This window comes from Lolium perenne, chromosome 4 (assembly GCF_019359855.2).
Source record: "Lolium perenne isolate Kyuss_39 chromosome 4, Kyuss_2.0, whole genome shotgun sequence".
In the NCBI taxonomy this organism is placed as follows: domain Eukaryota; kingdom Viridiplantae; phylum Streptophyta; class Magnoliopsida; order Poales; family Poaceae; genus Lolium; species Lolium perenne.
In genome coordinates this window covers 380,379,803-380,451,891 of record NC_067247.2, presented here as the reverse complement: position 1 = coordinate 380,451,891, position 72,089 = coordinate 380,379,803, and the positions used below count along the sequence as shown (strand labels likewise).

Below are 72,089 nucleotides of genomic sequence, written 5' to 3'. Positions count from 1 at the left end.
GTTTACCCAACATGCTATTTATCTTATTGGAGAGACACCACTAGTGAACTGTGGACCCCGGTCCATTCTTTTACATCTGAAATACAATCTACTGCAATCTCTGTTCTCTGTTGTTCTTCGCAAACAAACATCATTCTCCACACCATATGTTTAATCCTTTGTTTACAGCAAGCCGGTGAGATTGACAACCTCACTGTTAAGTTGGGGCAAAGTATTGTGATTGTGTTGTGCAGGTTCCACGTTGGCGCCGGAATCCCTGGTGTTGCGCCGCACTACACTCCTCCACCAACAACCTTCACGTGGCCTTCATCTCCTACTGGTTCGATAACCTTGGTTTCTTTCTAAGGGAAAACTTACTGTTGTGCGCATCACACCTTCCTCTTGGGGTTCCCAACGGACGTGTGCATCACGCGCCATCATCAGCCCAGTAAGGCAGCCCATATAGTCTACAATTCCTGAAATCTCAAGTCCCATCACGTTGGCAGCTTGGGACAGCCTTGGGGGACAAAGTTTAGTCCCACATTGCTAGTTGGAGTGAGTTGGAGTGGTATATAAGGGCTACTGTTCTAGTCATTCCAAGTGAGTAAGAATAGAAGGACCCCTCGTGCACTCCTCCTCCTCCGCCCACCCCGCCTCGCCTCGTCACGCACGTCACGTTTCGTGACTCGAGTTCGAGTTCGAGACACACTCGAGGAAGCCTAAATTTTTGCTGGGTGCACCAACTGTGTTGGGTACGTATCGACCTGCATGTGCATGTTCGCCGCGTGTCCCTGGCTTCCTACCGTGTCAACGCGGTCGGGTCGGGTCAGCTTCCCAGGCTATATAAGGAGACAGATTAGATCTAGAGAAATACACAGTTCTCAGAACTCTCTAGTTCGCCTCTCTCACGAAGTTCCTTTTGCTGAGCTACTCTCTAGTCTTCCCCATCCCGGCGACTGCGTGCACGGCCGTCCGGGAGAGTAGGCCTCCGAAACTCCCTCCATTGAGATCCTGCACCGGGAGACGGGCGATAAGGTTTTTGGGGAGCGTCTCGGCGCGACTGCTCGCTACTGTTCGTGCTCTTCTTCGACGGATCGGTTGCTTTATCGACAGATCCGACTACACCATGGGCGACATCAACAATGCCCATGGTGGTGGTCCTGCTGCTGCTGGTGCGACCTTCCCGGTCGCGATGTACGTGCTTTTCCTCTCCTACCTTGCACTGCTACTTGTTCCATGTTCAGATCTAATGCATGTGCTTAGTCTGATGTGTGTGGTTAAGTATGCTTGTGCGTCTGTAATGTTGCTTTCGGTAATTAAACTCACACGAAAATTGCCTAATAATCTAACATATTCCAGGCTCGTTGGAGCGGCATGGAGGCTTCCTACGTCTTTGCAGTTTGCTGGCAGAGGTTGGCGCGGCTTGCAAAGGTTTACTCCGGCGGCAATTGCTCACCGGAGCAATGGCGGAGGTGGCGCTCGCGCTCGCGGTTGCAGTCGAAAGAGGGGTCCCCACGCTGCTGGTCTTCCACAGCAGCACCGACCCGGCTCCCTCCGAGCCATGGATGACCCACCGAGGGAGCACGGGATGTGGGGCCGCATGGAGCACCTACGGAGGCGCGGCGGCGAGCTGCTCTAGGCGGCCGGAGCTTGCACCTGCATGACGTACGGAAACGGCGGAGTGGCTGGGCTGAAGGGGGAGGCGGGGTAGGCCTGCAGCGGGACGCTGGGTGGCCGGCGCCGGAGGCTGGGGGCGGCGGCGCCATAGCCTGCGTGGAGCAGTTTTAGGCTGCGGTTGTGGTCACGCGAGAGCCTCCCCATATTATGATTTTTGGTTTTTTTTATTTCTTAAACTGGACTGACAATTGGGCCCTCTGTCCACGTCAGCACTGCCAATGGGACCCACCTGTCAGATTCCCTGTCAATTCGTTTTTAGCGTATTCCGCAAAAAAACTCGCAAAATCTGGTGGTTTTTTTTGTCCCGCAAACACAAAGTGGTGGTATACGGTAAATTTCACCATCAAAGTGGTTTTATGCTATTAACTCCCAGAAACCACAAAGCTCCCAGGCGGCGGCGGCGGCAGATCCACTCTCACTTCCATCGTGCGAGACAAAATTTGAGGAACACCGGCGGTCGGTCTCGTCCTAGGCAAGGTAATCCCACACGGCAGGGCGTGCGGCGATGGACGTTGTTGGTCCTTCCAATCGATAGCTAGCTAGATTAGCAAGATCTGTGGCTTTGATGCACGCTTCGTTTTGCTAGCACGTGGACATATTCTTAGCTAGATCTGTTGCCTAATTTGACTCTATATTTTGCATAGGTACCAGAGAAGACACGGGATTTGGAGGTGATATTTCGCATCAAAACTTGGGGTGATTTTTGTTCTCAGACTATGATGTGTTTGGACAGAGTATTTTTGCTGCATACAAATCTGCTAGTCGTTGTTATGACTGAAGTTGTATATTGTGTAATTTTGCATTGTAGATGGACAACAAGGCAAAGTTTTTAATTTATACTGCTGTGGCACATATGTTTATCTCTATGATGACATTACTTGTTCAGTCAAGAAAAAGAAAGAGAAGAGCGACCATAACATATGCCCCAATTGACGATAGGGATAGAATGAGAAGAGAGTATTTCGATAATAAAGTATGGAAGAATGACACAACTTGCGTGAATATGCTTAGGCTACGGAAAGAACCATTTTTTCGATTCTGTAAAGTCTTTAGAGACCGGAAATTGTTGAAGGACACGATACATATGCCTATTGAGGAGCAAGTAGCTATGTTTTTGCACACCGTGGGGCACAATGTTAGAAATAGGGTAATTGGCGGCAACTTTGGTAGATCCGGTGAAGTTGTTAGCCGTTATTTCAAGAGAGTCCTACATGCCATTGGTGAGCTTCGAGATGAGCTAATTAGGAAGCCTTCAATGGAGACCTCTTCCAAAATAGAAGGGAACCACCGTTGGGATCCTTATTTTAAGGTATGAGATTGACTGAAACCACTTTTATTTTATTTTGTGGGCATCAATTTGTTTAATTCCTAAAGTCTTTTGTTTCATTTTCCACGACATAGGATTGTATTGGCGCTATTGATGGGACACATGTGCGGGCCACCGTTCCTCCGGACATGGAACCTTCCTTTCGTGGTAGAAAGAACTATGAAGTAGGCTCAAATGAGCCTCTAGCTACAGAGGTGACTAATCTTGAAGAGGAGGTAGCAAACAATGGAGATGTCCCGGATGTTGAAGTTACCCAATCACACAATGGATGTGAGTCATCAGCTTCCAAACAAAAAAAAAAGGCTAAAACTAATTCTAATGCAGAAGAGGGGCTACAAGCAACTCTCTTGGCTTGTAGCGAAAGACTCGCTGTTGCCATAGAAAAGACTGCTAGCACGAACAAGAACCCCTTGGACGGTCTTTGGGGTGGCATGAAAGGACTTCCTGATTTTGGTTTGGATTTCCTTGCCCATTACTATGCCTACTTGGTTGAGAATCCAAATTTAGCGACGGCATTTCAAGTGTTGGAGGATGCTCAAAAGATGGTTTGGGTTGCTACGTATGTGAAGAACACCTTCCCTGAAGCTCATGATCTTTGAGGTAAAGATGGCGAGTAGTGATTGCTTGTGTCTTGTTTGACTTATGCTTATGATTTCAACCAAAACATTGAACTATTGGTTGTATGGCCTTGTGCTTTGATGTGGACCATTCAATTTTATGTCTAAACTACTACTCTATATTATAATGTGATGTGATGTCAAAATTCATATATCCATGCCAAACTTGGATTGATCTATGTAGCAAAGCTTGTATTATGAGGTATTCTCACCATCATAACAAAGAGGTGATCATATCACTACAACCATCTTTCACCCCCGAAACCAAACACAAACATGGTTGTGGTTAACCACTTTCCTAACCAACTCAACCAAACAGAAAAAGTGGTTAACCCCAGCCACGTGGTTGGGGGTACCCATAGCCACCTTTTTATGCCCACAATCCAAACACATCCTTAGTATGTCATGATGTGGGTGGTACACGGCATAAAAGCTTACTAGTTATTACAGAACGATGTTGAGAACACTAGTAGAAAAAGGGGCTTCCATACAACCCCTTTAGTCCCCAAAATGTCCGAACCGCGACTAATAGGGACTTTAGTCGCGGTTCTGCAGGCGAACTGCGACTGAAGGTCTGGGCCCAGCGGGCTCGGTCGATAGCTGGTGTACGGGCGGGCTTTAGTCCCGGTTGGCCTGGCCAACCACAACTAAAGTCCCACCCATATAAATGCAGTTCAGCACACTTCACTTAGCAACTTGGTGTGCCACTTCGATTCACAAGGGGTGGTGGGTTTGCCTTAGATCCTCTTATGCATACAAGGTGTTCGATGAAATGCCCGAGAGCATGAAACAAACATGATATGAAGTGACCGAGTCACACTTAAGCTTTCTCATTTATTTTTCCTCCTCAATCGCGGTTAGCAACTTGAACCTTTCATATGTCATTGATAAAATATGCATGTGTGTAGTTCATTGTTTAATTTATATTATTTCTAGCTAGTTAGTTTAACAAATACATGATGGTTAATTATATATTTTATATAATAATAATGCAGATGAATCGGCAATGGATGTACGGTAACCGACTCTCAGGCGAGTTCATTACGGGTTTGAATGATTTCCTCGTAGTGGCTAATGCGAACAAGCAGGGGGGTTTTGTTATATGTCCGTGTGCTGACTGTAAGAATCAGAAGGGTTACTCTTCCTCAAGAGTCGTTCACGTGCACCTGCTTCGGCACGGTTTCATGCCAAGCTATAACTGTTGGACCAAGCATGGAGAAAGAGGGGTTAGAATGGAAGAAGATGAAGAAGGGGATGATATCGATGACAACTATCCTGATCATTTCGGTAATACTTTCATGGAGGATGCTGAAGGAGGGGAAGCAGAAGGAGAAGGTGAAGAAGATGCACGTGATGAGCCCGCTGATGATCTTGGTCGGACCATTGCTGATGCACGGAGACGCTGCGAAACTGAAAAGAAGAGGGAGAATATGGATCGCATGTTAGAGGATCACAAAAGTCGTTGTACCCAGGATGCGATAATGGTCTGAAAAAGCTGGACTGCACACTAGATTTGCTGAAATGGAAGGCACAGGAAGGTGTAGCTGACTCAGGATTTGAAAATTTGCTGAAAATGTTGAAGAATATGTTTCCAAAGAATAACGAGTTGCCCTCCAGTACGTACGAAGCAAGGAAGGTTGTCTGCCGTCTAGGTTTAAAGGTTCAGAAGATACATGCATGCATTAATGACTGCATCCTCTACCACGGTGAATACAAGAATTTGAATGAATGTCCGGTATGCACTGCATTGCGTTATAAGATCAGAGGCAATGACCCTGGTGACGATGTTAAGGGCGAGAAACCCAGGAAGAGGGTTCCCGCCAAGGTGATGTGGTATGCTCCTATAATACCACGGTTGAAACGTTTGTTCAGGAATAAAGAGCATGCCAAGTTATTGCGATGGCACAAAGAGGACCGTAAGTCGGACGGGGAGTTGAGACACCCCGCTGATGGAACGCAATGGAGAAAGATCGACAGAAAATTTAAAGATTTTGCAGCTGACGCAAGTAACATAAGATTTGGTCTAAGTACAGATGGCATGAATCCTTTTGGCGAGAAGAGCTCCAGCCATAGCACCTGGCCCATGACTCTATGCATCTACAACCTTCCTCCTTGGTTGTGCATGAAGCGGAAGTTCATTATGATGCCAGTGCTCATCCAAGGTCCGAAGCAATCCGGTAACGACATCGATGTGTACCTAAGGCCATTAGTTGATGAACTTTTACAGTTGTGGGGCAGACCTCATGTACGTGTGTGGGATGAGCACAAAGAAGAGGAATTTGACCTACGAGCTTTACTTTTCGTAACCATCAATGATTGGCCTGCCCTTAGTAACCTTTCGGGACAGACAAATAAGGGATACAATGCATGCATGTACTGCTTACATGAGACTGAAAGTATATATTTGGGTAATTGTAAGTGTACCTGGGGCATCGTCGATTTCTTGCCCGACATCATAACTTAAGAAAGAAAGGCAAGCATTTCAACGGCAAGGCAGATCACCGGCCGAAGCCTGCGGAACGTACTGGTGCTGAGGTATTTGATATGGTCAAGGATTTGCAAAATCATCTTTGGAAAAGGTCCTGGCGGACAATCAGTTCTGCATGGAGTTGATGGGCACGCACCCATGTGGAAGAAGAAATCTATATTTTGGGAGCTAGAATATTGGAAAGTCCTAGATGTCCGCTCTGCAATCAACGTGATGCAAGTTACGAAGAATATTTGCGTGAACCTGCTAAGCTTCTTGGGCGTGTATGGGAAGACAAATGATACAAAGGAAGCATGGCAGGACCAGCAACGTTTGAAAGACCCAGAAGACCGGCATCCAGAATGGTCTCAAGGTCGTGTCAGCTACACTATTACCAAAGAAGAGAAGGTCATATTTTTTGAATGCCTGAGCAGTATGAAGGTCCCGTCTGGCTTCGCGTCGAATATAAAGGGAATAATAAATATGGCGGACAAAAAGTTCCAAAACCTGAAGTCTCACGACTGCCACGTGATTATGACGCAATTGCTTCCGATTGCTTTGAGGGGGCTCCTACCGGAAAATGTTCGAGTAGCCATTGTGAAGCTATGTGCATTCCTCAATGCGATCTCTCAGAAGGTAATCAATCCAGAAGATCTACCACGGTTACAGAACGATGTGGTTCAATGTCTTGTCAGTTTCGAGTTGGTGTTCCCACCATCCTTCTTCAATATTATGATGCACCTCCTGGTTCACCTAGTCGAAGAGATTTCCATTCTCGGTCCTGTATTTCTACACAATATGTTCCCCTTTGAGAGGTTAATGGGAGTATTAAAGAAATATGTTCGTAACCGTGCTCGTGTCACGGTGGAAGACATAGTCCAAGGGTGCGAGGGCCTGGAGATTGACTATGCTACACCCGAAGGGGAGAAAAGACTTCGAGATGTCAAGCGCCAGTTCGTTCTATGGAAAAAGAAGTACATCAAGTTTCCAGGCGAGGCGCCAAGGCCAACAAGTCCACCCCCCTCCGGTGGTGGTGGTGGTTGTTCACCTACACCTCCTTCACGTCATCCGACGCTGCCCCCCAATCCACCTCCGGCGAAGAAGAAGAAGAAGCAGGCGGACAGCAAGGCAACCCCCTCCTAGACTATTAACCTGGAGCCTTATGTACCTAAGACCACAAAGGTACCAATGTCATCACTGAAGCCTCTCCTCCCGAGATCTTGGGAACTTAGTGTCGAGGAAACCAACGTGGCCGCGGCTGCTCACCATGAGAAATGGAAGGCGAATATCAAGGCGAAAAAAGAGTCTGAGCCCAAGCCGGTATTTACTGAGAAGCAAAAGAAGTGGGCTAAGGACTTTTTGACGACACCGTCCCAAGTCCAGCCGAATCTGCGAGACGACTATGGACGTGAATTTCGTAGTCAAATAGCAATATTGGAGAAGAAAGCCTTGGAGGAGAAGGAGAAGAAAGCCTTGGCGGAGAAGGAGAAGAAAGCCTTGGAGGAAGAAAGAAGCAAGTAAAAAAAGCGGGAAACAAATTGCCCAGCTCGGGGAACAGAAAAAACTATCGACCCCCCCGCTCATAGTGGAAGTCGGTCCTTCCGTTACGGCGTCGTCCTTCAGAGCCGATATGGATAAGGACATGAAACTATTGGACCCTGCTATCCTAGCAGCTGCTAGAGCACAGGGAATGACTGTAACGGCGGTCAAAGAAAGAGCGGCCGAGTTTGGTATGACTCTTCGTGCATTGTTAGGCCTTGAGGATGCGCCAATAAGTGAGGTAGCATTTACATATGTGCGGAATGGACCTATCATCGAGCCTGCGCAGGAAGCGAGTCTACCAACACATATGAGAAATCTGGTACGCTGGTACAATAATTTCATAAAAAATAATCCCGACGAATAATATATGTATGCGGATGTTAGAGAGGAACACCACTTCAAAGAGTACTGTGTACAAGTTCATATGAGTGAATTATTCCAGTTGTTCAATCTGCGCGAACTCGACAAATCTATCCTGAGTTGCTACGTTCTGCAGGTGATTTATTTCTATAATTAAATCTCTACATCATCTCGTTCATTGCCTGCACTATATTGTCCTAACTATATTCTTCTGTACGCTATTATGCAGAATGAAGCTTGGGGAATGCAAAAAGAAGAACATCCTTGATGTTGGGTTCATTGACCCACATATCATTAATGGATACTCCCTCCGTTCTGAAATAGTCTACATTCTAACTTCAAATTTTGTTCTAAAATACTCTACATTCTATCTTTTAGTCAACAACAACACTGAAAACGAAGTGCTTTTGCTCTCTTTATTGGTTGGTGTTATTTTCAATGTAGCTATGATTGGTTGTTCACATATCTAAGTAGTACTAATAAATGCAATACTAGTTTATCTCATTTTTTCTAGAATGTAGACTAAATCAGAACGGAGGGAGTATGTGTTAGAAAAATACCCCAAAGACGTGGAGAGAGACCTGTACGAGTTTCTTACAAAGCAGGAACTCAAAAGTGAAATTCTATTTCCTTGCCATTTTGGGTGAGTGTTTCTTTCTTGTGCACATTCTCTTTTGTTTACTCCATGTTATGTCTAATCAATGAGTTGTTATGCATGACTGTGCATGTAACGTGTCCGCAGGTTCCACTGAATTCTGCTAATAATTCAGTTTGACAACTCCAGAGTTCTCGTCATGGACTCTCTGAATATGGATACAAAGCATTGGATCGGCATAAGATTAATGCTGCAAAAGTAATTATTTTCAATCATTTGCGCACTATATCGACCTCTTTCGTTCATTTCCTGATATCAAGTAACTAATAACTCCCTTTGTTCATTTAATTTCTTTACCCTGTAGGATTTGAAAACGGTTCAAAGATGATATAACCGGTGAATTCAAAGATGAGCTAATATTTAGAGTGTTATCTAATGTGGATACTCAGCCACCGGGGACCAATCTATGTGGATACTATGTTTGTGAGTTCATCCGGGGACTCACCTCTGAGCGGAGGGCTCAGGATATCGACTTGCAGATGCATGACTTGTGGAGGAAGCTTAGTCCAGAAGCTCGCTTTCGACCAATTCAAGAGGAATTAGCAGGATTTTTCATGAGGGAAGTCGTCGATCCTAAAGGAGAACACTATTACGAGGACTAAGAACTTCTGCTGCCGTAAATTATATATGTAAACTTATTTGAAGTTATATATGGTCAGCTGAGATTGAATATTATATATTCCTCTTGAATTCTTCTTGTTTGAAATTTCAAACTTGTTTGAAATTGTACATTCATATGCATCAACGTGTAACGTGTATATAGTAGCGTAGAATATGTGTACTGAAACATGTTTGTAATTAAAATGAAACACAACATAAAATATAAAAGAAATGAAACACAACAAAAAAGAAACCAGATTTAGGGGGGTTAAAACCCTAAACCTGCGGAGACCTTTAGTCCCGGTTGGTCTCGCCAACCGCGACTAAAGGTCCTCCGCCTCGACGGACGCCTGCTGCCCACGTGGATGGGCCTTTAGTCGCGGTTCGTAAGCAACCGCGACTAAAGGGGGGCTTTAGTCTCGCATAATTAGTCCCGGTTGCGCAACCGGGATTAAAGCCAGTTACCAACCGGGATTAAAGCCCCTTTTTCTACCAGTGGAACACCCCTCGTGAGCAACGACATAAACAAGCCCTAGGTTTGGACTCTGGGTTTGGGCTCGAATCGGGCCTGGTAACTCCTGGCCGTTGTGGAGTTTTTTCATCTTCACTCGCTGCAGACCGCATCTGTTTTAACGGTTGCATTTCTTCCTTAATACTACCTTCATTCCAAAACTTAAAAGACTTATATTATTTTTACCAAAAATCATTAACATGTAAAATATAAATTATAATCATTAAATAGATAATAAAATATATTTTGGTATGGTATCTACAAAATATTATATTTGTTGATAGATTATTCTAAAAGTTTGGTCAAATTTTACTTGATTTGACTTTTCAAAAAAAATGTAAGCCTTAAGCTTTGGGACAAAGGTAGTATTGTTTCTCAAAAAAAAAAAGAGTCTTCGTTAGTACCAGTTTTTAGCTCCACACAAATGAGTGCACACCTGCCGATCAGCCCAAAAATATTAGCAAATGTTCTACACTTGGAGCATGAATCCTCTCGAGACATGTAGTTATATTCACCGGTGTTTATCTTTCCCTATAAAGGTTACACTCTTCATCAACGGTTAAATAAAAGGTAGTATATATTTGTGCAAAGATCCGACTTTGGGAAAATGGCAGAACAAGAGGATGATGCCTTGGGGCAGCTTGACACCCTTTTAGAAACTCGTCTTGATGAGAACAGCTAGCTACAATAGCGAGGAATAGAGAAAATTTGGTTATTTGGAACAACATCAACAATGGGTACCAACTGTTGCTATCCTGACAAGGTGGATGGCTGGGGACGGTCTCGAGAGTTAGCCAAGCGGTGAAAAAGACATTAGCATGGGGCATCGAAACAAGAGAAGAAGATGGATAATCGGTAGTGCAGCTACATTGACACAATTGGTACTTGAAAAATTGGCATTTCATCTTTCAAAAATATATTTAAATTTATGTATTAAACAATCTCGTATCCTTAAATACTAATATCGAGTTGCCTGGTCAAATGTACTACTTGGTGTGTGTAAATATTTTTGACTGAAAATGTTTTTCAATATTTCTTATTAATCTAGAGTTTAAACTATCGAGTTGATTACTTATTCTTATAGCATTGAATCCAAGCCGGAAACTAACACGCTTATTATTTTAAAGTTACTTGAAATTTACTAAGTAAATCATGTTGCTTGTATTCTTAGTTTACATATTTTTCCATTCTCTTTTCTGAAGATTGATATGGTGATGAAACTAGTCGGACAGTAAGGGCCGCATGGTTTTTTTTTTACAAAAAAACTTTATTTCGATGATCATATTTTTTTCTTAGATTAAAATAATAGTAAATAATAGGTCGCCAATATTTCAGTATTATTTTAAATATGTCATTTGCAAGGATCTTTAAGCCTTTGACAAACAACCTGGTAGGTAATTTTTTACTATCAAATCTAAGTGGTAGGTTAAGTCTTTCGTGTAACACTTGTCTAAGATACAACGTTAAATATTTAAATTTAGTGTTTTTATTTCATTGATGTAAAACAGAATAGAAACCATGTATATAAGTTTTGTTCTGAACTTAATACACAAATTTTTATGACATTCATATGAAAAGTGTATTGCTTGTTTTGGTTGAGTCTGAAGGCGATATTGATTGTTATCACTATATAATACTAGGCTTTTCTGACATGTGTTTATTTATATGATAAAGTTTCATGTCTAGCCATTATCTAAATATTATTGTTCTAGACATGACAATGATTCACAGTTCAACTTTTTCAAATTTTGCACTGTAGTTGTTGGATCATTGTCACATGGTGAGATCTAGACCATTATAAAAAGTTGTCCAAAAAATGTTAGACGGAAATTTTGGTAGAAACCTTAACTCTTTTATTATTATTATTATTAGGTGTAGATAGAAGACTTATACAAGGTTTGCATGATTATGGCACAAACACAAACGATATGCCTCATGCACCACAACGACTGCACTACGTACAAACATGAATTTCAACCTTTTGTTACAAAATTGCATCTTGTATCGGTAAAACAGGATTTCTGGTTGTATACGACCTCCAATGAAAATATTTTTTATATGAAAATGTATCTACGCAAAATTTTACATCCGATTTAAACGCCTGAGAATTTTTAGATTCCCAAAAATTAAAAAGGTCCTTCGAAATTTAAAATGGCCAGCCACCCTTTAATCCTTATTCCCTCTCTCATCCCTCCTCCACACACTTCCTCCATCCTTTCCCCTTTCTCTCCTCTTTCTCTCCTCCTCCTATACTACTCCTCCACTACCTCCTCCCCCAACTCTTTACTCCACCTCCTCATCCTCCTCCTCAGCTTCGTCCTCCTCTACTTCGGCCTCCTCCTCCAAATTCGACATCGTCCTCCACTCCGGCATCATCTTCCACTCCCTCCTCCAACTTCGGCCTCCTCCTCCTCCACTCCTTCTCCAACCCTGGCCTTCTCCTCCTCCTACTCCTCCTCTTCCTCTTCCTCCTCCTCCACTCCTTCTCCAACTCCGGCATCTTCCTCCTCCACTACTTCTCCAACTCTGGCCTCCTCCTCCTCATCCACTCCTTCTTCTCCTCCTCATCATCTCCTCCTCCACTCGGCCGAACCTTCATTCCTCTTCTTCAGCTGCACGTGGAGCTTCCCATCACAGAGCCAAGATGCATACTTAAAAGAAAATTGAAAAAAAGCGCAAAAAAAATCGAAAAATTTCCAGATATCGATCAAAATCCAAATTTTAAATTTTTTCCAGTGGCGCACCTCTTTTTTGCGTAGTGGCACACCTCGACGAAATAGCAGTGGCGCACATGTACGTTAGGAGTGGTGCACTAGGTGGTGTGCCACTGGTATTTGGATTACTAGTGGCGCACCACTGGTGTGCAGCTGCTAACAGTTAGTATTGGTGTGATAGCAGTGGCGAACCCAGGTGCGCCACTAATAAGCGATAAACCTGACAATGATCGGTGTTCACACTTTCTCTTGCACATCTTTTCCTTTCTCGAAGCCTTTGGTTTTGGAGAATATTTCTTGCATTACTTGCGTTGTCAATGGCAGTTAATATTGATGTTTGTTGTTGGCCACTACAACATGGTATTTGGCTGCCACGTTCTTATCTTTATTTTTAGGGTTAAGTGTATTTTTGGTCCCTCGTGTATCGCAAAAGTCTAACTTTGATCCCTTAACTTCGTTTTAGTCTAAACTTGCCCTCAAACTCTTAATTAAGTCCAATTTTGGTCCCTGGTAGCGGTTTAACAATGGTTAACCGGTTTTTTACTCTCTTTTTACCACAGTGGGCAGATCTGGACATATTTAGTCCATGTAGGACCGTCTCATCTTGAGATAAGTTATTCAATTAGCATTTTGAACATTCACCGACGAGATCATGATCATTATCCATTTGTCATAGTAATCCTAACTCTTCCCCAACACCTAGCGATGGCCCCTCACACTACTAGGGTGGATAAGCTGGGCAAGAAAGGAAAAATCAGCGGACATTCCAGGGCTTTTGCGTCAGGAGGAAAGGCGGAGGCAGCTGAAGTGGTGAGGACTACTACACCAAGCGACAAAGGTGGAGGCAGCACATATGTGTGTTAGCGCAAGGGTGTTTTTGTATTTATTGACTGAGAAAAAAATGATCACAAGTAGATTAAAATCAGCCAATTATGTCCATGATGGCAGAAAAAAAGTCAAAACCGGTCAACCATCATTAAACCGATGTTAGGGACCAAAATTGAACTTAATTAAGAGTTTGAGGGCAGATTTAGACCAAAACAGAGTTGAGGGACCAAAATTAGACTTTCGCAAGACTCAAGGGACCAAAAGTGCACTTAACCCTCATTTCTAATAATATGGTTGTGTGGATCGAGTTGATGTCTTGATCAACATATTTCTCGTAGGCGTGGCGCTCGGGCTCGCACTGCCAGGGGCGGTAGAACTCGGAGACACGACACTTGTTGAGCGGGATGAGGAGGTGGGCGCACTGGTCGCTGTAGGCAATCGGCACGCGCGCCTCCGCCATCTCCGCCTGGGTCACGATCTGCGGCTTTGAGGTGCCTAGCTGCACGCTGATCGCTGCCGCCGCCGCCTCCATCTCTCACCTTGTGTTGCTCCGGAGAGGTCGCCGATGGGCTGTGCGGGTTTGGTGTGGTGTGTGGTTGCGCGAGTGGGGTGGGGTGGGTTCGGTCGCTCTGGAGTTTGGACTCTAGGTGGGTTTGGGCTTGAATCGGGGCCTGGTAGCTCCTACCCATTGTGGAGTTTTTTCATATTCACTCGTTGCATACCGCAACATGTTTTAACGGTTGCATGTCTTTGTTAGAGAATCTCTAACAGAGCCCTTATTCTTCGGAACTGAAAAAATAAAGTTGAGTCTCCCGAAAAATCAAATTCAAACTTGGCGGTTTTTGATCATCGCAAACAAGTTTAGAAAAGTGAAATTCAAACTACATAGTTGCATATTTGCATAGTTGTGATCACAAAAGAGATTACATTTAGTCTGGTCGTCAGCAACCAATTCCTAAACTTAGCTAATTTCGCTCGTCGGCGACCTACTATACGGTGGTGGAGGACGACGCCATCGGCCGACTACTCGGAGTCGAGGTCGACGACCTCCTGCTTCACGCGACGGACGGACACCTCCTTCTGCGCCGCCTCGTAAGCGCTCACGGCTCGGACGGCTTCCGCCTCCTCGCGGCGGAAGCGCGTGCGTGCCTCGGCCTCCAAGATGACGGTGACCTGTTGGATCGCTGATGAGTGCAGTCGCACACCATTGGGGAACCCCAACAGGAATGTATGATGAACACAGTAGCAAGTTTTCCCTTAGTAAGAAACCAAGGTTTAATCGACCAGTAGGAGAAAGGCGTGACTTCTGATGGTGTTGCTAGCTGACTTGTGGCAGGACGCACTACCGGCGTCAGCAACAACGTGGAACTTGCACACAACACAACCAAAATTCTTTGCCCCAACTTACACTGAGGTTGTCAATCTCACCGGTTTTGCTGAAAACAAAGGATTAACTGTATAGTGTGTAAAGAGATGTTTGTTTCAAGTGAAATTAAAGAGAATAGTATTTGCAGTAAACAGAACAAGATGATTTTATCAGTGTATAAGAAAGGATCGGGATCCACATTTCACTAGGGTTGTCTCTCTATAAAGATAAATAACATGTTGGGTGAACAAATTACAGCTGGGCAATTGACAGAATAAAGACCATACATGACAAGGAGATCACTATGACATTTGTTTGTGTAAACTAAACAATAGAATTAACTTAGATAAAACATTGTCGTTTTCTTCCTAGTAGCAAGATCACATCTACAATCTTAGAAGTTATTGTCACTCTTCCATATTAATAGAGGCATGAACCCACTATCGAGCATAAATACTCCCTTTTGGAGTTACAAGCATTTACTTAGACAAAGCATCTACTATCAACGGAGATCATGCAAGATCACAAATAACATATCACAAGTATATAATCGATCTCAACTTAGTATTCCATATTCATCGGATCCCAACAAACACAACATGTAGCATTACATAAAGATGATCTTGATCATGATAGGTAGCTCACAAGATCTAAAAATGAAGCATAAAGTGGCAAAGACAACCATCTAGCTACTGCTATGGACCCGTAGTCTAGAGATAAACTACTCACGCATCACTTCGGAGGCGGGCATGGCGATTTAGAGGCCTCCGGTGATGATCTCCCTCTCTGGCAGGGTGTCGGGAAGAGCTTCAGAACCCTCCCGAGCTAGGGTCGGCGATGGCGGACGCGACGGAACTTTTCGTGGATGGAGGCTCGGGTGTTTAGGTTTTTCCCTAGATCGTGAATAAATAGGCGGAAGGGTGAGGTCGGTGGACGACTGGGGAGGCACACCACCCCATGGTGCGGCCAGGGCCTGGGCCGCGCCATGGGCTGGTGTGGCCACCCTGTGGCGCCACTTCGTCTCTCCTCTTGACTCCGTCTTCATTACGGTAAAATAGGAACTTCGGCTTTTGTTTCGTCCAATTCCGAGAATATTTCCTATACAACTTTTCTGAAATACAAAATAGCAAAAAACAGGGAACTGGCACTGTGGCATCTTGTCAATAGGTTAGTGCCGAAAAATGTATAAAAGTGCAACGAAGTGTAAACAAAACATATAGGAATTGGTGTAAAACTAGCGTGGAGCATCAAAAATTATAGATACATTTGCAACGTATCAATCATCGTCGCCTCCTCCTCGTCGTTGAGGACATAATCCCCTGACTGGAGGACGGTGCGCGCTGGCACCGCCGCCTCCTCCTCCTCCTCGCTGTTGCTATCGGCGACTGGCGGCGGAAGCGCACGGCCGGACGCGCTGGAGGAAGACCCCTCACCGCTATTGACGTAGCGGGCGAGTTTCCCCGGCAGCGTCAGACCCCAGTTGGTCCAGCGGCGCGCGTTGCGCTTTCGCGCGCTCCCTGAGCGGTTCCATTTCCGCCGCTCGGCCTCGAACTGGAAGACGGGGGGCACGGCGGCGAGTTGCTCCCGCCAATCCGCCCGCCTCCCCTCCCGCTGCTGCCCGCGCCAGCCATACGGTCGCGGTGGAGGTCCTCGTCGTGGAGATGCGGCGGCGGCAAGGGCACGATTGCTCACCGGAAGTGGAAGCGCGCGCGGCGGAGGAAGCGTACGCGGCGATGGGGAGTAGGGTTTTGGATGTTTTTAACGGTTGCATGTCTTTATTACCATTTCTTAGATGGAAAATTCTTAGGATCACCCGGGGATCAAACGAGCCCATCGTCCGCCTCCTGCCACGCAACACAAGCGACGTGTCGTGCCCTTGCCGCACGCACATGGGTGGGCCTGAACTGAGCGGCATAGCTCATCTTCTTCCTTCGTACGCGAGTCGTTCCCCTCCATGGAAAATCCGTCCGAAAAATTCCATGGATGATTCTACTCCTACACGTGGTCGCCACGCCCTCGTCCGCCTCCGAGCGCGCAGCCGCCGTCTCTCCCGACCTCCTCCCGCGTGCAGCTGATGTCTACGGGTGCTTCTATTCTTGTAGACAGTGTTGGGCCTCCAAGAGCAGAGGTTTGTAGAACAGCAGCAAGTTTCCCTTAAGTGGATCACCCAAGGTTTATCGAACTCAGGGAGGAAGAGGTCAAAGATATCCCTCTCAAGCAACCCTGCAATCACAAAGCAAGAAGTCTCTTGTGTCCCCAACACACCAAATACACTTATCAGATGTATAGGTGCACTAGTTCGGCGAAGAGATAGTGAAATACAAGTGGTATGAATGAATATGAGCAGTAGTAACGGCGCCAGAAAAGTACTTGCTGGTGTGCAGTTGATGGTGGTAATATTGCAGGAAGTAAACATGCAGCAGAACAGTAAACAAGAAGCGATAGCAGTATTTAGGAACAAGGCCTAGGGATCATACTTTCACTAGTGGACACTCTCAACATTGATCACATAACAGAATAAATAAATAGATGCTAGACTCTACACCCTCTTGTTGGATGATGAACACCACTAATTGTGTAGGATTACACGAACCCTCAATGCCGGAGTTAACAAGCTCCACAATATTCGATATTCATGTTTAAGTAACCTTAGAGTGCATGACAGATCAACACAACTAAACCAAGTACTAACATAGCATGCACACTGTCACCTTCACGCTACGAAAGGAGGCATAGATCACATCAATACCATCATAGCAATAGTTAACTTCATAATCTACAAGAGATCACAATCATAGCCTACGCCAAGTACTACACGATGCACACACTGTCACCATTACACCGTGCAGGAGGAATAAACTACTTTAATAACATCACTAGAGTAGCACGCAGATATATTGTGATACAAAACACATTGCAATCATAAAGGGATATAAATAAGTACTTCACTATGCCATTCATAACAGTGAATAAGTATTCTGTGAAATATAGCCTAAGAGACCCACACGGTGCACACACTGTCACCTTTACACACATGGGACAAGGAGTCTCCGGAGATCACATAAGTAAAATCCACTTGACTAGCATAATGACATCTAGATTACAAGCATCATATGAATCTCAATCATGTAAGGCAGCTCATGAGATTATTGTATTAAAGTACATAGGAGAGAGATGAACCACATAGCTACCGGTACAGCCCCGAGCCTCGATGGAGAACTATTCCCTCCTCATGGGAGACAGCAGCGTTGATGAAGATGGCGGTGGTGTCGATGGAGAAGCCTTCCGGGGGCACTTCCCCGTCCCGGCAGCGTGCCGGAACAGAGACTTCTGTCCCCCAGATCTTGGCTTCGCGATGGCGGCGGCTGTGGAAGGTTTCTCGTACCGTGGCTTTTCCGTATCGAGGTTTTAGGTCGAGGAGGCTTAAATAGGCGAAGAGGCAGAGTCGGAAGGCTGACGGGGCGATGACACAATAGGGGGCGCGGCCCAGGCCCTGGCCGCGCCGCCCTAGCATCTGGTGGCCCTGTGGCCCCCCTCTGGTTCCTCTCGGGTGTTCTGGAAGCTTCGTGGAAAAATAGGATGCTGGGCATTGATTTCGTCCGATTCCGAGAATATTTCCTTACTAGGATTTCTGAAACCAAAAACAGCAGAAAACAGGAACTGGCACTTCGGCATCTTGTCAATAGGTTAGTTCCGGAAAACACATCAAAACGATATAAAGTGTGTATAAAACATGTTGGTATTGTCATAAAACAAGCATGGAACATAAGAAATTATAGATACGTTTGAGACGTATCAAGCATCCCCAAGCTTAGTTCCTGCTCGCCCTCGAGTAGGTAAACGATAACAATGATAATTTCTTAAGTGACATGCTACCAACATAATCTTGATCAACATTATTGTAAAGCATATGAGATGAATGCAGCGATTCGAAGCAATAGTAAAGACAATGAGTAAACAGCTGAACCATATAACAAAGACTTTTCATGAATAGTACTTTCAAGACAAGCATCAATAAGACTTGCATAACAGTTAACTCATAAGCAATAAATTCTTAGTAGAAGGCATTGAAGCAACACAAAGGATGATTAAGTTTCAGCGATTGCTTTCAACTTGTAACATGTATATCTCATGGATAGTTGTCAACATAAAGCAATATAACAAGTGCAATAGGTAAACATGTAAGAATCAATGCACACAGTTGACACAAGTGTTTGCTTCTAAGATAGAAAGAAGTAGGTAAACTGACTCAACAATAAAGTAGAAGATAGGCCCTTCGCGGAGGGAAGCATGGATTACTATTTTTGTGCTAGAGCTTTGGTTTTGAAAACAAGAAACAATTTTGTCAACGGTAGTAATAAAGCATATGCATTATGTAAATTATATCCTACAAGTTGCAAGCCTCATGCATAGTATACTAATAGTGCTCGCACCTTGTCCTAATTAGCTTGGATTAACACGGATTATCATTGCATGACATATGTTTCAACCAAGTGTCACAAAGGGGTACCTCTATGCCGCCTGTACAAGGGTCTAAGGAGAAGGTTCGCATTGGATTTCTCGTTTTTGATCATTCTCAACTTAGACACCCATACCGGGACAACATAGACAACAGATAATGGACTCCTCTTTTAATGCTTAAGCATTCAACAACAGTTAATATTTCTCATAAGAGATTGAGGTTTTATGTCCAAACTGAAACTTCCACCATGATTCATGGCTTTAGTTAGCGGCCCAATGTTCTTCTCTAACAATATGCATACTCAAACCATTTGATCATGAAAATCTCCCTTACTTCAGACAAGACGAACATGCATAGCAACTCACATGATATTCAACAAAGGTAAAAGTTGATGGCGTCCCCAGAAACATGGTTACCGCTCAACAAGCAACTTATTAAGAAATAAGACACATAAGTACATATTATTCACCACAATAGTTTTTAAGGTTACTTTCCCATGAGCTATATATTGCAAAGACAAAGAATAGAAATTTTAAAGGTAGCACTCAAGTAATGTACTTTGGAATCGTGGAGAAATACCATGTGGTAGGTAGGTATGGTGGACACAAATGGCATGGTTATTGGCTCAAGGATTTGGATGCACGAGAAGAATTCCTCTCAATACAAGGCTAGGCTAGCAAGGTTGTTTGAAGCAAACTCAAGTATAAAACGGTGCAGCAAGACTCACATATGAACATATTGTAAGCATTATAAGACTTTACATCGTCTTCCTTGTTGTTCAAACACCTTAACCAGAAAATATCTAGACTTAGAGAGACCAATCATGCAAACCAAATTTTAACAAGCTCTATGTAGTTCTTCATTAATAGGTACAAAGTATATGATGCAAGAGCTTAAACATGATCTATATGAGCACAACAATTGCTAAGTATCAAATTATTCAAGACATTATACCAATTACCACATGCGGCATTTTCTGTTTCCAACCAAATAGCAATGAACGAAGCAGTTTCAACCTTCGCCATGAACATTAAAAGCTAAGAACACATGTGTTCATATGAACCAGCGGAGCGTGTCTCTCTCCCACACAAGCATTTATTCAAACATAAACAAAAACAAACAGACGCTCCAAGTAAAATACATAAGATGTGACCGAATAAAAATATAGTTTCAAGAGAAGGAACCTGATAAGTTGTCGATGAAGAAGGGGATGCCTTGGGCATCCCCAAGCTTAGACGCTTGAGTATTCTTAAAATATGCAGGGATGAACCACGGGGGCATCCCCAAGCTTAGACTCTTCACTCTTCTTGATCATAGTATATCATCCTCCTCTCTTGACCCTTGAAAACTTTCTCCACACCAAACTCGAAACAAACTCATTAGAGGGTTAGTGCATAATCAAAAATTCACATGTTCAGAGGTGACACAATCATTCTTAACACTTCTGGACATTGCCCAAAGCTACTGGAAGTTAATGGAACAAAGAAATCCATCCCACATAGCAAAAGAGGCAACGCGAAATAAAAGGCAGAATCTGTCAAAACAGAACAGTCCGTAAAGACGAATTTTAAAGTGGCACCAGACTTGCTCAGATGAAAATTCTCAAATTGAATGAAAGTTGCGTACATATCTGAGGATCACGCACGTAAATTGGGAGATTTTTCTGAGTTACCTACAGAGAGCCCTGCCCAAATTCGTGACAGACAGAAATCTGTTTCTGTGTAGTAATCCAAATCTAGTATCAACTCTACTATCAAAGACTTTACTTGACACTACAATGCAATAAAATAAGATAAGGAGAGGTTGCTACAGTAGTAAACAACTTCCAAGACTCAAATATAAAACAAAGTACTGTAGTAAAAAAAACACATGGGTTATCTCCCAAGAAGTTCTTTCTTTATAGCCATTAAGATGGGCTCAGCAATTTTAATGATGCACTCGCAAGAAATAAGAGTTGAAGCAAAAGAGAGCATCAAGAAGCAAATTCAAAACACATTTAAGCCTAACATGCTTCCTATGAAAAGGAATCTTGTACACAATTCATGAAGAACAAAGTGACAAGCATAGAAAGGCAACACAAGCACAATTTCAAGATTCTCAACATAAAGACGGGAAACTTAATATTATTAAGATGCATATAACCATGTTTCCCTCTCTCATAATAACTTTCAGTAGCATCATGAACAAATTCAACAATATAACTATCACATGAAACATTCTTATCATGAGCTACATGCATAAAATTATTACTCTCCACATAAGCATAATCAATTTTATTAGTTGTAGTGGGAGCAAATTCAACAAAGTAGCTATCATTATTATTCTCATCATCAAATATAGGAGGCATATTGTAATCATAATTAAACTTATCCTCCATAGTAGGCGGCACCAAAAGACCACTATCATTATAATCATCATATATGGGAGGCATATCATAATCAACATAAACTTTCTCCTCAATACCCGGAGGACTAAAGAGATCATTTTCATCAAAACCGACCTCCCCAAGCTTAGATTCTTCCATAGCATTAGCAACAATGGTGTTCAAAGCATTCATACTAATAACATTCCCATTAGCATGCATAAGTTCCATGGGTTTTTTAATTTTCTCTTCAAACACATCATGTCCTAATTCAAGATAAAGTTCATAAAGATCTCTCATTTTGTTGTTGTCTTCCATTAAGCCTTACTAGTGTAAACAAGAAACAAAAAGATGCAATTGCAGGATCTAAAGGAAATAGCTTCGAGCACACGCACAACGGCAACAGAAAAGTACTTAGTTACCTAGGACCGGAGTATGAGTGCCTTTTACCTTTCCTCCCCGGCAACGGCGCCAGAAAAGTGCTTCGTTGCCGGGGTCTGGTGTGTGAGTGCCGTTTACCTTTCCTCCCCGGCAACGGCACCAGAAAAGTGCTTGATGTCTACGGGTGCTTCTATTCTTGTAGACAGTGTTGGGCCTCCAAGAGCAAAGGTTTGTAGAACAGCAGCAAGTTTCCCTTAAGTGGATCACCCAAGGTTTATCGAACCCAGGGAGGAAGAGGTCAAAGATATCCCTCTCAACCAACCCTGCAATCACAAAGCAAGAAGTCTCTTGTGTCCCCAACACACCAAATACACTTGTCAGATGTATAGGTGCACTAGTTCGGCGAAGAGATAGTGAAATACAAGTGGTATGAATGAATATGAGCAGTAGTAATGGCGCCAGAAAAGTACTTGCTGGCATGCAGTTGATGGTGGTAATATTGCAGGAAGTAAACATGCAGCAGAACAGTAAACAAGCAGCGATAGCAGTATTTAGGAACAAGGCCTAGGGATCATACTTTCACTAGTGGACACTCTCAACATTGATCACATAACAGAATAAATAAATAGATGCTAGACTCTACATCCTCTTGTTGGATGATGAACACCACTAATTGTGTAGGATTACACGAACCCTCAATGCCGGAGTTAACAAGCTCCACAATATTCGATATTCATGTTTAAGTAACCTTAGAGTGCATGACAGATCAACACAACTAAACCAAGTACTAACATAGCATGCACACTGTCACCTTCACGCTACGAAAGGAGGCATAGATCACATCAATACCATCATAGCAATAGTTAACTTCATAATCTACAAGAGATCACAATCATAGCCTACGCCAAGTACTACACGATGCACACACTGTCACCATTACACCGTGCAGGAGGAATAAACTACTTTAATAACATCGCTAGAGTAGCACGCAGATATATTGTGATACAAAACACATTGCAATCATAAAGGGATATAAATAAGCACTTCACTATGCCATTCATAACAGTGAATAAGTATTCTGTGAAATATAGCCTAAGAGACCCACACGGTGCACACACTGTCACCTTTACACACGTGGGACAAGGAGTCTCCGGAGATCACATAAGTAAAATCCACTTGACTAGCATAATGACATCTAGATTACAAGCATCATATGAATCTCAATCATGTAAGGCAGCTCATGAGATTATTGTATTGAAGTACATAGGAGAGAGATGAACCACATAGCTACCGGTACAGCCCTGAGCCTCGATGGAGAACTATTCCCTCCTCATGGGAGACAGCAGCGTTGATGAAGATGACGGTGGTGTCGATGGAGAAGCCTTCCGGGGGCACTTCCCCGTCCCAGCGGCGTGCCGGAACAGAGACTCCTGTCCCCCAGATCTTGGCTTCGCGATGGCGGCGGCTCTGGAAGGTTTCTCGTACCGTGGCTTTTCCGTATCGAGGTTTTAGGTCGAGGAGGCTTAAATAGGCGAAGAGGCAGAGTCGGAAGGCTGACGGGGCGATGACACAATAGGGGGGCGCGGCCCAGGCCCTGGCCGCGCCGCCCTAGCGTCTGGTGGCCCTGTGGCCCCCCTCTGGTTCCTCTCGGTTGTTCTGGAAGCTTTGTGGAAAAATAGGATGCTGGGCATTGATTTCGTCCGATTCCAAGAATATTTCCTTACTAGGATTTCTGAAACCAAAAACAGCAGAAAACAGGAACTGGCACTTCGGCATCTTGTCAATAGGTTAGTTCCGGAAAACGCATCAAAACGATATAAAGTGTGTATAAAACATGTTGGTATTGTCATAAAACAAGCATGGAACATAAGAAATTATAGATACGTTTGAGACGTATCAGCAGCCGCCGCGCCCTCGTTCGTCGCCAAACGGATCTCCGCCTCCCTACGCGTAGCCGCAGTGCTTCCCCAACTTCCTCCCCTCCAGCCGCCACGCCATTGTCTACGCCCACGCTAAGCAACACCGGTCGAGCTCTGCGTCTCCTTGCGCGGTAGCCACAAAGCCGACGCCACCTTCACATCGGCTGCACTAATCCCGTGCACCGCAACGAGGGAACAATGGGGCTTCTACTTTTGTGGGGGCGCGGTGCTACCATGGAAGCAGGGGTTTGCTACGAGCGGCGGCCGGCCTTGCTGCCAACGGTGGCCAACCTTGCTCCGATGGGTGGCCGTCCTTGCTGCCAACGGTGGCCAAAGTTGTCCGATGGGCGGCCGGCATTGCTCCAATGAGCGGCCGGCCTTTCTGACAATGGAGGGCGGTGTTCCTCCGATGGGCGGACGGTCTTGCTACAGGGGCGGTTGGTCTTGCTACTTTTGTTGACCGGCGTTGCTACATGGTGGTGTTGGCGTTGCTTCCAGCGGCGACCTCTTCTGCTACAATTGCGGTCGCGAGCTGCTGCAAATCCTCTGCCGCCGTTGGGCACCTCCGAAACCCGGCCACCGCTGCTCCAACGGCCGGTCACCAACGAGCTCGCTGGAACTGGGTGTTGCATGCATTGTCGGGGCACCGCCATGGTGCTACACTGCTACAAGCCGGGGCTGCAAGCGGTTGTTGCCTCCATCACGGTGGCGGCCGACACCGCGTTGTGAGAACGGAGTTCTGATGGGCGGTGGTGCCAGCCCCGTTGGCCGCCGTGGTGTGAGAACAAAGTTCTGAAGGACGCTGTGCCTAAGTGGAGAGGATTAGTTTTGTGTGGAGGAGGAGATGCTAACAGGCTGTCGTTTTTTAATCACACGGTACCGATTGACTCATCGGACGGCTAGCGACTCGGGGGATGTTTTGATCCCCCGGGGGACGCTCAGCGTTTCCCTTTTCAGATCCATACAAATGGGTGCAACCTGCCGCTTCTACACCCAAAATATTACACAAATATTTTTACAGTTAAAGCATGGATCCTCGAGACAACTTATTGTATTCACTGGTGTTTATTTTTACCTATAAATGGTATATTCTTCGTGAGCGGTTAAACGAAGAGGTTTGTTGTAAATATTTGCCCAAAGATACAACTGGAAAAATGGAGGGACAAGAGGACGAGGTTGTGGGGCTGCTTGACACCCTCTTAGAAACTCGTCTCGGTGAGCACAATTGCCTACAATAGCGAAGAATAAAGAATCTTTGGTTTCTTTTCGAAATGAGGGAAATATCGCCCCAGCTTCTGCATCCAAAGGATGCACACGGCTTTTTTTATTAGATTATTCACAAAACCTTACAAGAACAATACAAAAGATCAATCTTGAAGCAACCTTACTATACCTACAGTGGGATGAAGAGGGTGACAATACACCAACTCACATCATCCAAAAACTAAATGCCTTCCCAAACCGCCCAATAGCAGGTGAGAAGCACATCCAGTCAAGCAGACTCTTAGCACACGCCAATGCACACGCCACAGAAGTTGCTCCCGCCGTCTTCCTCGACTCCATCTTCAAGAGAGATCATCGCATTAACCTTGCAAGACCTGCCGTCGATGCCACCATGACGCCAGACGGCTCCACCATCCTGCATGTATACATCATCCCACATCTATCGTCGATACCCTGCAGCACCATGCCATAGAGACTCAGCGCCAACAATGTGGTAGATGAACACCACTCCACTGAAATCCGCCAACATCCAGCAGCTGCTCCAAAAACGATGCCCCAAGAGGTAGAACGACGCAGGGCGCGCCGCCATCGTCCGATCCGGGAGACCCGGACCTAGGGTTTCCCCCGGAGCAGCACGAGGGAGAGACCGCAGACTGCGACGACGATGCCTTCAAGAAGGTAGCGGCGCGACACGTCGCCATCGTCCGCCAACCGAGGTCGGAGCACGGTTTTCACCGGCTGCTGCGCATCCCCAACTCGCCGAGTGTAGTGCCAAGACCGGCAAAGATGATGCCTTCGACAAGGTAACGACGTCGACCGACGCCGCCATCATACGCCAAGACCGAGGTCGAGGCTTAGTTTTCACCGGCCGCCATGATACCCCGGACTAGATCACCATTGCCGGAGACCTGTGTGAGATCCCATGATCCCCCACACAGGACTACCAGCCTAGCCGACCACCTCCGACGAAGAAGATGACCACCACCACCATGCCCGGGGTTGCTGCCCCAGGTTTCCTCATGATGCGAGAGATGCCCACGAACGCCTCACTGTCGAGGAGGCAGAGCCACGACATGCAGATGGACGCCCGCCCCGGCCCAACGGACCTAGATTGGACCCGATCCTCACCGCCACCGCCCGCCGCCTGCAGATCGACGCCATAGTCGTCGCCTCCCTGCGCCGCCGCGTCAAGGAGAGGCCTGGCCGGACGCCGCCGCCGTGCCCTCCGATCGTGGGGGGCGGGAGGATAGGCCGCCACCGCCGCCACACCGCAGGGCTTTGCCCGGCAGCGCTTCCGGTGACGGCGGTGGGGGAGGAGGGCGCCCTAGGGAGGGAGACGGCGCTGGGCCCCGGCGCGGGGGGGGGGGGGCATCAACAATGGGTACTAAATGTTGATATCCCGACAAGATGGATGGCCGAAGAGGAAACAATGGAGAATCTGTAGTGTAGTTGTATTGACACACTTGCACAATTGTCATTTCATATTTTCAAAAAAATGTTGAAAGTTATTTATTAAATAGTTTCTGGCTATTGTTTCAACCTTAACTGTATTCCTAGCTAATCTATAGTTTAAAGTGCCGACTTGATTACTTATTCTTATAGCATTGAATCCAAGCCAGCAAATGACACGCTTCTTATTTTAAAGTTAATTGAAATTTACTAAGTAAATCATGTTATTTATATACTTAGTTTACGTATTTTTGCAATCTCTTTACCCAAGGTTGATGTGAGGATGAAACTAGTCAGAAAGTAAGGGACACATGGTTTTTTTTTTCAAGAAACATTCTTTCAATCATCATAATTACTTTTTGTATTAGATAGGGACAATAGTAAATAACACTTCCCCAATATTCTAGTGCTATTTCAAATATGTCATTTGCATGGAGCTTTCGGTCTTTAACAGACAACTTGGTAGGTAATTTTTATTGTTGAATCTATCTGCTAGGTTAAGTCTTTCGCATAACACTTGTCTTAGATACAATGTTAAATATTTATATTTAGTATTTTTTCCATTTGATGTACTTGATGTAAATAGAATACAAACCATGCATGTGTGTAAGTTTTGTTCTAAAGGTAGTACACAAATTTGTATGACATTCATATGAAAAGTCTATTGCTCGTTTTGGTTGAGTTTGAAGGTGCTATCGATTGTTATCTCTATATAATACTAGGCTTTTATTACATGCTTTTATTTATATGATAAAGTTTCATGTCTTGCCACTACCTAAGTATTATTGTTCTAGACATGGCAATAATTCATGGTTCAACTTTTGCATTGTAATTGTTGGATCATTGTCACATGGCAAGATCTAGCCCATTATAAAAATAATATCCTTCCTATCGTACAGTCGAACTCAAGTCCTTTAGTATGTCATGATGTGGGTGGTACACGCGAAAAAGGTCACTAGTTAGCACAAAGCAATGCTAAGAACACCCTTTCCCAACAACGATATACACAAGCGCATGGTTAACAGCAAAGCATGTGTGGAGTGAAACCTGGTAGAATTAGTCCGTTGTTGGGCTAAGCAACATCGAAAATGATCATATAGGGATGGCCCTTGTTGTTGTGGCAGATAACATGGGTCACAACTATTGTTGAAGCACGCAAATGATCAAGATAAAGAGAAGAATTCTGACTTGATACGAACATGTATGTCTAAGAACAGCTCCAATATCATTCCTATAATTTGGAGTGCTAAAGGAGTTATAGCAAGAGGAGAGATAAGGTACGGACATTCAAATTCTGTTAAGCTAGCATTTATAAAATTAAAACTAGAGTACCAAGACAATAACATGTGTAACTAGTATGTCATTGAGACATTTGGCACATGCTCGCCATGCACACACCTCGCTATGTCGGCCACTGTGCATAACACACATGCTCAACGTGCTCGCTGGACAGCATGCGCGCACATGTAGAACACAACACGCACACGCGATGCAGGTGGACGGTCCAACGGACTTGACGGACAGTCCGTCTGGTTTGGTGCAAGGAACAAATTTGTTAATTACGTTTGAGAGATGATCACCGAAATCGTTAAAAAAAGGTCAACCTTCGTGAAGGGAAGATAACTCGCTCCGCACGCGACAAGTGGCGCGCTGTGGTGCTAGAAAATTCCTAGGAAGTGGTCTCCCTGCTCGCCACGTGTCGCAAGGGGAAGCAAGGTGGGAATGGGGGAGGAGAGAGAAGACTGGGTTGTGTTAGTTTTTTCCTTTTTCTTCTAGATTCGCTTTTTCAAAATGAAATATCTTGAAAACCATAAGTCCAGATTGCGAACCGTTTTCACTTTTAAGATCCTCGCGTCGAGATCTTCAAAAGTAGATCTCATGTTGATAGGTTTGGAGATACTTTTTTTTCGTACTTCCAATAATATTATGATTGTACCTGTGGTGTGTTCCTAACTGTACTCGTGTTTCAACTGATAAGTACTCCTATTTTTAATGTATTTGGTGCAATTTTTCCCTTTACTCGCTAACTGTACTCGCCCGTGTGCGTGACTATACATGTACTTACGCGCGACTGTACCTGCTCGTGTGCGCCATTGTACTCCTGTACATGTACTTGCTCGCGTTCACGACTGTACCTACTCGTATGCTCGTTTGTACCTGCTCGTGTGCGTGACTGTACTTATACTTACCCGCGACTGTACCTGCTCGTGTGCGCCACTGTACTTCTGCACATGTACTTGCTCGTGTTCACGACTGTACCTGCTCATATGCGCGTTTGTACCTGCTTGTGTGCGTGATTGTACCTATACTTACGCGCAACTGTACCTGCTCGTGTGCGCCACTGTACTTCTGCACATGTACTTGCTCGTGTTCACGATTGTGCCTGCTCGTATGCGCGTTTGTACCTACTCGTAAGGTAGTTTTGATCAATCGATTCACGTACTCGCAAGGGGACGCTGTACGCGCGGCCGTACTCGCGCGGAAGGAGTGGCGTACTCGCGCGGAGACCCTGTACGCGCGGCCATACTCGCGCGGAAGGAGTGGCGTACTCGCGCGGAGACGCTGTACGCGCTGCCGTACTCGCGCAGAGACGCTGTACGCGCTGCCGTACTCGCGCGGAAGGAGTGGCCTACTCGCGCGCGGCGCTGTACGCGCGGCCGGGTAGGAGCACCACGCGTGCCACGCGTCCAACGCGCGGAGCGCTACCACGCACGGGAGGGACCTTTGTAAAGGTTTCCCTTTTTCTAGTCATACCCGATGATCACTCGAAGTGGCGAATCCAGCCCATTTTGTTAGGGTGGGGCAGACCTTACTTAGATGGGCTTTTGTAGTTATTTTTAGTTTTTTCTATATAAGATATATGGGCTGGACCAAATCTTAGGGTGGGGGAGCCCCACCCTTCCACCATGTTGGCTCTGCCACTGCTAACGAACTGATGAGGCGGACAGATTTTGAGGCTGGCGGGCACCCGCTTGCATTCTTGTACACACCACACACACATACACACACAAGTACAACCCGCATGCACACAGCATGCACAACATGCACTCCAAGGGAGGAGGTTGGCATACATGTCAATGGAAAAAAAAGGATGAAAGGGGCACCTTAGGAGGGTTGTTAGAAAATATAGAATGTTGGCATGCATTGGATTGCCAATATGACAAGTGGGCCACAAGTTTTAGCAGGCAAACTAAAAAATAGTTAAGGGGATGGACATTTCAAGTTTCCATCAAGAAGATCCTGAACCATTAGCAAGTGCATACGAAAATACAGCGCTACAACCACGATTTTGTGCAATATGTGATTCGAACAAGATCAAAGGAATGTGAAAAGCTAGATTAAAAAGACAAAACTATATTACAAATGCGTTAAACTAGTTAAACGTACACATTGCAAAAAAGTAAAATAAGATAAAAAAAATACTCTAAAAAACCTAAACATCATAGAAATCGAAGTCCGAATCCGACAACTCGGATGGGTCGGACAAGGACAAATCCTCCCAACGGGGATCGTTGCCTGGGATGGTGGACGGGCCGGCCTCCTGCGCTGCGATGAACGCCTTGCGCACTCGGATGGACTCCCTCCTTGCCTTCCGCTTGGCATTCTTCTGCGCGAAGAAGCTCTGCTCATTGATGGCATCTTGTGGCATTGTGTCGCGCCACGCCTCCATGGCAAGTTAATCCGCCTCGGCATAGGTTAGGCGGCGCTGGAGCTAGAGATGGCGGCGGCGCTTCTCGACGATGACGTTGTTCGCGCTGGCCAAGAATTCCGTTTCCGTGAGCGACTCGCGGTCGCGGAAGTTCATGTCCCGGCGCGGGCGCTCGAGCCGCCACACCACTGTGTCGTAGGCGTGCGCGGCATCCTCCGCCGTGTGGAACGTCCCGAGGACGATGCGGTCGCCGGCGTTGCGGATCTCCGAGTAGAATGTCCCGGTTGGGCGGGCGCGGACGCCGCAGTACCCGATGAGCTGCGTTGGCGCGAAGACATGGGGACATCGCGGTGTAGCGGTGCGCTTGGGTGGCGAAGAGGCTCGTGGCAGCGGAGATGGCGCGTGATGGCAGAGAGGAGCGGATTTTTCACGGGATGTTGGGGACGCGTCGAGTGCGCGCGGTAGCGCACCCGCCAAATATCATGTGCGCGCTGCTGCTTTATCCCACGCGCGGCAAAAGTTTTAGCACAAGCGTGGTTTTTCTGCGCCTGTTGGAGGGCAGATTTCGCAGCTCCCGCGCTAAATTGGCGGGTTTTTTCACGCGCGTGATATATACAATTCTGTTAAAGATGCTCTAATGCTTTGCGGAAACTAAACAAATTGTTTTCAACGCAATAATCATAGGAGTGACCACTGGAGGCCCCTTGCTCCAAAGTAAATGTTTGGTCTTCTCTTTCTACTAGATGACCCGTTGCGCTATCGCGCAAATGACAGAATCAAATCAAAATTTAAACCATAAGTTTAACATATTTAATTATTATAAGAAATAGGTCGTAATTTAACTGCTTTAGTTTCTTCGAAGACACACCATTACATCGAGATGCTGCAGTAATTTTTTTCGATAACACACCATGAAAATGTGTACAATCACATAGAAAAGAGCCAAAGAAGGCCAAGTTTACACTGCCAACAAGGGGTGGCAGCTCCCCACGAAAGTATACTCTCTCTACTGCCTTGCCTCGGTATATCTAAAGGTTCAGGAAAAGAAAAAACAACGCCACGAAAAATGCATATAGTTAAATGCAGTAAGATAACTACATGGTGGTAGAAGCCAGGTGTGGTGGCTCAAGATCGAGGTCGCCACCAGCACATCATCATACATAGCACACATCTCCTCATAGACCAAGACTGATACATGCACCTGAAAACATGCCGATATGTGTACCAAGGTAATAGATAGCGACACAGATTTATTTAGCAAGTGCAAAACCATACCATCGACTTTTATGAAATAAAAATGCGGTATGTGTACCAAGGTAATAGATAGCGACACAGTTTTATTTAGCAAGTGCAAAACCATACCATCGACTTTTATGAAATAAAAATGCAGTGTTTCATCAAGATTGCTACTTGTCAACTTGGGCAAACAGAACCGAAAGAGAATTTCGGAAAACATTTATCCCATGTAATACCTTAATGAGTTCAGTCTGTGGATTCATTTCATTTTCTACATCAGAAGAGCTATTTTTAATTATGTGACTTCCATGCTAAACAAGGCAATACACATAACAGTGACTTGCATACTGCAAAATCGAGTGAAAACATGGGTTCTAGATGAAAATCACTCACATATAGACTTTAGTTTAATATCAAGGGAACCCATAATTTATTTGATCCCAGAAAGCTTCGTGATAGAAATAGATGATTTGCCGATCAAACTGAAGCTAAATTGAAAGAATCTGGGGATATTAAAAATGAGTGAATTGCCAAAGAAAGCATTTTGCATCAGTACAATAGCGAACATATATTTGTCCAGGAATGAACAACATAATGATAGTAAACCAGTCATTTCAATTTAACTACATACAAATTCCTTACCTGCATCTGAGTCGCTGCAACCTGAGCATGATTCAGGCTTCTATGAAGAAACTAAACCATATGCTCCAATTGAACATACATATATTATAAGAATCTAAAATACTGCTCCAGAACACACCATTTTACGCACAAGCTCTTTCATGTTTTAGCCATACAACTCGGTTTAGTAATTTTGAAGTGCAAATTTAAACTGTATTTAAAAAATTGCTTACATTGTCAAACTACATACGCAACAAATGAGCGGCATACAGTTTTTACTAACCACGCACAAAGAAAGGACTGACTCAACCAACAAAGTAAGAAGAAAGGTAACAAATAATGCAGTAAATGTGGAACTCAAAACCTTTAATAAAAGAAGTATTTGGAATATGCAGGCCATGGCAAAGGTCGACTAAAGGACCACATCTGTATACGGTAACGGTCTTATCCTCAGGCATTTCATTAATTATTTCAACCTGATCATATAGTTCAAAATGGGTATAATGTCTCGGCCGATATGTGATACAAGAAGCACATTGATATTTAGATATGAATGATCAAATAAGCAACCTAATGTGAAAATTTTCCTAATTTACTTCAGCAGAGAGATAAACATGCAGAGAGATGCCCGGCAAACAGTTCCAGTTTCATGGGAAATTCAATCAACCTAACTCAGTTGTTCACAAGAAACAGAAAATCTCTAGGGAACCATACAAAAAGTACTTCTTTATCCAAGGGGGTACGACATGCAAAACACTTACATGAACAACAAATAATACACGTAACTGACCTTTATACAGTATTAGTCAATTTAGAGCTCAATAAAAAAGATGGAGATGGAAACTAAACTGATAACTTTGCGACATCTATTAGAGAATTAGAGAAGAGAGTTAATATGACAACATCAAAAGCATGTCTTCTCCAATTCCAATCTCGGCAGTAACAAATGTGGGCAAGAGAAACCAAAATGTTCCTAATTTCTTGAAATAAGAAATTTCGCCAGTGCTATGAAGGAAAACTGAACGCTTACCTAGGAACCAAAAAAAGCTCTATTGCTTCTCAAACCATCTGCATCAATTCCAAAGATCCACTCCATGCAGCAAAAGAAAAAGGAGACCAACCATCCTTGGTATTTCCAATGAACCCAAATACACAATGACCACTGAGAAATTCAAAGCCCTGCAAAATAAAAGAAAACCTGAACCTCCACGCTGCCAATAAACATAAGAAACCTCACGGTAGCAGTATATGAATTTTTTCCCGAGCACCCCCGGTTAACAATCTTACCGGTCAAAAAATCCTGATTTTTTTTTGATTTTTTTGAATTTAAACGTACGAAAATAGATAAATACGATGTAGTCTACAAAATTGCACAAGCTGAATGCGTGGCTTGGTGGTTCCGGGTAGTTGTTTGCAACGCTATGTTCTGGGTTCGATTTCCACGTCCTCCTACATATTTTTAACGATTATTGTCTCTGTCCGTGTCAAAATCACATAATTATGCAAAAATTGTAGGAAACAAAGTTCGAACGGCCGACCTGGAGTACACATTTACAGCAATGAACAGAGAATGACCAGTTAGGTAGCAGACAGGTTGTGAAAACCTCCAGTTCCGACTCGTAATAACTCTTTCTTTGAAATTTAAAGTCAAATTTTAGTTTTTGAATTTGCTTGGGAACCGGTCAGGATTTCTCGGTTACCGCGGGAAACGGGAATCCCGAGCACCCTCGGGAAAAAAATTCTGTCGGGAGCCAAATCCTTGGATAGTACTGCTGTTTGGTTTGGTCATGGACCGGATGAGATCATTGAACTCATCCGTAGGGATTAATTGTAATGCTACTGTTTAAGTAATATAATTCCTTTTTCCCCGTAAAAAAAATGTTACTCTTTACAAAATCTAGTGGACCAGAATAAATACAATAGAGTAACAAACGTTTATATAAAAATAATAAACAGGAGGGAGTATATTATAGTAGCTAACATACTTGATTCTGTGAAGAGCAATGAAAGCAAAGAAGGCACACCAAAATCAGCATCTATATTGGCTGGACATTCTCGCAACATAGTATTTGGATATCATGGTACCAAGGAAACATAAACTAATCAGGGAACCATGCAAAAAAAAAATAGGGGTAGGTAGATAAGTAGTCTTTTTCATAGATAGAAATAAACGGGTAGAGCCAGGAGTTCACAAAGTCATTGTCGTGGCAAAGCCATCCGGCTAGCACAAACCACTGCACTAATAATAAGAGTAGAACAAACCGTTGATAAACCAGAAATGTACACAAGTCTGTTTCCTGAGAAAATACACCGCATGATAAAATAAGAACTACATAACTAAGCAACTGATAGCAGCATGAATCAAAAGAATCCACATACAACAAAGGCTACGAAGGGTGGAACCACCACTCTTGAAAAACAAACCACAAAGTAATCAGTGATAAATCGCAACCTACAGAAGCAGTACAGATTTGACAACTTTCTCGCATGAGAAACCCAAACCATCTATAGGCACAAGTATACTGTAAAACAAATCTGGAGAGATAAGTGCGGATCATTTCAAATATTGTACCTGCTTCTAATGCGAGTCTTCTTTTTGCCTGATTCGTCTGCCCGAGATTTCGGCTGCTTACACCTACGAATGATTAACACAAGATTTGAATCAACATAGGTCAAAAAAGCGTACCACACAGACTTGTACTATATATCAAAGTGCACCACTAATAACAAAGAGGAAAAGCATAGACTTTTGCCGTTAATGCAAAATTCATACAGATTGAGCACACACCTAAGAAAAGAAGATGAAAGAGCGGATTGTACAAAATCCATGCTCACCAAGATCTCAAGATATTTGTTACAAACGATATTTTTAGTTGATAGGTGAGAACCTCATTGTGCAAATTACAATTGACTTAACAAATTGTTTCACGCAGGAATAACAATCAAAACCGTAGTGAACAAGTAGAGAAGCCAACTGAAGAAAATATTTTGGTATAAAAATAAGTAGCTATCCTTATGTCGTGCTAAAAAAAATATTGCATATTGTACGAAGTGTTACTTAGGAGTTCTCTTCTTATTCGAAACAGATCTGCATCTTAACTGAATAAATTTTAGAAGCCAAAAGTTGTTAAGCAATGTCCTTTAACCTGGTAGCCGACAGACTATACCACTAACTAATAAACAAAGGGTAATATAGAGAAATGACTTGGGCTCCCGATAGAGAAATATGAGTAACACATCATTAAAATTATCAAACCTCTCATTAGTATGCAATATACCAATTCATATGTGATAGCTAGGAAGATACCATATACAGAAACCAAAGGAATTATTCACATATGTACTAACAGCGAGCATCTCTTATTTTGTATATCTCAGAATGACTTTTCAATGCATTTGTTATTTTGTTTCACAAGTGAGCAATAAGAAAAAAAATACAACCGACTGCAGAGCTTGCAAAAAAAAATGAATGCACGAATAAATGAAGTGTGTATAAACTGCTGATAAATGGAAGACATAATATTTAAGCTATTCTAGCCTAAAGAAATAACAATAAGAGGTTCATTGGGTAAATAGCTGCCTAAAGGTTGGTATGAATTCCTACATGCTAGTGTGAACAACAATTTTTAACACTTTCAACTACATCCTGGTACCATCCTACTTGCTGAAAATATCATGTTCTGCTAACCATACAAAAAAAGAACCCCCGAATATACACTAACAGAAACCAAAAGTAGCATCCGTTTGGTCCTTACAAGAGACGACAATAAGCGGTTGGCACTTGAGAACCGTGATGGGCTCGCAAAGGTCGAGCAAACTGTTGTACTCTTGTGGTGTCCAATTAAGAATGGGAGCTCAAGAATACAGTTCTGATGTCCACTGTTGTATTAGCAATTCATAATTCATAATCTATACACAATCAAAATAAAGACGGGCAGTATTAAAACATCACAGAAAGAGAGGCAAGAAAAACAAACAAGTACATACACCAGGGAAGCTGCTGCTGATGAAACTTATTGTCTAGATTCCTGGTTTGTTACGGCAGTCCTGTAAAATAGAGCTACTTCTTCTGGAAAATCTAGAGCAACCTCGGAATGGTTACTCCCAACAAATATATGAAACCACACCTTGAAAAAGCAATCAGTCAAGGACAAAAACAGACATTAACCTGTGAGCCCAATATGACCGGTCAATTCAGACCATGGCATTTGTGAACTGCGGCAGCAACCTGGATGGAAAAAAAGCCCGTATGACATCTCTCCTTAACATCCCAACACCTTAATTGCAATATTGCAAATAGCTAGATGGAGCATAAATATTACATAAATTAATCTCAGCTAGGATTTTAATCGAACACCCTATAAGCATCGATGAGATCTTCTGGGATTAAATCGGATAGGAGGAGTGCGAGCGATGACCTGATCTCCGCCCTCGCCGCGTAGCAGGATTCCACAGAGAGAGATAGCCCGACGAAGGCACGCCAACATCTTCAGCGAAGAAGAAATTGTAGATGAGGCCTTGCAGATGTTCCCCTGACCGTTGTCCTCCCTGATGAATCGGAGCAAGGACCAGTTTTCCACCGATGTGCCTCCGTCCTGTCGTCCTGCTGGCGACAACACAACCAGAAGAAAGAAAAGCTTTTTGAATTGGGATTTAAGGCAACCATATAGAAGACCATTAGATTATCACTGATTTGTTAAGGGGTGAAAAATGTGTTGGATTATAGAACCATAATTTCATTAGAAATAGAAGAAAACAATATTTTCAGACCACATATTAAACAGCATGCACACACGGTAATAACTATCGTGAATCACATGAACAAACTAAAAGCTGAAGAATATTCTTTTGTTTATCATACGACAAACCATGAGCTGAACTGAAAAGAATATCCATATCATGATTAAAATCAAACCCATTGTATTCATGGGGAGAACATCCAGAGAAGCAACTCTGCTTCATAGGACTAAAATAATAGTTGTTATCTCTCAAACAATTAGTTGAACATTATGACTGCAAACTAAGCCCACATTGCAAAAAAAAATCCATGATATGTGCGATCTGAGGAGTAAAAACAGCAGCAGCAGACAAAATATAGGCAAAGGCAATTACCTTTCAATAAAAAGTAAAGGAAAGACATCAGTACCATATCAAGAAAACGTAAATGGCTATTCCCATAACAAAATATATGTCTTTCATTGAGTTATTTCCGCCTTCTCAAATAAACTGAGCCAATCCAATTGACTCACAAAATGATTTTTTTTCTACTCATTACCCTCAAGACCAATCTGTCCTTCAAGAGAAGCATATGTACTTTAGTTGCCTATATTCAAGTTTCTGCAGAAGAATCAAGGTCCAATATCCAAGGAACTGGGAGAAGAGATGCCACTGCCTGCAGGTATAAAAGAAATTCCAGTTGAGTCAGGAATTAAAACAAACATGTTGTGGGAAACCTACAGAGAGTGAGACCACCTCATCTTAGCAAGAAGAAACCAGATCCTGAGATTAAAAAATGAACAAATCCACAAAGTAACTAACCATTAAGAAATAGAGAGAAGGGGAGGTACCGATTGGCTACCTCTTCCTGCTGACCACCTCGCCTGGCCGATAGGGAGGAAGAAGCTGGCGCCGGCCGTGTAAACACAAATACTTTCAGGTAATTATCCCACCAAGCAAACATGTGCAGACATGTGCAGACATTGCATCAGATCTTAAATAATAATTAATCTGCAAGTATGATAGCAAGAAATGGTAAAAAAAAACCTAGCATAAAGGAGCCAAAGCACGAAATATATTCCGAAGCAGAATATAAAAATATATAACAACCACTTGTGCAAAATGTAAAATATATAACAGCCACTTCTCCATTCTGATCTCCATGGATCCACAAGAATAAGTAGGTTAAATTGTAGGGTACACCGAAAGAAGTAGAAAATAAAAGTGCCCTACAATTTCTGTCCAGTCAATTAAACTGTATCTCTTCTCAACTGAAAAGGAATGCTACTTCCAGGCTACAATTCGACTATATTTCTAAAAGATGTAGCATTCTTCTGCAAAATGCATTTTCAAAAATTAAAAAGAAAGACACAAAATCATTTGTTTGTTGTGGATAAGAGAAGAGCATAAATGCACAACATATACTGCAACCTATCTGTATTCTTCTGTCTGATCATAATAAGATCCTTACAAAACCATGTTAGCAACCATGGGTTGGAGAAACAATCATACAACAAACACCGAGGTTGTGCATAGCAAGTTTAAAACTGTAGGCATGAAGCCGAAGCGAGTGGCAAAAGAGAGATATTAAAGAGTTAAAATACTAATAATTAGATGGATAAGTGAAGATCATCTACTATAAATATCCATGGTTTGAAATGGTGATAATCCTATGACACAACCAGGAAAGTTTGCAACAAGAAAAGGTTCCCATCGGCCATAGCCCAAGGAGTAAGCGTGACCTCCGAAGCAGTTTTTTTGTACAGAGAAGATGCACCCAACAAAATTTAGATAACCATCCACGATACATAAAAGGGTAAAATAAAATACCTTTGTTGAGAAGTCAAAGCATGAAAATCAATGTTGTGAATTCAGCAGTCAGAGCTCAAAATCAACATGCTGAATTCGACAGTCAAAGCTTAAGGCATGTTTCCCAACAATATTTGTAAAAACCTTGAATTCACTTGTATTTCCACAACTTCCTCAAGGATACGATGATCCCAAGGGATTGAAACCCTCCGGTTCGAGCCTACAAATTAACAAAAAGATGCATTCTCCAAATTTAATAAATCAATTAAATACTTGTGCAATTAGCACAACTAATGATACTGTAAGGATTAAGCAGTCCATACCTGAAGTAAGTTCTTGACCCTCTCTAGTGGCGCTACCGCAATCTTTGCAAATGCACCAGCAGCATCTTCAACAATAAGCTTCTTAGCATAGATCAGTCCTTGTAATTCCAGCAGATTCACCTGCGTGGCTGTTGAGGCTGAATAAAATGCTGCCACAACCAAGTATGTCAGAAATAATATACAATGCAGTATAGCTAGCGTCAAATTAGGAAAGTCAAACTAAGAAGTGAAGCCAGAAACATACTTGTACCATACAATAGAAGCAGACCAAGGAAAATAACCCAATGACCCCAAAGATGGAGCATATACGGCCATGGGCATAATCTGGACATGAAGAACGGCGGCGAGAAAAAATAAGCCAGTAGGCAGAGAGGAACACCAAAACAAAGTTCGGAATGAAAAAGAAGAGAAAAACGATCTGGTGCAAGAGTGAATATTCATCACTCACATCTGACACACACTGAATATTCAAGTGTGGCATCAATTCATTTATACAAAAACACCGACCACACATGTAAATGGGCCATCGCAAGCCAGTTGCAGTTTCAGAAAACATATAGTCCCAAAACACATGCTCTATTTCATTATAGTTGACAAACCTAACTTACAAAATGGACCTGGGCACAAGACAATGCTTCGGAATGTGGCTTCGGTGAGAACCAGTAGGACCTCAAGTCCTCAAAGATGAAGAATTGCTTCTTGAGCTGCATAACATGATCAAATAAAGCCGAAAAAATTGCTAACCAGTTATCCTTGCAACCTCATAACATAATAAAAATAAAGCTGGAGAATTGCTAACCAGTTGTCCTTGCAACCTCATGATCTGCAATCACCTTATCGAGCTGCATTGCAACCTCGTGATCTACTATCACCTTATTGAGCTGCATAAGGATAGAGTCACATGGAGATTATACTCACAATACTGCAACTTACAAATATAAAAATGATGCTGACAAAAGTTGAAATCAACACCTATTTCTTGTAATGATGGCTTTGGCTTTTGGTTTCAGCGTAGTTGACCTCCATTTGCAGCTGCTGGACTATGGGATTATCCATATGCTTTTCAAGATCTGGTTTATGTACAAAGGCATCCCCTGGATTGGCATTCAACAACCTAATAATGTCCAAAATTGGATGGAAATAACTAAAAACGAGACTGAACTTTGTCAAGAAACGAGAGCCCACCAGGGAAGGGGAAGAACACGGTTGATTTTGTCCCATGCTGCAGCAACGCCAAGACAGGGGCAGAGGTTGCGCGACGCCAGGTATCAACGCCAAGCCATGCAGAGGAGGTGGGGAAGAGGTAGCACGACACCGAGGCTCGGGGCCGTGCAGAGGAGGCTGGGGACGGAGGCATTGTAGAGGAGACGACCACGAGGAGGAGGGCCGCGACCGGCCGCGACCCTCACCTCCCGGCGCTACACGCGGCAGTGCCCCGTGGCCGCTCTCCCGATGCGAGGTGGCAGCGGCGGCGCCCACGCTCCGTTGAGTTACTAACCCGCCGCCGCCGGACGAAATCGAGGACGCGCACGCGTCCAGCCAATGAGCCCCGCCGCCCGAGCTCCAACACCGCCACCGCGCACCACCACCAGGTCGAGGGCCCCTGATCTCCTCTCCTCGTGCAAGGGGAAGGGCGACCTGGCACTCTTCGCAGCGGCGCCCTCGAGCGCATGGCGCGGCCGAGGTCGTCGGCCCAGCTCCTCCCGATGCAAGGCAAGAGGAGCTGCTGAGGCGCGACGGCGGCGGCTCGGGGCGCCGTCCACTGGCGGCGGCGGCGACGCGGCGGAGTCAAGGGGCGGGAGTAGGAGGCGTGGGACGGTAGAATGGAGCAGATATTTTCACGATCTAGGTTTTCACCCGGGCCGGGCGTGCGCGACTCGGACGAGAAGGACGTGCACGAGCCAGAGGAGTTGGTTCGCTCGCTGACGCAAGTGTCCCCGCAAGTATATGGGCCTAACTGTCATGGACTCGTTCGAAGGAGCAAGAAGTGTGAAAAGTAATTACCTCATCCAACGGTTCAGGTGAAAAGCGGGAGTGAGAAACTACTGTTGCAACGTGATTGGACGAACCAGATTGATTTGCCCCTCTCAGATGGCCTGGTTGGGAGGGTAGTCTAGGATCATTTATAGGAGAAATCTGTAGGTTTCAGGTAAGTGTAGGTGCTTACAGACCTAGTATAGCTTGTCGAAAGCTCAACTCTTTGTAACTAACAGTCTGTTTGGCAATTAGAAATAAACTCGTGCCATCTCGGGATAGAGTATCAATTGTCACGCTATCAATCTCTCTGACCCATTTCATCTTCTTTTTTCAAGAACACGTGTCTTGATTCGTTAAGATAGATAGAGAAGTGTTATACAAAGTTTACATTATCATGGCACAAATACAAACGATCCGCCTCATGCTCCACAACGACTAACAGATGCACTACGTAATTCCTCTCTGATGTCCACTACCTCATAACTTAGCTTTCTTTCACAGCTCGAATTCGGCCTTGATTCGCCGCACCAGTTTCGCATGCATCACCTCCACATTGTCAAAAACACTTGCGTTGCGCTCAAGCCACAGCTTCCTTGCAACGAGGCTAACTGGGGCATTCATCTCCTTTCGGTTCTACTTCGTGTCTCGTTTGACAGTTTCGGTCACCATTCCCCCAAGCAAGCTTCCGAGTTGGTTGTATGTATGTGCATCCTTAGTGGTAACTGGTAACCATACCTCCCTAGAGTGGGAGCATTGCAACGTCAAGTGATCCACCGTTTCTTCTTCATGGCATCAAAGAGTACGTGCAGAATGGCAGATGCTGCAATCCACGCTTTGCAAGTCTGTCGGATGTCCATAGCATGTTCTTGAGCACCAACCACATATGCAACTTATACTTAGTGGTGCATCTCCTGCCCAAAGCTCCTTTCCGCTTGGCATCATTGTTCTGCCGATGAACAACATCTCATATGTGGATTTCACAGAGTAAGATGCATTGGCCATTAGCTTCCAGCTGACCATGTCCGGCAAGTTTCCAGATAGCACCGTCTGCATTGTCCTGTCCCACAACTCCATATATTCCACCAGTGCTTGGACTGATGGCGTCCCCTAGCTTGATCATATGAACCCGGTTGTCATTAGTCAAAGCATCAACAACACTTGTTTTGAGGCTCGCAGGGATTGACGAGCTGAAACAGGTTAGGCGTGACTTGCTCGATGCTCTGGCCATTGAGCTACTAATCCATCCAGAATCTCACTCTCCTTCCATTGCCCAAATCACACTATGTTGCTTCTCTAAACAGATCTTCCGCGCATGTGCAGGTATGGAGACCGAAAGAACCTTCCACGGCTTGTCATCCTCTCCCATGTCCATCCTTCTCCGCCTCTTCTTAGTGCCATGTTTAAAAGCCTCAAGTTTTTCACTCCCAGGCCACCAAACATCTTTGACGAACAGATCATACCATGCGACACTATCGCTTCCTCGCCTACATCAAAACCTACCAGAAAAACCGATGTAGCAGTTTGTTTATACAACTTAAGAACCATGCAGGAAGATCCAAAGACATCAAATGAAAATAGGGCCGCGGTCAGCGTAGAGTCAATCAACACTAACCTCCCGCTTCTCTCCAGTTGAAGCCTTTCAGGTCGGTACATATGTTGGCACCTTGTCGACCAAGGGTTGCAGAACGGGATTGGATAGCACGACAAGTGAAAGAGGTAGTCCGAGGTACTGCATTGGGAACTGCCTAATCGGACAATGCCAAATGTCCATAAGATTTTGCAAATCCACTCCATCACATCTAATCAATGAGGCCAAGCTTTTCATTAGATTGCATCGCAACCCTGGCGCCTCCCAAAAGTGCTGCAAGATCTAAAGTGCAGCTTCCGCCTCTAAAAGGCTTGGCTTCATCAGTATTACCACATTGTCAGCAAACAACGACATCCGATGTTTTGTGCCACTGCTCTTGAAAGGAGAAAACAACCCATGTTCTTCTGCCAGCTTCACTGCTTAGTTTAGGACATCTATCATGGATGAATAGAGTTGGTGAGACAAGATCGCCTTGGAGGAGCCCCTTTGCATGCCAGAAACATTGCATTAAGCTTCCATTGACAAGAACCTTTGTGTTGACTATAGAGAAGAGTCAGAAGACTTGCAATCCACTTAGGGCCAAGACCTTGATGATTCTGAGAGTTCCACCTAGAAGACCATTGCAACCCCTCTTGGCCTTGAGCATGAGTTGGCCCTAAGTGGATTGCAAGTGACCTCGACAGTCGGATACCTTTTGACGGCAGTTGCGACTCTTCTAACTCTGCATTGCAAATGTGGAGAAACTCTGAGTGCAATCATTTCAAGATGGTAGCAACTACTATTTCAAACTAATAGTACATGGTTGGCATTGGCAATTTTTTTGTGAAAATTCTCCTATCTATTGATAATCATCACTAACGCATTATAAAGTATTCTAAAAGTAAGAATTATAAAAGATCAATTGACAATTTATTAACCAGATTAATTATATTGATTGTTGTCCCATATCCTTTCCAATCTATTTATTTTTCAGACTTCTATCTGTAACCAAATAATACGTAGCAGCAATGGATGGTCATTGCATCAATGATGTTCCCACGTTTTTCAAAAAATAAAGAGAATTGTGATGCGGCTCTTGAGTCTTGTCCACAGTATTATTGTGCCATAAGCCACCCCGCAAAGGATTGCATACTACAGAAAGAAAAAATTATGCTCCCTTTCTCGGGTAAAAGCGATCATCATTCGAACACGCCGCGTTTTACTAGAAAGGATCGAATCATTCGCCGTCAGCAGCTCTCGTTTTTATATTCTAAATGTTTATATTCTTTAAGAAATATTATGCTCATCATTCCCACTCAGCTCTGCCAAAGTTGATCTAAGTGGATGAAGATGACATCACTGAGACATTACCTTTTCGCCTTTGCCTACGAGCGGCGATTTTAAAGGAGCCGGTAGGTGTAGGTGTTACATCTACCGTCCACTCTCTGCTTTGAGATTGGTGAGGCTTTTAACATTTGTCTAATATAAAACTAATAATTTAAACACAAGTGAATTTTTTTTGAAACTAAAGTGATACTTGAGAAATATTGTGAAACTGTCTGACAACAAGTGAAACTGATGATATCATTGCTGACGTCACTACGGTTTGTTTCACAAAAATATTAGTGTTTCAGTTATGTTTCAATTATGTTTCAAATTTGTTTCACAATTTTGTGAAAAAATTGGTCAGCACATGGCTGACGTCACTCCGGTAGGTACCGACGCATGTAAAAATAAGTTTTCTGGCCGTCCGCCGAATCGTGGAAAAATCCAGCCAGCCGCCACTAGGGATCAACCCGTCGTCTCTACACCGTCCCCGCCACATTGCTGCCGTGAAAATTCACCAACAGCCAGGCCGATACCGGCTCGCCACCACCATCAACTGGCATATGTACCTGATTTTTTTGTGTTTGATAAAGTGATTTTTGAATTTAATAAATTGAGAATTACATACAGAGTATTCGTCATACTTAAATCATTGTGCTGCTGTTCTAATATAACTAGTTGATACCCCGCGCGTTGCCGCGGACATAAGAGATGATTGTCGTGTTTGCAAAAAATAGCAAGAACAATATATTAAAATGTGGAGAAAATTTTTGCAGGGAATGGAAGTGTAGAATATTGAATATGTCATGTAGTATCAAGTGTAAGATATTATGTTTTTTAGATGGAACGACCCGATCTTCTTTCCATTATGGTTATGGCAGACTTCCCAGCATAATCCGTGTCACCAATTACATAATTTTTTTGGGTGGGATCTGGCTTAGCCAAGCCAAATGTCCAATGCTATCTCCGCTGAAAGATCAGCGCGACATTACATGTCCTCGGGCAACAATTACAGAGAAGGAACAAAAAGAAGCTTGTGGCTGTGTGGTTCAAAACTTGGTTGTTGGTCTCGACTATGAACTTTCAGCATCCCGATCGGGTCGCCCTGTCAAGTGTATGAGGAAAAGAATAGGGAGCTCAACTTTAAGTGCTTCAGCTCTTGGTTTAGTTTTCGGACAGCCGTTTTTGTTCCTGATAATGTAGGTCGATCTTCAGAAAACCAATAGGAGGTGGAGAACACCTTTGATCCTGCACGCTGGCTTCTCCCATTTTCTTATTTCTCAGACTTTCAACATAATCTTGGCTGTCGATTTTCACAGATTTTTCTACTGCTTCAATGCTCCTACTCTGATCCCTGGTAATGTATTTGCTTTGATCTACCATGTGACTCATGTGCGGATGGTTGAATCTGCAATCTGAACACAAAAGTTTTGGGGAATAAAAGGCATCATCGTGTAATCCAACTGTAATATAGCATGGGTGGTAAATTACCGACAAAATAAGTAATGAGACAGGCTCCGTTATTATATTATAGAAATGTGGCAGTGTACGATTTGTTGGAAAATACATATAACAGAAATTTCAGCAAAATAAACTCAAACAATACATACAGAGCTGGACAGAATACAGTGTACAGGATAAACTGAAAGAGATGAAGTCCTTGTGCCCTGGTGATGAGCGTTGAATTTAAGCCAATAAGCATTTATAACCTGGCAAGCTCTGGAAACAAAGTTCAATTCAATTGATAGATATGCCCACACCTAGAGTCCTGTAAATGTAGAGTTGATAATGAAATCAAAAGAAGGAGGGCTAAAGAGTAGAGACAGAGATGAAGACCTATGAAGATTCAAGATGTGAGACGGATGTGGAGATTTCTTCACATCCGTAATCATAGGGAGGTAGGCAACAACAATTCTGAGCAGTCTGTCCAGAGAGAAGAGGTCACCGAGGGGGCTAAAATCCGTACAGAACTGCAACATGCAACCGAGGAAGCTATTAAAATCATTACAGCTCTCTCTGAGAGAATGCTGCAAGGAAAATTCAGACAAACATTAGATATAGAGCTTCACGAAGTACATATAGCACATAATGAAATCAACGGCAAGATGGCCAACACATCTGAGATGAAGAACTTGGGGAGCTGTACAGGTTTACAGATCGAGTGTGCTCTCTCGACAGCGGCATTTGAGGGTCTTAAATAGGAGGCAACCTTGAGGATTAAATACACGATCATTCTCAACAGTCAGCGGATGGAAACCATTAAAATCGATAGAATTGAATAGATTGTGGCCTCGTGGAAGATCTTGGGATAGGGGGTGTTACCATCCAATAGCGGAAGGAGTGAATACAAAAAATAAATGGAAAATCAATAGGCATCCAGCAGTTTCCGGTGGGAGGCTTCCGGCAGTTTCCGGTGGGAGATCAGCAGGAACGGCCAGTGATTGATGCGACGACATCGAACATGTCCTGGTGTATGGAGCTACTTGAAGGAAAATGTTAATAATATAGAAAGAAAAATGATATATGAAAAATAGATGTCAACACAATAATGATATTTGCATTTGTTTTATTACAAAGAATAGGCCATCCACCCTCTGGTGACATTCATGTCCTACATATTCACGTAGTGGCTTGTAAGGGCACTGAAGCATCTTTTATCGAGTCACACCAAGAAAGAGCTGAGCAGCCAACCCTTGATATATACGTTGTGAACATCTGTTACCTAAAAGGAAAAAAGGTACCATGATAAATTAACATATTTTAGGATCTTAAAATTGCCAACGAAGCTGATATATAGACAACAGAAATAGAGGTAAATAAAATTGAAGTATTTATTATGGCATAGTAAGTGCTTGATGACGCAACAAAATTTGCATACTTCTGCACTTTTAATTCCAAATAAAGTAACAATTCAAATCTGAAGCAGCAAGTGGTATTGTGGGATATGTATTTTACATTAGTCAGATGATCCATGTAGCTAGTGCTCAATTTTCATGATAACGGGTAAGTAGTATTTTCAGGCTATACAAACTGAAACAGAACAATTTGTTACTTGCCTGGTTGTGCTTCGTAGTTTAGAGACATAGCTTTGGGAATTGAAATAAGAACAGATTTTGGAGGTTGGTCTCTTCATAGTTATGCATAATATTTTGGTCCATCACCACTGCATCAAGAGATCTAATTGGTGGCAGGGTGGGAGGGCGCTGCTGCGAGATCTCTGGGAGAAGCCGGGGCTGCAACCCAGATACAATATGGAGAATTAGATAGCACCAATTGACAATTCAGATGACCAACCAATAAACATGCACCGTTAGGTGGCAAATACAGTAATACAAATACTCACTCATCTATTGAATAATAATTACAGGAAAGCATGGAAGACAATCAATAATCCTGCAAGATATTCTCAACGTAAAGTCGTAAAGTAGCAAGTAGAGGGAGGATGAGCAATAGAGACATGCATCAATGGAGGAATCAGGAACATGTGTTCAATCAAGACATCATCCAATACCGTTAGGGAGGCATCATCGCACAGGTACAAACAGACCACGCGGGATGCAAAATTAACGCCAGCCACGACGACCTGGTGCTCAGGGAGGTTCGTACAGACTCCTCTAAATTCTCCCTCTCCGGCGGCCGGCACATTGGTTGTAAAGCCGTGGGGGCACAATATCAGCAGGCAAGGGGCATCGATGGCGGCTCTGAAGCAGAGACTTGGATACCCAATTACAGATGACGGAAATGGATCTAGCAGATCTATTTCTTAAAAAAGAGAAGAATGGATCCATCGGTTACTCCTGCATTTTCTCGGTGGGGGAGAGGAAAAGGGAAGGGGAATTCATTGGTCGTGCTGAAGATGGAGCGGAACAGACTGGCAAGGAAATCAATCGGAAGGGAGGTGCCATCGGTCGCCCGTCCAGGCGCGTGGTTCTGGCTAGGAACCGCAATCGCTCGGCTTCTGCCGTGTCAGTTTGGCGAGCAAAATCGTCCGTACGACTGGGAACGATGTGGGGAGGTGAAATTTGTTAATAAGGTGACGTGGCTCAATGTGAGAACAGGAAAATGGGACCATCTATTAAGAAAGAGAAGATTAGCAAACGGAAAAGTTCTACATATAAATCGTCTAATTAGGTTTCATTGCAGCAGCCAAAGTACTTTTTTTTAGAAAAGGAAGCTGCATTGCATTAAGAGACGGCACTCTCAGAGGCCATAAGAGCATCTCCAGCCGCGTCTCCCAAAGTAATTTGGGAGTATTCGTCATACTTAAATCATTGTGCTGCTGTTCTAATATAATTAGCAAACGGAAAAGTTCTACATATAAATCGTCTAATTAGGTTTCATTGCAGCAGCCAAAGTACTTTTTTTTAGAAAAGGAAGCTGCATTGCATTAAGAGACGGCACTCTCAGAGGCCATAAGAGCATCTCCAGCCGCGTCTCCCAAAGTAATTTGGGGCGCGCCGGACTAAAAATCCGTTCCAGCCGTGTCCCCCAAAGCCCATTTTTGTCCAGCGCGGCCCGATACGGTGTCCGGCGCCCCGAGCCCGTCGCCGTCCCACAGAGGACGCTCCGGGGACGCCGGATACACCGAAAAGCGAGGCGGGGAATGGCGGGGCCGACCCGTCAGCGGCACAATAAATTTTAACCTAACCATCGCCTACCTCGCGACGGAAGTTATTGTCTTTGCAGCGACGGTGCAGTTCCCGCAGCGACGGTGCAGTTCCCGCAGAGGCGCAGCGACGCGTCCCGTCGCGCCTAGCTCTACGTGCCGGCGTTAATGAGCGCCACCGCTCCTCCGCCTCCCTCCGGCCTATAAAAGGACCGCCTCTCATCGTCCCTCTCACACACAAACCCTAGTGCCTCTCTCCCAAACCCTAGCCGCCACCATCTCAACAAGACTCGACGCTATGTCTGGTAGAGGCGGAGGTCGACCTCGCGGGCGTGGTCGTGGTCGTGGCCGTGGCAGAGCTGACCGCTCGCCGTCGCCTCCCACGCCGTCGTCTTCATCGTCGGGGATGGACGTGGAGCCGGACGTGCTGTTCGAGTTCGTCCTCGTCCTCAAGGGCAACCCGCGAGGCATCCAGAGGCTGCCGGACTCCTTCCCCGAGCACGTCGCCGGCGACGACCGCCCGGACACGCTGCATCTGCGGGAGGCTGCGTGCGGCTACTACTGGTGGATCGTCGACGCGATCTACGACGCGAGCGGCAAGATGTACCTCAACATCGGCTGGGAAAAGTTCGCGTGCCACCACAGCCTCGAAGCCGGCTTCATCCTCCTGTTCTTCTACTTCAGCGACAGGGACACGAGCGTCAAGGTTTTCAACGAGACACGCTGCCGCCGGGACTACCACGTCAACAACACCGACGAGGAGGACGACTGAGTGTTGTTTCTTCACAGTGAATACGTGCACGGAGGTTTCTGGATGTGCTACACCATTACGGATGCTACTTCAATATGCCTGTACCCAGCCCATTCAGTTCCACGTTTATTCAATTTAGCTCAACAATACAATTGCAGATTTCACGACAATGGATGATCTAAAGTTTTGCTGTGAGCAATAAATTCAGTTCAACTTTCAACATTGCTGTTTGTTAGCGGTTAGGGTTTCAATTTGCACACATTATAATCATGGTCGATCATTGCAGATTTCACGACAATGGATGATCTAAAGTTTTGTTGTGAGCAATAAATTCAGTTCAACTTTCAACATTGACGTTTCAAGGCCTGTTTGTTTGTTACCAAACATGTCGGTTCGTGCCTTCCTGGTTACAAACTTAAATAAGTCTACAACTAGAAAGGTAAAGATAAGATTCAACACTTGAATCCTCAAATTAGGCTTTCAATTTGCACATTATAATCATGATCGATCATTTGGGACTAGGATCCTCACTGCCAATCACTTCTTTCGAACAATTCTTATCAACAATAAACAGAAACAAAAGGGTAAACAGAGTTGAATATGATGGATCAGATTTCTGGCTTTGAATCCTGATGGGATTACATTTGCGCACAGTATAATCATAGTCGATCATTTGGGGAAAGGATCCTCACATCCATCAAACCTCAACAAACCTAAAAATCGGGGGGGGGGGATAAAAAAAGATGCAAAGATTACAAGATGGAAAGAATTTCTGGATAGGAATCCTGATGAGATTTCATTTACTCACACAATACACAGACGATAATTCGGTGAAAGTAATCTCGTATCTGCGTCCAATAGTCACCAGTGTGAAGAATTCCGCAAATTCAAAGACCGATTTTATGCTCTCAATTTCCGATATAAGTATGCCCTTACAACACTCCCGTCAGTTAAACAGTTAAGTTTAACTCCACAACACGATTGCAATCATCAAGATTATTTTTGAGTACTTTTTTTTTGAAGTTTTGAGTACTTAAATTCAGTTTACAACTTCAGCATTTACACATGACTGTTCACGGTCACAACATAAATAATCTGTTTCAAACGTAAATAAACAGATAAAAACAAAAAGAACCAAAGGTAAGCAAGAAGGTAAATTAAATGGATCAGATTTCTGGCTTGGAATCCTCTGATAAGGATTTCATGTGCGCACATTATAATCGTAGTCGATCATTTGGGGAAAGGATCCTCACTTCCATTCAATTTATGTCGAACAATTGTGCCGAACAGAAAAAAAGAAACAAAAGTTCAAAAAAACGTTAAGAAAGAGTCGCTATGACGGATCAGATTTCTGGCTTGGAATCCTGATGGGATTACATTTGCGCACAGTATAATCATAGTCGATAATTTGGGGAAAGGATCCTCACGTCCATCAAACTTTTCATCTAACCCAAAAGAACAGAAAAAAGACACTGCAAGAATAAAGCAAAAGAGTAAGGATCGGATTTCTGGCTTGGAAACCTGATGGGATTTCATTTGCGCACAGTATAATCATAGTCGATCATTTGGGGAAAGGATCCTCATATCCATCTAAACTGTTGCGAGACGAAAAAAAACAATCAGAAGCATGAAAAAACACGCCGTAAAAACAGAACAGACAAGAAAAGATCTAGAAAGAGTTCTCTGCGATGGATCAGATTTCTGGCTTGGAATCCTCTGAAAGGACTACATTTGCGCACAGTATAATCATAGTCGATCATTTGGGGAAAGGATCCTCACTTCCATCTTTACTCAGAACGCGATCTTAAGGAGGAAATTCGCAGATCCGATCGGCCGACTGGAACACAAAAGAAGAGAAAGAGAACAACTGAATCGCCAAGAAAACTCGAGAAACAGCACGGGAAAAGATATCAGAAGCAATTACGAGAACCAGTAACTGCTTCTACTATCTTCTCCCACACTGAATCGCCGGAGATGAACTAACACGCGAGAAAATCGAAAAAAAAGCAGGCGGCCGGAGACGACGAGCGAACGCGGTGCCAATTGGGCGGCGGCCGGTCGGTTTATATAGGGTCCAGGGGTGCGCGCGGAAGGAACCCTAGCCTGCATCGGACGGAGGAGTAAGCGCCACGTTTACGAGTTCGATCAGGATGCGTCCTGTACAAGAAGCGAAGGCGGCGGGGAGCTGCTCTCAACCAAGCCGGCCCAACATTGGGGGTACCGCGTAACTGGGCTTTTGTATCTCCACTCAAAAACAACCGGGCCACTTATGAGGCCATAGCAAAATTTTCTCCGCGAATAAGAAAGAGAACTAGCATTTACAAAGAAGCACAAAATGTATCACTATGTACACGGCAACGATGCAGCTTGCTATGAAATATATGGTTACATAAATAAAAAAGTGGAGCAACTGGAGCTGTTACACTAGACGACGCATCATTGTGTTGGTCTGAAATAAACCTAGATCTAGTACAAGGGATTTTGAGCCATAGTATTTCACAAATCCCACGTGCCATTGCTCTGAATTTTGGCTCTGCAGTAGATCTGGCAACAATGTTTTCCTTGCTTAGCTAAGCAACTAAGTTGCCGCCAACAAATGAGCAATGGCCTAATGTAGATTCCATATCTTCTTGAAAACATGTCCATTCTGCATCAGTGTAGCATTCTACTTCTAGGTTTTTTTTTTTGAAAGAAAGGCAAAAGATTTGCCTTAAATCATTAAATAAGGAGAAGTCATAGAACAAAGTTTTAGGATTACAACTACAACGAGACAAAAGCCTACTCTCCCGCAATCAAAAGACCCAAATGTTTCGCACCGGGAACTACCCAAGTTCTAGCTTCCAACTTAATTCTATCGAAGATGATGGTTGGCATAGTGCTCTTGTTCTTGAAGGTTCTCGCATTCCTCTCATTCCAAATCTCCCAAGCGACGAGCATAAGGAGAGAGGCCATAGCCTTCCTTCTTCCGCCATGAGTAAGAACCATGAAAGTCCACCAATGTTCCACACTATCGAAGTCATGCCAAGAGGTGGGGTCAAAGTCTTGGATGTGAAGCCAATCCCTAATCATAGTCCAAATACGGATGGATAGGCGGCATTTGAAGATAAGGTGGGCCGCCGATTCGTCATGGCAACGACAAAGGGGGCAAATCCTCCCATTAGGCCACCCGCGTCTCTCGAGACGGTCCGCCGTCCAAACCCGGTTCTGTATGATGAGCCAAGAGAAAAGCTTGCATTTTGGTGGTGCCCAAGCCTTCCAAACGACCAACTCCAAGGAAGAGCGGATGGTACCGGCGAATTTGGAGTCAAGAGAACCAATAAAACTGTTAAAATATGGACTACACCTTTCGTAAGAAAAATCTTGCAATATCATGTTGGTATTCTGCTACACAATCCTTGAGTAGTGCTAGTGACAAGGTATCGACTTGTCAATGCCTACGGATTGTAGACTAGGGTTTTGTGGAAGTAGAGGGCAAGTAGATCTCGAGGGTTCAGCCGGAAAAGTACTCGACTGCTAAAAAACTAGGGTTGTGTTGACAATGAAATCGATCCCCTCTTTCTCCCTCGACTCCCCCTTATATAGGAGGCGGAGCCGAGGGTTTCGTGATGTACAAGTTACAAAGACCGGGAGACTCTTTGAATTCGTCCCGTAATAGTTACAGCACATTATTCCTAATACAACTATATCTTTCCAAACCATCGCTTAACTGGGCTTCCGGGCTTCATAAACTTCGGGTTATGGGCCTTCAGTAAACCCCGGGTATCATCTTTAGCAGGCCCGTTGGGGATGCCTATGTCAGCTAGTATATCCCTCTTTCTTGTAGACTTTTGTGGAGCAATTGGATGACTACTAACTAGCGCATTACTTGGGTTTGTAGAATTACCTTTATCTTCATTGTGACCCATCTCCTTCTGTAATAGCCGATTACCAGTTCCATCGGTAATCCCTTGGTGTGGTGGCTCATTACTTGCAATCTAGAATCCAAAAGAAAAGTTTCACGGCTAATATTAATTTGTTGACTACGAGCATCATCAAATACCGCATAGTTGTTCATTTCCGCGTCATGATTTTGCTCCCCTCTATTCCATGGTCCAGTAGTACCGTGTCCATCATTGGTCCTCACACCGAGCCTCTTGATCCATATAAATCATTATAAATCTCTTCCTTACTCCTTCTACCATTATCTGCATCTTTCAAAGGGTAAAAGGATTCCTTTTCATGAAATGTAACGTCCATACTCACAAATTTTTCTTCTCGGTAGGACTCCAACATCGGTACCCTTTTTGTGTAGGTTAATATCCTACAAAGATACACTTGATGGCCCGTGGATCAAGTTTGCCAGCTAAATTCTTGTGATCGTGAGCAAAACAGGTACACCCAAATATCTTTGGTGGCACAGTAAAATGGTTAGTACTAGTTAGCATCTCCAACGGAGTTTTGTAGTTTAGTACCCTTGAAGGCATGTGATTTATAAAATATGCAGCTGTTTTTACAGGTTTTTCCCAAAGAAACTTTGGAACATAAGGGTAAAAAATAATGTTGGAAAATTCGTCAAGAATATCAGAGATCTCACTACCTCCAGCAGGTGCATGTTTTTCCTTTCAGCTATCACATTATGCTCAGCTGTATTTACACATGTAGTTTGGTAAATAATCCCTTCAACAGATAAGAAGCTATCAAACTCCTCATTAACATACTATGTGCCGTTATCAGAACATAGCACTAGCTTTCACACAAACATTTTACTAATTATACACCATATTATAGAAATCCCAAAATATAGATAATAATTCGAACCTATGTTTTAACAAGTACAATCACATCCATGTGTTGAATCTATCGATAAATATAACATACCAACGTTCCCCCAACAAAGGGGTTATAGTTGAAGGCCCCCATACATCATAATGTACTACTTAAACATGTGTCTTACTTCTCTCTCCAAAACTTGGAGAATTTGATCTAGTGTGTTTCGCTAACTCGCGCACTTCACAAACCAATTTTTTATTTATAACATGCCTTGAACATGGAAAGGTAGAAACTACTCATGGACTGAAATGACAAATCATCAAGTCCGTAATGAAGCAAAAGCAACTCATTAGTTGACAAACCATATTTCATGTGTGGCTGAAGGAGAGTCAAGTAGTATAACCCATCATGTTCAGTGCCAGTCACAAGTATATTTTTCATGACTATATCTCTTGAAATACACAAAATTAGGATAGAAGCATACTCTGGATTTAAGCGTTTTTATTATAGAACTGACTGATAGAATGTTCACATGGAAATTTGGGACACGTAGCACTAGACTCAGTGGTAACGAAGGGGCGCAACTAATGGTTCCAGACCCAATTTATGGGCGTTATAGATTCATTGGTTATACACACCCCATCTTTCCCATGAGCATGGCATATACGTAACAAAGTTCTTGGAAGAGTCAGCCATATGATTAGTTGCTCCTGAATCAATGACCCGAGAATTTAATGAGTAGTTCTCACCTTGAGCATCACTAGAACTAGATGTCACTTGAGGATTCTCTTGTTGCTGTCATCATTTTGGCCTTGAACTCCTCAAGTGTGATTGGATTCCAGTAGCCACCTTAGTCTCACCAGTAGCAGTCGTGAGATGACCATATATGGTTGAGCCTACTTCCAATACTATTTTGTGGCCTCTTCTGCCATCCAGGTGGATAGCCAACCAGCTCAAAGCAATCCCTTTTTATATGGTCAAATCTTTTATAATTATCACACACAATTCTGGGCTTCTTCTTATAGTCTGACATGGTGGCGGTTTGCCAGGTCATATCTCATTCTCGCACTATGGGTTGAACTTGAGTGAAAGAAGAAAGTGTAGCTCTGGTGTCAACATTTATACTTGGAACAATTATTTGTTTTGATAGTCTGGTTTCCTCCTCCAAAATACTTGCTATGGTCTGATCCAAACTGGGCAGTCAGGTAATGCAAATATCAATTGGGAGCTCAAGTTAAACTATTCATTCAATCCTTCAAGGAAGGCTTGTAGTAATATTGGCTCAAACCATTCTCGAAGGAGTGGTAAATCTTTCGGATCATGTGCCTTGAACGACCAAAAATACTCCAAGTATCTAAAGAGCTTCTTAATTTCTCCAACATACTCAGTCATGGTTTTCTGTTCTTGTTTGATACTACCTCCGCCTCAAAGTTTAAGGCTTATATTTTTTTGAAAAGTCAAACCAAGTAAAGTTTGACCGAACTTTTAGAACAATCTATCAACAAATATAATATTTTGTAGATATCATACAAAAATATATTTCATCATCTATTTAATGATATAATTTTGTATGTTTTATGTTAATGATTTTTGGTAAAAGCTAAGTCAAACTTGACATAGTTTGACTTTATAAAAATAATATAAGCCTTAAGCTTTGGGATGGAGGTAGTATGGCTTAACTCATGGAGCATCATAGTGTAGGATAACGTTGCATAGAAAACAAAAATTTTCCTACCGCGAACACAAAATCCAAGCCAAGATGCAATCTAGAAGATGGTAGCAACGAGGGGATTATCGAGTCTCACCCTTGAAGAGATTCCAAAGCCTACAAGATGAGGCTCTTGTTGCTGCGGTAGATGTTCACTTGCCGCTTGCAAAAGCGCGTAGAAGATCTTGATCACGATCGGTTCCGGCGCCACGAACGGGCAGCACCTCCGTACTCGGTCACACGTTCGGTTGTTGATGAAGACGACGTCCACCTCCCCGTTCCAGCGGGCAGCGGAAGTAGTAGCTCCTCTTGAATCCGACAGCACGACGGCGTGGTGTTGGTGGTGGTGGAGAAATCCGGCGGAGCTTCGCTAAGCGTGCGAAAAGTGGAGGAGCGGGGCGGCTAGGGTTTGGGAGGGGGTGGCCGGCCACTCAAGGGGGTCGGCCAGGCTGTGGTCTTGGGGTGGCCGGCCCCCTCCCCTTGGCCCCTCATTATATAGGTGGAAGCCCCAAGAGTTGGTCTCCAAGTCTTCGAATAAGACCCGAACCAAAAACCTTCCATATGGTGGGGAAACCTAGCCAAGCTAGGACTCCCACTAGAGGTGGGAGTTCCACCTCCCATATGGGGGGGTGGCCGGCCCCCTAAGGGGGAGTCCACTTGGGACTCCTCCCCCACTAGGGTTGGCCGGCCATGGAGGTGGAGTCCCATGTGGACTCCACCTTCCTTGGTGGTTTCTTCCGAACTTTTCTAGAACCTTCCATAGAACCTTCCGCGTCAATTTAATTCACATAAAATGACATCCTATATATGAATCTTATTCTCCGGACCATTCCGGAACTCCTCGTGATGTTCGGGATCTCATCCGGGACTCCGAACAAATATTCGAACTCCATTCCATATTCAAGTTCTACCATTTCAACATCCAACTTTAAGTGTGTCACCCTACGGTTCGCGAACTATGCAGACATGGTTGAGTACTCACTCCGACCAATAACCAATAGCGGGATCTGGAGATCCATAATGGCTCCCACATATTCAACGATGACTTTAGTGATCGAATGAACCATTCACATACGATACCAATTCCCTTTGTCCCGCGATATTTTTACTTGTCCGAGGTTTGATCTTCGGTATCACTCTATACCTTGTTCAACCTCGTCTCCTGACAAGTACTCTTTACTCGTACCGTGGTATGTGGTCTCTTATGAACTTATTCATATGCTTGCAAGACATTAGACGACATTCCACCGAGAGGGCCCAGAGTATATCTATCCGTCATCGGGATGGACAAATCCCACTGTTGATCCATATGCCTCAACTCATACTTTCCGGATACTTAATCCCACCTTTATAACCACCCATTTACGCAGTGGTGTTTGATGTAATCAAAGTACCTTTCCGGTATAAGTGATTTACATGATCTCATGGTCATAAGGACTAGGTAACTATGTATCGAAAGCTTATAGCAAATAACTTAATGACGAGATCTTATGCTACGCTTAATTGGGTGTGTCCATTACATCATTCATACAATGATATAACCTTGTTATTAATAACATCCAATATTCATGATTATGAAACTAATCATCCATTAATCAACAAGCTAGTTAAGAGGCATACTAGGGACTCTTTGTTGTTTACATATCACACATGTATCAATGTTTCAGTTAATACAATTATAGCATGGTATATAAACATTTATCATAAACATAAAGATATATAATAACCACTTTTATTATTGCCTCTTGGGCATATCTCCAACAGTCTCCCACTTGCACTAGAGTCAATAATCTAGATTACATTGTAAGGTACCTAACACCCATGGCATTCTGGTGTTGGTCATGCTTTGCCCTAGGGAGAGCTTTAGTCAACGGATCTGCTACATTCAGATCAGTGTGTACTTTGCAAATCTTTACTTCTCCATCTTCGATGTACTCGCGAATCGAGTGGTAACGCAGCTTGATATGCTTCAGCCTCTTGTGTGACCTTGGCTCTTGTGCATTGGCGATGGCACCCATGTTATCACAGTAAATGATTAATGGGTCCAATGCACTAGGAACCACACCGAGATCTACAATGAACCTCTTCATCCATACCGCTTCTGATGAAGCCTCTGAAGCCGCTATGTACTCGATTCGTTGAAGACTTCGCCACCGTGCACCGCTTCGAGCTTGCCCAGCTTCTTTGCAGCACCATTCAATATAAACACGTACCCAGATCGTGACTTAGAGTCATCAGGATCGTTGTTCCAACTTGCATCGGTGTAACTTGTTACAACGAGCTCTTGGTCACCTCCATAACAAAGAAACATATCCTTAGTTCTTTTCAAGTACTTCAGATATTCTTGACCGCTGTCCGATGTTCCATTGCTGGATCACTTTGATATCTTTTAGTCATACTAAGAGCATGTTATATATCCGGTCTATTACATAGCTTGGTATACATGATAGAGCCTATCGCCGAGGCATAGGGATCCGACTCATCCTTTCTCTTTCTTCTCTAGTAGCCGGTCCTTGAGTCTTACTCAATACCTTGCACAGTAACATAGGTAAGAATCCTTTCTTACTTTCGTCCATTCTAAACTTCTTTAGAATCTTGTCCAGTATGTACTCGTGATAGCCCTATTAGGCGTCTTGATCTATCTCTATAAATCTTGATGCCTAATATATACGATGCTTCACCAAGGTCTTTCATTGAAAAACTATTATTCAAATAACCTTTAACACTGCTTAATAGTTCTATATCATTCCCGATCAATAATATGTCATCTACATATAATATCGTGAATGCTACGTAGCTCCCACTCACTTTCTTGTAAATACAGGCCTCTCCATGACACTGTATAAACCCGAAGTCTTTGATCACCTTATCAAAACGTCGGTTCCAACTTCTTGATGCTTGCTTCAGTCCATAGATTGAACGCTGAAGTTTGCATACTTTGTCAGCATTTTTAGGATCGACAAAACCTTTGGGTTGTACCATATACAACTCTTCCTCAATGTCTCCATTAAGGAACGCTGTTTTGACATCCATCTGCCAAATCTCATAATCGAAAAATGTAGCTATTGCTAACAAAATCCTCACAGATTTTAGCTTCGCTACAGGTGAGAAAGTCTCATCGTAGTCAACTCCTTGAATTTGTCGGAAACCCTTTGCGACAAGTCGAGCTTTATAGACAGTAATATTACCATCAGCATCTGTTTTTCTCTTGAAGATCCATTTATTCTCGACAGCCTTGCGGCTATCAGGTAAATCTACCAAAGTCCATACTTTGTTATCATACATGGATCCCATTTCGGATTTCATGGCTTCTTGCCATTTGTTGGAATCTGGGCTCATCATCGCTTCTTCATACGTTGCAGGGTCCTCATCATTGTTATCTACAATCATGACATTTAGACAAGGATCATACCAATCAGGAGTGGCACGCTCCCTTGTCGATCTGCGAGGTTCAGTAGTTTCCTCGTTCGAAGTTTCATGCTCCTTATCATGAGCTTCCTCTGTTGCCGGTGTAGGCGGTACAGTACAACTTCCGATCTTGCGCTACTCTGATCAACGAGTATAGATTCATCAATCTCATCGAGTTCTACTTTTCTTCCAGTCACTTCTTTAGTGAGAAATTCTTTCTCAAGAAAGGTTCCGTTCTTAGCAACAAAGATTTTGCCTTCGGATCTGTGATAGAAAGTGTACCCTATAGTTTCCTTAGGGTATCCTATGAAGACGCATTTCTCCGCTTTGGGTTCTAGCTTGTCCGGTTGTAACTTCTTTACATAGGCTTCGCAACCCCAAACTTTAAGGAACGACAGCTTAGGTTTCTTATTAAACCATAATTCATACGGTGTCGTTTCAACGGATTTTGATGGTGCTCTATTTAAAGTGAATGCGGCTGTCTCTAATGCATAACTCCAAAATGATAACGGTAAATCAGTAAGAGACATCATAGAACGAACCATATCTAAGAGAGTTCGATTACGACGTTCGGACACACCGTTTCGTTGAGGTGTTCCCGGCGGAGTCAATTGTGAAAGTATTCCGCATTTCTTTAAATGCATGCCAAACTCATAACTCAGATATTCACCTCCGCGATCATATCGTAGAAATTTGATCTTCTTGTTACGTTGATTTTCTACTTCACTTTGGAATTCCTTAAACTTCTCAAAAGTTTCGGATTTATGTTTCATGAAATAGATATACCCATATCTACTCAGATCATCTGTGAAGGTTAGAACATAACGATAACCACCTCGCGATGCTACGCTCATTGGTCCGCACACATCGGTATGTATGATTTCCAATAAGTCAGTAGCTCGCTCCATCATACCAGAAAATAGAGTCTTAGTCATTTTTCCCATTAGACATGCTTCGCATCTATCAAGTGACTCAAAGTCAAGTGATTCAAGTAATCCATCAGTATGGAGTTTCTTCATGCGTTTCACTCCAATATGACCAAGACGACAGTGCCACATATAAGTAGAATTATCATTCAATTTAATTCGCTTAGCATCAATGTTATGTATATGCGTATCACTACTATCGAGATCTAACAGAAATAAGCCATTCTTTTGTGGTGCTCGACCATAAAAGATATTATTCATAAAAATAGAACAACCATTATTCTCAGACTTGAATGAATAACCGTCTTGCATTAAACAAGATCCAGATATAATGTTCATGCTCAACGCAGGTACATAATAGCAATTATTTAGGCTTAAAACTAATCCCGAAGGTAGATGTAGAGGAAGTGTGCCGACTGCGATCACATTGACCTTGGATCCGTTTCCAACGCGCATCGTCACTTCTTCTTTCAGCAGTTGTCGTTTATTCTTTAGTTCCTGTTTCGAGTTACAAATATGAGCAACCGAACCAGTATCAAATACCCAGGTACTAGAACGAGAACCAGTGAAATGAACATCTATAACATGTATATCAGATATACCTTCTTTCTTCTTCTTGACAAGGCCGCTCTTCAGATCAGCCAGATATTTGGAGCAATTACGCTTCCAGTGTCCCTTCTCATTGCAGTAATAGCACTCAGCATCAGGCTTAGGGCCGTTCTTAGGTTTCATAGGAGGCGTGGCAGCTTTCTTGCCACCCTTCTTGATCTTTCCCTTAGACTTGCCCTGTTTCTTGAAACTGGTGGTCTTGTTGACCATCAACACTTGGTGCTCTTTCTTGATCTCAATCTCAGCAGCTTTAAGCATGGCGAAGAGTTCAGGTAACTCTTTGTTCATGTTCTGCATATTGTAGTTCATCACAAAGTTCTTGTAACTAGGTGGCAGTGATTGAAGGATACGATTAATCCCCAGTCTGTTAGGAATAACTATTTCCAAGTCACTGAGTTTCTTTGCATGCCCGGTCATGGCGAGCATGTGCTCACTAACGGAGCTACCTTCTTCCATCATGCAGCTGAAAAATTGTTTCGATGCTTCATAGCATTCCACGGCCGCATGAGTTTCAAAAATAGTCTTTAACTCTTTCATCAACTCATGAGGATCGTGGTGCTCAAAACGTTTTTGAAGATCGGATTCCAGACTGCATAGGATGGCACACTGAACTTGAGAGTACCGAGTTTTCCGAGTCGCGTAAACATTCTTTACTTCATCGGTTTCTGTTTCTGCTGGAGGGTCACCTAGCGGTGCATCAAGCACATATTGCAGATTTCCGCCAGAGAGGAAGATCCTCACATGACGGAACCAGTCGGTGAAGTTGCTACCGTTGCTCTTAAGTTTCTCTTTCTCTAGGAACTGATTAAAATTGATTGAGGACGCCATCTCTACAACATATATTTGCAATAGTTTAGACTAAGTTTATGACAAATAGAGTTCAAATTTTAATTCAACATAATTAAAAATCTAAGTGAACTCCCACTCAAAACAATATCCCTCGCATTGTCTTAGTGATCACACGAACCAAATCCACCGCACCTAAACCCGATCATCACGAGAAAAAGTGTGACTTCAATGGCGAACACTCAAAGTGTTCATCATATCAACCATATGATTCATGCTCTACCTTTCGGTATCACGTGTTCCGAGACCATGTCTGTACATGCTAGGCTCGTCAAGGCCACCTTAGTATCCGCATGTGCAAAACTGTCTTGCACCCGTTGTATGTACTTATTGAATCTATCACACCCGATCATCACGAGATGCTTCGAAACGACAAGACTTGGTAACGGTGCTACTAAGGATGAACACTTTATTATCTTGAGATTTTAGTGAGGGATCATCTTATAATGCTACCGTCGCGATCTAAGCAAAATAAGATGCATAAAAGGATTAACATCACATGCAGTTCATATGTGATATGATATGACCCTTTTGTCTTTGCGCCTTTGATCTTTATCTCCAAAGCACGGACATGATCTCCATCATCTTCGGGCATGATCTCCATCATCGTTGGCGTAGCGTCAAGGTCAATGGCGCCGTCTTCATGATTGTTCTCCATGTAGCAACTATTACAACTACTTTGAAATACTACTCAACATGAAATTTAAAGACAACCATAAGGCCCCTGCCGGTTGCCACAATACAATAATGATCATCTCATACATATTCATCATCATATTATGGCCATATCACATCACCAAACCTTGCAAAAACAAGTTAGACGTTTCTAATTTGGTTTGCATATTTTACGTGGTTTAGGGTTTTCGAGAGAGATCTAATCTACCTACGAACATGAACCACAACGTTGATACTAATGTTGTCAATAGAAGAGTAAATTGAATCTTCACTATAGTAGGAGAGACAGACACCCGCAAAGCCTCTTATGCAATACAAGTTGCATGTCGAACGAGGAACAAGTCTCATGAACGCGGTCATGTAAAGTTAGTCCGAGCCGCTTCATCCCACTATGCCACAAAGATGCAAAGTACTCAAACTAAAGATAACAAGAGCATCAACGCCCACAAACCATTGTGTTCTACTCGTGCAACCATCTATGCATAGACACGGCTCTGATACCACTGTAGGATAACGTTGCATAGAAAACAAAAATTTTCCTACCGCGAACACGAAATCCAAGCCAAGATGCAATCTAGAAGACGGTAGCAACGAGGGGATTATCGAGTCTCACCCTTGAAGAGATTCCAAAGCCTACAAGATGAGGCTCTTGTTGCTGCGGTAGATGTTCACTTGCCGCTTGCAAAAGTGCGTAGAAGATCTTGATCACGATCGGTTCCGGCGCCACGAATGGGCAGCACCTCCGTACTCGGTCACACGTTCGGTTGTTGATGAAGACGACGTCCACCTCCCCGTTCCAGCGGGCAGCGGAAGTAGTAGCTCCTCTTGAATCCGACAGCACGACGGCGTGGTGTTGGTGGTGGTGGAGAAATCCGGCGGAGCTTCGCTAAGCGTGCGGGAAGTGGAGGAGCGGGGCGGCTAGGGTTTGGGAGGGGGTGGCCGGCCACTCAAGGGGGTCGGCCAGGCTGTGGTCTTGGGGTGGCCGGCCCCCTCCCCTTGACCCCTCATTATATAGGTGGAAGCCCCAAGAGTTGGTCTCCAAGTCTTCGAATAAGACCCGAACCAAAAACCTTCCATATGGTGGGGAAACCTAGCCAAGCTAGGACTCCCACTAGAGGTGGGAGTTCCACCTCCCATATGGGGGGGTGGCCGGCCCCCTAAGGGGGAGTCCACTTGGGACTCCTCCCCCACTAGGGTTGGCCGGCCATGGAGGTGGAGTCCCATGTGGACTCCACCTTCCTTGGTGGTTTCTTCCGGACTTTTCTAGAACCTTCTAGAACCTTCCATAGAACCTTCCGCGTCAATTTAATTCACATAAAATGACATCCTATATATGAATCTTATTCTCCGGACCATTCCGGAACTCCTCGTGATGTCCGGGATCTCATCCGGGACTCCGAACAAATATTCGAACTCCATTCCATATTCAAGTTCTACCATTTCAACATCCAACTTTAAGTGTGTCACCCTACGGTTCGCGAACTATGCAGACATGGTTGAGTACTCACTCCGACCAATAACCAATAGCGGGATCTGGAGATCCATAATGGCTCCCACATATTCAACGATGACTTTAGTGATCGAATGAACCATTCACATACGATACCAATTCCCTTTGTCCCGCGATATTTTTACTTGTCCGAGGTTTGATCTTCGGTATCACTCTATACCTTGTTCAACCTCGTCTCCTGACAAGTACTCTTTACTCGTACCGTGGTATGTGGTCTCTTATGAACTTATTCATATGCTTGCAAGACATTAGACGACATTCCACCGATAGGGCCCAGAGTATATCTATCCGTCATCGGGATGGACAAATCCCACTGCTGATCCATATGCCTCAACTCATACTTTCCGGATACTTAATCCCACCTTTATAACCACCCATTTACGCAGTGGTGTTTGATGTAATCAAAGTACCTTTCCGGTATAAGTGATTTACATGATCTCATGGTCATAAGGACTAGGTAACTATGTATCGAAAGCTTATAGCAAATAACTTAATGACGAGATCTTATGCTACGCTTAATTGGGTGTGTCCATTACATCATTCATACAATGATATAACCTTGTTATTAATAACATCCAATGTTCATGATTATGAAACTAATCATCCATTAATCAACAAGCTAGTTAAGAGGCATACTAGGGACTCTTTGTTGTTTACATATCACACATGTATCAATGTTTCAGTTAATACAATTATAGCATGGTATATAAACATTTATCATAAACATAAAGATATATAATAACCACTTTTATTATTGCCTCTTGGGCATATCTCCAACACATAGTAACTTGCATCTTGTTTGATTCCCCTAAAAATGCTTTTCGATGCTTGTCCAGACCTAAAAAGCAGTATGAAAGCCTTCGGCTTGCTCCCTCGCAGCTATGTCCATCGAACTTAGCAACCACACCATGACCCGTTTTTGACTTTGGTCCCATTGTTCTTATGTAACTTCCACTAGCTTCTTTTCATCTTCCAACAACTGAGTGGGCTCCAATTTTTTTAGAACATATGAAACGGTGCTTGTTTCGTGATTGTGCATGGTCAACAAATGAGCCATCATGCGCTGCATACTCTCCACCAATTTTTATATGGCATAATCATTTGTGTGTTTTCCATGACCACTGAAACAACTAGAGTGTTCTTTTTTTAGGGTATACTAGAGTGTTCTTCAATGAAACTGAACAACTACAACGAGTTACACTAAATTCAGAGAACCACAAGAAACTAAATGATTCTCCAATGAGTAACAACAAACCAAGAAGATTCAGTTTTGCACTAGATTTCTGGACTTATCAGACTTGTACCTGAGATGTTCGCCTTTGGATCGAGAATAGCTCGTACTCTGTGCAGTCAAAGAATCATGTTCATAGTAGCACGGTGGTCGACGGTAGTGGCGTGGCACAGAGGTAATGCGGCCCCGCACGAGGATAACGGAGACGGCACGATACAAGGGTGACGTGGCGTAGCATGAGGACATCATCGACGTTGGCTAATATTGCAGCGGCACGCACATGAGGCCAAAAGCTCACGGCCACAACAACCACCAAATAACAGACAACGCAACAGAAATCAGAACAAATCAGAGTGAGAGACACACCCCTGGACCGATTGCCCTAATACCATGTTGTTGTCACGTAAGATATAATTCAAATCACACAAGATTATGAACTAGGTTTCTGTTTGGGAGAGAGAGACATGTAACGAGGAACAAAGCCGTTTCTTCCTCCTATGTATAATTTCTTTTATTTCTTCCACTTCTCCTTTTTTACAAATCAGCCCTCTTGATAATTACAAATTCTTAGAGAGTACTACATACATGTGGTATGACAATATTCCTAACATGTACATATGACAACTAAAGTCCTACTTCCTCCGATCCTTTTTAATTGACTCAAATTTAGTACAAAATTATACTAAATTCAAGTCAATTAAAAGAGGCGGGATGGAGTACATTTTATTTAATTGATGATGTAAGTGAGTATAAATCACAACAAAGTCCTGCTATTTTCCTAAAAATATATATGCATCATTATGTACCGTTAATGTCATCAACCCGTTGCATCCAGACACAATTCATTGTAGAGCATTGAACAGTGGTTTTAAGTTTGGCATCAGAGAAGGGGCAATGGCCGAATGGCGCATTGTACATTTGCACTGATGTCTTGCCAATCTGTATCTGCAAGATAAGAAGCACAGGTAAGCTTCCCTTTTAAAAGTTTTTTTAAAATCTTTCGATGCTTACATAAAAAAAAGGAACTTGTGGACGTGTGGCTTGCCCGAGAATACAGGAGCTAAGCTAGAGACTCGTTCTTGAGCATCCCGGGGCCATCGGATCTTGGTGTCACCTTCGCACGTATATCCAAGGCAATGCATTGAGGATAAACATTTTTTTACGGGTCATGGAGGAGAATCGGGAGATACATATACATACCATGGTGAATCTGAGAAAACATAATTTACCAGAATGGAGGGGACATGTAACTGAGCTCCTCTTTATTCAGAAAGAAATTCAACGGTAAAAATCACCAAATCTATCGACAATCATAACTAAGACCATGGTAGTAGTCAGGTCTACGAAATTCAGTGTTGTGGATAAAGGGGAAATACAGTGTTAGTATCACTGCACACGAGTCAAATCAAAGCTAAATTTAACCAACTTAACCTGCCAATTAGCTAGCTACAGACCAGCGTCGTCAGGGGCCACGAACACACACGACAAGTACAACAGCGGCGGCGGCGCATGTACGGCGTTGCCTTAAAAAACCGACAACGAACAATGCATGCGTGGTCGCGCGCACGGATGGATGCATGCGCGCGCGTGGCTGCCATGACCGGAATCCGCGTCTCGATCGGTAGCTACTGCTCCGGCAGCGACCCCATGAACCGGGTGAGGTCTCTGCTGAGGAGCGCGTTGGCCTTGACGTCCTCGTCCTTGGCCATGGCGTCCACCAGCTTCCTCGGCACCACGCACTTGCCCTCGGCCGCCAACCGCTCCTGCACGCCGCCGCAGCCGAGCAGCGCGTGCATTATTTCCTCCTGCGCCGTGGACGGCGCGGTTTTATCCTGCTGCAATGAAGCCGGAGAAGAACATAATTGAGCTATGAATTGGTTGATCAATCCCGAGGAGTAACGTAGAGTAATGATGGCAATGCGGTAATCCGGCGCAGTCGGTGTTGATTGTTACCTCGACGGCGCGCATGAGGGCGAGCACGCCGACCTGGGCCTGGAGGAGCTTGACGTGGCGGCCGGCCTCCTGCAGCATCTCGGCGGTGTTCAGCCTGTGGGCGCCGGGGACCAGCCGCGACAGCTCCGCCGTCTTCTCGCTGATCCGCCTCCGCCGCTCCCTCGCCACGGCGCTCGGCGCGGACTGCCCGCGCCCGTTGCCATCGGCGTTCTTGGCGCCCGCTGCGCGCACGAGCGCCGGGCTAGGCATCTGCGGCGGCGGCGGGGGCAATGGCAGGACGAACTCGGAAAGTAAATCCGGCAGCACCGGCGCCTGCTGCTGGACACAACCACCGTTGCTCCACGGCTGGCCGTCAACGGGCACGAAGTCCAGCCACGGGTCGTCGTGGTCGCCGCAGCCGGCACGAGGCCTCTTGGCGCAGCGCAGGTTGTCGTCGTGGTCGTCGGGGAGAGCGGGGCTGAGGTCGAGGAAGCTGTCGATGCCGGCGTTGAGGGCTGGGTCGTAGACGAAGCCGAGCAGCGCGTCGGTGACCTCCGGGTCGGCGCCGTCGAGGTGGTGGAAGAGCGGCGGGGACGTTGCCGGGTGGAAGCTTAGGGCCATGGACACGTAGCGGAGTGGAGCGTGTGGGCGGTTGCTCCCGCGCGCTTACTTGCTTGCTGAATGCTGCAGAACGGAGCTCAACCGCCTTGGACACAATGGCGCGCGCCAAGAGCTTGGGAGTTAAGCCGTACTACGTGTGTGCTGGCAACTGCCGCCAATAAGGTAGCGCCGACAGGTGGGGCCTATCCGCATCCCACGATCGCTCCGCACTTCTCCCCGTTCTCTTCGCAACCGCCCGCATGCACCGATTTCTCGCCCACCATCCGTCCCGCCGTTTCTCCCTCTCGTGCGCGCCAAATCCCCAGCCTTGCGGTCGCGGCGCGTCGCAGGACATGAATTTTGTAACAAACCATCCTTATGTGCAGCATTACTTCATGAAGATATGTTCTGATTTTTTACTCTAGTACTTCCTCCGGACCGGAGGGTGTATATCTTAGAAGGGTGTACCTATGTCTCAGTTGACTGAGATTTTCTTAAGTCCCAATCACCTCAGAAAAGTGCAACTGCAGTTCAAAAAAATGTGCAACTCGGCTTTTCTAGTAGAAAAGTGCAATTGCACTTTTTCAACGGAAAAATGCAACTCAAGTTCATTTTTGTGGGTGACTGAGACTTAAGAAATTCTCAGTTGACTGAGACATAGCAAAACCGATCTTAGAACAGATCCCTGAACATGTTTTAACATGCACATCCGCACTCCCACGTCACGAAATATGCGTGCCTATTAGCCAGTTAGGTTATTAGGCATTTTTCAAATAAGTTTAATTATTGAACCATCATCACATACATACGCTATTTCGACGCTAATAGTTAAACTAGTTAATTATTGAACCATCATCACATACATACTATCGACGCTAATAGCTCGCTATAGCGTTTCTAGACAGCCCACGCTACATCATTCTGACGCTATAGCGTGCTATTAGTTATAGCACGCTAATAGCATATTTTTCGGTCGACACTATTTTTTTGAAAGGAATACGGTAGGGGAAGCCCCTACAGTGATTTTGTTTTTTAAATAATAAGAACCCAAATTCACGTCCCTGGGGACTTGAACCTGGGTGGCTGGGTTGTACATCCACTTCCCTAACCAAGTGAGCTAGGCTCACTTCTTCGGTCGACACTATTTTGTTATACAGTGCTATTTTTTTCCTTGATGCCATGCCACCAAAATGCCTTGAGATGTGTGATGTTACTAGCTATGTTACTCCCAATCTTACTTACTTAATTAATACGTGTTGTACAGAAAAGAAAAAAACAGCATTACACGACTAATTCGCATCGGTGCTCACTATGTACTAGATACGTGTTGTACTCCAATCCAAGTATCCAACCCTAGTACTACTTTGTACCGACCTCTGTCTCTATATATACTCAGCAACTCCGCCGCCTCATCCACAAATCAACCGATCGCAACCGCAGGGCGGCCGACAACGGAGCAAACCCACACGTTCTCCGTTCATCTTCAACTGCAGCGGCCATGTGGTTCGTTCTCCGCCCAGAGTATTTGCCGGAACCATCCGACGAGACGTACGAATCAGAGCTACGGAAGTGCGCCATGGCGGTGCTAATGCGTTTTTTCCCTGAGGCAGCGGCGCTTAGCCCGCTAGAGCTGGAGGCGGCGATCCACAGGATCATCACGGAGTCCAACCCCGAGACCGCTTCCGAGGCGGCCCCAGGCATGGTCAGGTTCTCCGATCGAGACATCAGAATATGGTTGCAAACGGTGGAGACTCCCACCGTGGACGACCTCCTCGGCGCCGACGCCGGCGGGGTGTTCCCGCCAGGGTGGATCGAGGCGAGGAGGCGGGAGATGGAGGAGGAGTGCCGGCCGGAGAAGAAGACGCCGCGGCAAGCCTGTGCGCTCGTGGACAAGATCAGGGTGGATCTCGTCGCCAAGGGCTACGCCGAGGTCATCAAGGAGTATGTGGATCCATATGTTATTTAAGGCTGTGTGCATTAATTGATGCACATGTGGGAGTTTGCTCGAAAGACTTTGATATGTTACTATTGCCGTATCTATAATATCTATAAAGTTCATTCCCACTAAAATGCATTTAATGTTTGCAAGCTAAATTTTTGTGTAGCCATGTCACTCCAATTAATCCTATCCGTCAGATTGCAGAGATGTTTTGTTAACTACATGTCCCATTCGGCCACTCGTAATCTGACGCAGTTCAATGGTTGTAAAAAATTGAGCGTGTTCACGCTTCCGGTCTGGCCGGTTCACCAGGAGCCGAGCTGCCCTTTCGCTCGACTGGTCCAGCCCAGAAGAATATCGCTGCCTTCTCTAGAGGAAAAACAAAATCAATCTGCCCATTCGCTCCGCCGGCCCAGTCCAGACCGGGACCCCTTCCTTCTCTCTAGCGAGCTCACCTTTGCCGACGCATCAATCGCCGGCCATGCCTCCCGATCCCCAGCGGAAATTGAATCATGCCTCATTGCCTCCCACTGGAAACTGCTGTATGACTCCCTCTCTCCCATCATGGGAGTCCCATGACCTGCCGCTTTCACTCTTCCCCCTATTGGGTATTGGTTGGTAACGCTCAATGCCCCGAAATCTTCCACGATACGTTCTATCGAGTTTAATGGCTTCCGTCTGCTTAGTATCGCGGTCGGCCCTGTATTTGAACCCCCTCAGCTGCCTCTTCTTCAAGCCCCCCAGTTGCCCCTCTCGAGCAACCTACTCGATGTCGCTCTGTCCTTTCCCTGTGTATGCCGGTGTCACCAGATGTGAACACATCCATCCAGCTCCCCACACGTTTTCATCCCATCTGTTCTGTTCCTGTTGTCTTTGATTTCATTATTTGCTCTATGTATTTTGTGCAACTCTAACTAGAGTGTTTTGACTGAATTTCTCTTGCAGCCATTGTGTGAGAGAAGAAGGTTGCTTGAGTTAAATCTGTTTGTTCTAGCCTATTCCAAAGCGTATCCTATTTCAGTTGAATTTGTTTGTTGCAGCGAGACTATTCCAAACGGTATGTGTATCCAACATGCATATGCTAACTGGCCCATTGTTGTACTTTACATGCTATTTTTTTCATGAATTTTGTTGTTTCCCATGATTAAACAATTGGCATACTTACCTATATTTTTGTTGTTTCACAGCCTCTTAAACTATCTTTTCGGCAACCTCGAACATGATAAGAAGTAAATCTTCACCTGAAACCTAGCTATCTGCAATATCTTTTTTTTTTTTTTTGAGATGCTATCTGCAATATCTATTTCTGGCGGTTCCAGGATATTATTTGGTTGGCATCCTGCAAGTTCTAACACTGGCCTCACCTGAAGAATCTCTCATGGTAATTAGCCTGATTATGTTCTCATGTTGGTTGTTCACGAGTTTCTCAGATTTCTGTTGTTACTTTATACACTCCAGATAACATGGATAGGTAAAAGGGGTCTGAACGCTACACGCTGCCTTGCAGATAGTAAAGCATACAAACTGGTACGAGTACCTCATCATTCTTGGTTCTTTTGTCCAAAATTCTTAAATTGGTTTCATTCTTTGCAGGCTTTATCTCAATACAGCGGTTTATACTGATAGCGGGGTTCTCTCCATATATATAGCTGATGAATTGAAAATTACTCGGTTGGTCATATATTGAAGGTCAATGTCTGCATCTCATATCCGGAAGCCAGATATGTAGGCCTAGCTCAGGAAATACATGAAAACTTATTCCCACATGGTAAATCAAGACAATGTGATTCATCAGAAATGTAGTTATAGATCGTGTAGTACTAAATTTTATTTTTTATGTGCTAATCGGCAAAATACCAACCAAAGATGACTTCATATGAATTCAAGGCCCTTGGTGCTATTGTTTTTATATATGATTCCCTCGACAACGCGCAACCAAACAAATTTTAAAGAATCAGAATAAGGCCAGTGTTAGAACTTGGTACTTCAGGCTAACTTTAAAGAGTAAGAATAAGAACAAGGATTACTGTTAAAGATTGGTCCTGCCATTTTTTGCATACAAGAAAATCATCTCTAATGCCCGCCGCAACGCGCGGGGTATCAACTAGTTGTAAAAAAGAGCCGTGCCACTTATTTTGGAATTGAGTTACTATCTATGTTCAAAAATATAACAATTTGGGTAGGCTATTTTAGCCGATAAAAAAAATATCTAGAAACGGGGGTAGTATTTGTTGGCATGGTTAATATTTTCACTATTTTCTCCCAAAATTCTTAGCTAGCCAATATAAAAAAAGCACTCCTTTCGTTGGCACATCCAGTTATTTCCTTGTAGCTCCGCCATGGTACAAAATACTACTCACTCCGATACGAAAAACTGTAGGACGGGATATTTTACATAAACAACCTCGTCTTTGTTTTTCTCTCAGCCCACGCTCCGCTCCCCTTTTTCTCTCACCCAGCCAAATCCTAGATAAAGCCGGCATCACACCCCCTCCCCACCCGAAGAACATTGTTTGGTCGGCAAGCCCCCCACGAATCATGTCGGTGCAACCTGAATGGCCACCCTTCGTAGTCCCAAAGCCCTCCCACGTCGCCGACAGGTCCATGCCGCCACCGACGCCACGGTGGTTGCCCGGCTCGTGCTGCGCATAAAGAAGCTCTTCATCGAGAAGAATGCCACGCTCAGGAAATCGTTAGCGTCTCCGTTGCCATCGTCGCTCGTCACCCATCCTTCTCCTCCTCGCGGCGAGGACGCACTTGTGTGGATTCAAGATCTTGTCAGTGTAGGATAACGTTGCATAGAAAACAAAAAAATTCCTATCGCGAACACGCAACCCAAGCCAAGATGCAATCTAGAAGACGGTAGCAACGAGGGGATGATCAAGACTAACCCTTGAAGAGATTCCAAAGCCTATAAGAGTAGGCTCTTATTGCT

General features: G+C 44.1%; 1 protein-coding gene, 1 long non-coding RNA gene and 6 other non-coding genes across 9 annotated transcripts; all 8 read right to left on the bottom strand.

Moving 5' to 3' along the window:
• Window positions 1-33,840: 33,840 nt before the first annotated feature.
• LOC127297215 (uncharacterized) lies at window positions 33,841-39,220 on the bottom strand. 2 transcript variants are annotated; one of them, XR_011744121.1, is made up of 8 exons: window positions 39,039-39,220; window positions 38,795-38,931; window positions 38,493-38,691; window positions 37,525-37,673; window positions 36,365-37,338; window positions 36,115-36,174; window positions 34,519-36,024; window positions 33,841-33,991 (listed from the first exon to the last, which is right to left on the bottom strand). It is a non-coding gene; the product is annotated as an uncharacterized lncRNA (long non-coding RNA). The 2 variants fall into 2 exon arrangements; XR_011744120.1 differs by lacking the exon at window positions 33,841-33,991 and having other exon boundaries at window positions 34,084-36,024.
• Window positions 39,221-49,462: 10,242 nt separating this feature from the next.
• LOC127297736 (small nucleolar RNA Z103) lies at window positions 49,463-49,558 on the bottom strand. Its single transcript, XR_007849425.1, has one exon. It is a non-coding gene; the product is annotated as a small nucleolar RNA Z103 (small nucleolar RNA).
• A 66-nt stretch (window positions 49,559-49,624) lies between these two features.
• LOC127297732 (small nucleolar RNA Z103) lies at window positions 49,625-49,719 on the bottom strand. The gene has a single exon (XR_007849421.1). It is a non-coding gene; the product is annotated as a small nucleolar RNA Z103 (small nucleolar RNA).
• A 463-nt stretch (window positions 49,720-50,182) lies between these two features.
• Window positions 50,183-50,280, bottom strand: LOC127297731 (small nucleolar RNA Z103). The gene has a single exon (XR_007849420.1). It is a non-coding gene; the product is annotated as a small nucleolar RNA Z103 (small nucleolar RNA).
• Window positions 50,281-50,359: 79 nt separating this feature from the next.
• Window positions 50,360-50,454, bottom strand: LOC127297733 (small nucleolar RNA Z103). Its single transcript, XR_007849422.1, has one exon. It is a non-coding gene; the product is annotated as a small nucleolar RNA Z103 (small nucleolar RNA).
• A 62-nt stretch (window positions 50,455-50,516) lies between these two features.
• On the bottom strand, window positions 50,517-50,611 carry LOC127297734 (small nucleolar RNA Z103). Its single transcript, XR_007849423.1, has one exon. It is a non-coding gene; the product is annotated as a small nucleolar RNA Z103 (small nucleolar RNA).
• Window positions 50,612-50,709: 98 nt separating this feature from the next.
• On the bottom strand, window positions 50,710-50,806 carry LOC127297730 (small nucleolar RNA Z103). Its single transcript, XR_007849419.1, has one exon. It is a non-coding gene; the product is annotated as a small nucleolar RNA Z103 (small nucleolar RNA).
• Window positions 50,807-65,923: 15,117 nt separating this feature from the next.
• LOC127348092 (uncharacterized) lies at window positions 65,924-67,236 on the bottom strand. Its single transcript, XM_051374192.1, has 2 exons — window positions 66,637-67,236; window positions 65,924-66,518 (listed from the first exon to the last, which is right to left on the bottom strand). The coding sequence occupies exons 1-2, from the start codon at window positions 67,234-67,236 to the stop codon at window positions 66,309-66,311; spliced, it is 810 nt and encodes a 269-aa protein (XP_051230152.1). The 3' UTR covers window positions 65,924-66,308.
• Between the last annotated feature and the right edge of the window lie 4,853 nt (window positions 67,237-72,089).

Coding starts and splice junctions, on each gene's coding strand:
- LOC127348092 (XM_051374192.1), bottom strand. CDS start 67,236: ATGGCCCTAAGCTTCCACCCGGCAACGTCCCCGCCGCTCTTCCACCAC. Junction 66,519..66,636: donor CCCTCATGCGCGCCGTCGAG/GTAACAATCAAC, acceptor GCTTCATTGCAG/CAGGATAAAACCGCGCCGTC.